The following is a 72,089-nucleotide window of genomic DNA, read 5'->3' on the forward strand; positions in this document are numbered from 1 at the left end:
GTAGGAAAAAAAAGTTTCCACTGATAATTCATTTATACTGCAGACTTATTTCTTCTGAGTTTTGATACCAGAAACATTTGTTTCTACCAGCAATTCATTGAAGAAACAAATGCAAAATCACTATGGAAAGACTGGCATTCATCCTATTCTGCAGGAGATTTCCATAGATTCAACCCTAAGGACAATGAGCTCACAATGTAAAATTTCAAAACACATTAAGAAACAAACAAACATGAGAGAATCAGCAGACACAGGATTAGGCAGCACTCCAGTGTAAGAACCTTAGGTAGAGAATTACGGACTTGGGGCTGGCCCCGTGGCTTAGTGATTAGGTTCACACACTCCACTTCAGTGGCCCAGGGTTTGCAGACTCAGATCCTGGGTGCAGACCTACACACTGCTCATCACGTCATGCTGTGGTGGCATCCCACATGGAGGAACTAGAAGGACTTTGCAACAAGAATGTGCAACTATGTACTGGGACTTTGGCAAAAAAAACAAAGAGGAAGACTGGCAACAGATTTTAGTTGAGGGCCAATATTCATCACCAAAAAAAAAAAAAAAGAAAAAATCCTTGAACTGTACCGTTATGAATTGTGTACTTGAAAAAGAAAAAAAAGAATTACTGACTAGAGATTACAAAACCATTGAGTTTAAATAATTAAAAATATAAAAAGGAAAGTAAGGGGCAAGCCTGCTGGCGCAGCAATTAAGTTCCCACGTTCCCCTTCAGCAGCCTGGGGTTCACCCATTCAGATCCCGGGTGTGGACATGGCACTACTTGGAAACCCATGCTGTGGTAGGTGTCCCACATATAAAGTAGAGGAAGATGGGCACAGATGTTAGCTCAGGGCCAGTCTTCCTCATCAAAAAGAGGAAGATTGGCAGCCGATGTTAGCTGAGGGCTAATCTTCCTCAAAAAAAAATAAAAATAAAAAGGAAAATAAAAATTGAAACTCTCAAAGACAATCAGGCAGATCTGGAAACTGAGTCAAATGAGATTTCTAGAACTAAAAAAATATTGTTGATATAAATATTCAATTAATGGTGTGACAGAGACACATAACTTCACTTCCCCCTTCCATTCTCTTCTTCCTAATAGAATCCCACGGAATGGGCCTGCCTGTAAGAAATAAACAGAAACATTCCCAGCCTCCCTAAATAAGTATTGACTATTAAAAATATTAAAAAATATCAGTGCCTAATTGTGGGGTTTAAAAAACTCAAGGTGTCACTAATTGGCTAAAAAAACACACAAGACAAGAGAGGCTGATCAGAGTGAGATCAGCCTGAACTCCTCGAATTTCTATAGAGGGAGGGGAACCTGCTGATTAATGTTAGATTTTGCTAAGTAAAATTTAAGGGAAGCTCTGAACTGTGAGAAATAAAAGGGTCAATATGTGGTTAATATTTGGGTACATTTAAATAAACATCAACTTTTAAAACAATAATTTGTATGACCTGTGTGATTTACAATATATACAGAATTAAAATATATGACAAAATTAGTATAAAAGACTGGGAGTAGGAAGAAGTTGGTAAGTTGATTAAAAATGTTTTCAGGCTTTTCATTTGTCTGGAAGTTGGTGAAAGTACAATTTGAGGTAGAGCGCAATAAGAATACTTTTACCTGGGGCCTGCTCAGTGGTGTTGTGGTTAAGTTAACGCACTCCGCTTTCGCAGCCCAGGGTTCATTGGTTTGGATCCCAGGTGCAGACCTACACACTGCTCATCAAGCCATGCTGTGGCAGCATCCCACATACAAAATAGAGGAAGATTGGCATAGATGTTAGCTCAGTAACAATCTTCCTCAAGCAAAAAGAGGAAGACTGGCAATGGATGTTAGCTCAGGGCCAATCTTCCTCACCAAAAAAAAAGAATACTTGTACCACTTCTAACTTAACACTAAAAGAATAATAAGTAGATAAATAACTAATCACCCAATGGAAGGGAAATAGTTAATTTAAAAATTCCATCTTAGTGAAATTATAGAACACTTAAACCAAAACAAAAGGCAGATTGCCTCCAAGGGAAGAAAAGTCAACTGAGTGTAGACTTCTCAATAAAAATGCAAGCAAAAAGATGAATACTTCAAGTTCTCTTTTGGAAAGTCAAGTAAAAGTTCAAAAAGGAACAGAGAACAAATGAGACAAACATAAACCAAATAAGATCATGGTCATTTTAAAACCAAATATGTCAGCAATTACATTACATAAAAATGTAGTAAATGTATCTTTTCTAAAACAAAGGCAAGAAAACTGATTTTTTTTCAAAGTTCAATCCTGCTTACAAGAGACACACCTTAAACATAGGAACCCAGGGGGGCCGGCCCTGTGGTGCAGTGGTTGAGTGCATACATTCCTCTTCGGCAGCCCAGGATTCGCCGGTTGGGATCTTGGGTGTGGACATGGCACCGCTTGGAAAGCCATGCTGTGGTAGGTGTCCCACATATAAAGTAGATGAAGATGAGCACGGATGTTAGCTCAGGGCCAGTTTTCCTCAGAAAAAAGAGGAGGATTGGCAGCAGTTAGCTCAGGGCTAAACTTCCTCAAAAAAAAAAAAAAAAATATATATATATATGTAGGAACCCAGAAACAGTGAAAATAAAAGGATAAAAATATATCATGCAAAAAGTAATCAAAATAAAATCAGACTAGCTACACAATATCAACAAAGTAGACTTTATGACAAGAATTCATATTGAAGATAAAGAGAGATATTTCATAATGATAAAGAGGCCACTTAAACAGGAAGATATTATAATTCCAGTTTTTTGTGTGTGTGAGGAAGATGGGCCCTGGGCTAACATCTCTTGCCGTCTTCCTCTTTCTGCTTGAGGAGGCGTGTTGCTGAGCTAACATCTATGCCAATCTTCCTCTATTTTGTATGTGGGTCACTGCCACAGCATGGCTTGATGAGAGGAGTGGAGGTCTACCTCTGGGATCCAAACCCACAAACCCCAGGTTGACAAGCATTGCACACGAACTTAACCACTACACCACTGGGCTGGCCCCTACAATTCCAAATTTTTATGCACCTAATGATATAGCCTCCAAACATATAAAAGACTGATAGAACTGAAGGGGGAATTAGACAGTACACAATCATGGTTGGCAATTTTAACACCTTATTTAACTAACAGAAAAAGACAACAATAAAGATTTAGAAGGTCTGAATGTCAAGATTTAAAAATCTGAGCAACTGGCATGTTACAGAGTGATCGCGGAGATGACATCTCATCACCTTTGCCACATAATGGAACCTAATCATGGAGTGACACCCCATCACCGTTGACTTAGTCTCTTGGTGCAAGTTACAAGTTCACCTGTACCCAGGGGAGAGGATTAGCCAAGGTCATGACTCATTGGGGGTCACCTTAGCTGTCTCCCACAGCTGCGCATGCATTTATTTGATACATGTTTATAGATTGGCTATTGTATATCAGATGTCACGCTAGAGTGAGGACTACTGAGAGAAATAAGCCAGGGCTGTCTGCTCTCAAGGAGCTCCTAGTCTAATGGGAGACCAAGACTCATGGAGATTTAATAAACAATGTGGATGTATAACGACAAGTAGACATAGGAAGGAGAGGACCCGTCCCCATCCCAGTGATGGGGTGAGGGAGGTCAGGAAGACCGCATGGATGAGGGCAAGGCTGAGCTGACTCCAGAAGGATAATTTCTAATTATGCAGGTGGAGGGAGTGGGAAGGACCTCCCAGGAATGGGCACATTTGAGCAAACCCTTCGCGTGCATGTGCAGAGTTGCTGAAGGGCAAGCTTAAAGTGCTTTGAAAATCAGAGATGTCAGAAGAAGGGAGGGGCCTTATACATCTCTTTCAAAGGGTCCATGCCCTTGCATTGTCAGTCACTATCGTTTTCTGACTTTTTTGTCTTTCCAACTAGACTGTGAGCTCCCTGAGAATAGAGATCTTGGCCTATGCATTTTATAACCCCTTTTCCCACCCTTTGCAGCACCGACCCATCTAGTACCCAGTCCTGTGCCGGGCAAATGGGTGCGGATAGAAAAAATGAGCCACAAAGAGCACTGTTTCCTGGGAGTGACTGTTTGTGGTCTGGGACCCCTGGCTTCTTTCCAACCCGGGGACCCACCTGCCACCCCACCCGGACCCTGAGTGTGCTGCTGTGTGGCCTCTCACAGCTGCTGCTCCCGCCCCACCTCAGCTGTGGCTGCGTCACCGGGAGGATGAAGGGATCCCCGTGTACCGTGCACACATGGCGTTGTTTGTGATTAGCGGTCCCGAGGGAAAACTGTCTGCCCAGCCAGAGCTGCTCTTCGTGTTTCATGTTGTTGTGTTTTGTAGGAGGGCGGGGTATGTAGCGAAGGGTTCGGGTGGGGGAGTCGGGTTTGCAGAGGGGGATGACTCCCCTGTAGGCTGCTGTGCTCCCCAAGCAGCAAGGGAGGGACCCTGGCTGTTCCTTTCACTGTTGCCAGGTCTCTGAGCAATTGGGGGAACACCCCCTCCCTTTGCCAAGTGAGCAGTGTTTAGGCTGGGCCTGGCTGGGGAAGCCTGCTGAGTCACTTGGGACTGAAGTAGACCCTGCTGCCGGGCTGGGGGAGGGAGGATAGGCGGGGCGCAAAACCCGAAGCCCCAAAGAACACAAACGAATCCTCTAGCTGCAAACCTTGAACCACAAAACTGCCCTTACGAGCATCAGTGTGTCCTCACACTCGGAGTCAGCTTCTGCCAGTGGCAGGTGGCAGTGCCCATGCCACCCGGAGGTCCAGGTCAGGAGGGCAGGCAGACTCAGGGCGGGTCAGGAGAATATCTGACAAAAAAAGAGGTCAGCTGTAGGGTTCCCCAGGTTTTCTCAGCTCGATGCACTCTTGCACATTTTGGACTCTACTTCAGTCCTCTGCTTTCCCCACACCCCACACTTCCCCTCTCCTCCAAAAAAAAAAAAAAAAAAAAAAAAATGAAAGAAAGAAAGAAAGAAAAAGAAACGTTAGATCTCAGTCCAGGATGTGTGTTATTTTGAAAATTAATTGTATTTAATTGTGTTATTAAAAGGAAAACCAGAGCAGATAGATCAAAGCTAAAAGTAAAACAAGGCTTTCTCGGCTAGTCAGAAGGATATAGATGGAGCAATAAGTTACCTGGGACTTAACCTCAGGGTGGGAAAAAATATACAGAAGGAATGTAGCAGTGGGAATCAGGAGCTGGCAGCACCTGTCTGCCCTCTCGCCACCTCCCAGTGTTCTCGTCTGGAGATGGCAGGGCTTGGGCCACGGGATTTCGAAGTTTCTTAATTAACCAGTGTAAGGTCTACGCTCAAAGATAACCCCTGAAAGGATTTGCGGTGCTGTGTCTTTAAAAGCCTCTTGGATTTCTGAGCCTGCTGAGTCAGTGGAGTCTGATCCCAAAAGGGATACCTCCAAATTAAAGGATGGGAGCACGGGAAAGGAGAAGAGACACAAGGGGGAGGTGTCTGAGGGCTGGGAAGGGGCGGTGAACTGTGAGAAACAGGCTCAGAAATCTGGGGTCTATTTCATGGTTTGTCTCATTAACTCTGGGCATCCGCTCATCCAGGAATTTGCTTTAACGATGTTGTGAGAGGATCAGTTAACACTGAAGGCCCACGTTTCAGACGACTATGCTGAGGCCAGGCGCTGATGGTGATGCTATTTTTCGCCTAGCCCTGCGTGCGGCTTCCAAGGACGAATGGGCATGCGCACTGTTACAGCGTCCGAGGTAGGGGTGGGCGTGAGGGGGTAAGGGCGTAGAGAAGTGTAAGCAGCGCTGGGAGAACTGGCTACTCGGCTGCTCATAGGCCATCTCCCTGGGGACTGGTAGGATGGGATTTGCTGTCCTGCCCTTAACACCTTCTCAGCAAACAATCCAGCAACAGGTGGATCCACACTTGCTTTGGGGAGCAAAGTTATATGATGGGATTCTGAGGCTCACTGGACATGCTTTTGGACCGCCAGACGTTCTAAATCGCTTTCAAGATATAACCTTCTGCGCACAGAAATCCACCACATCAAAAGGCATGGTTGCTTGTTGACAAGATCGCAAACTGCAAATCACAGACTGAAGTTCCAGCTCTGAGACCTCTTACCTCTGTGGGCCTGCAGAGCTGCAGAGTATGGTTGTGCAGGGTGTTCACTGCCCAAGCACATCAGGCCCCGAAGTGAGTGGGATCTGAAATCCAGCCCCTACTCTGCTGTTTTAAGCCTCGTGCCCTGGCACAAGAGCTGCTTCCACTTGGAAGAAGAGGTTTATTTTTCTTAATAGAGCAGAGACATATGCTAAACCATATGCCCTTGGGATGCAACCCCCTGGAGGGAACTTTTTCTTATTTGCATAAAGGCATCCTATGAGCTAGTGTATGCGGTCAGGGGTGGCTCTGTGACCTTTTATGATCCTCCGTTTCCTCATCTGGGAAGTGAAGCGAGTAAAACACACTTCATGAGATTGTGCAGTGATAAGTATGAACAAGGAGTCGGTAAAGTGCTCACTGGATAATAAATGCTCAGTAAATAGCACCTTCAGTATCATTCTCAGAATATCTACCTCAAGGTTTGTTCTGAGGATGAGTTTTGTAAAAATCATGGAACTACTGGCCTGTGCTCAATTAACATTAGCAGTTTGGCTTTTTTTTGTCCTTTTTTCCCCCTAGTGTTCAATAACGTCATGATAAATAGCAGAAACCATGGATGCGATGGGAATCGAGGAGAGGGAAGACCTTAAAATCAGGGATGGGAAAACCCGTCACAGTAGAGGTAGAATACAAATTGCGCATTCTATGCAAAGATACTTGGAAGAGAGGCTGCACGAACTGAAGCAATGGGGATGAAACTGAAATTTTTGTCTCGATTCTTGCTATGTCTTAACCCATTAATTAAACATCTGGAAAAGTCTCGAAGGGAGAAAAAATAACATTGGGCAATTAGGGAGCTTCTTTTGAAATGGCAGTGGTTGGACATTCTTCAGCACAGGAGCCTTATCTGGGGAGCCGTGGTGGATTACTGGAGGCCTGATAACTGCTCCCTAAGGAACGTGTCTGAGATCCAGGAGGGCTGGCTGTGGAGCCACAGCTGCACTGCGTAGAGAATATCTCTTTTACGATTATGCTGGTGACATTTCAGCTAGTGGGGAGGGCCGATGGCGGCAGTGAATGGATTTGTCACTATCAATTGATACCCCATCAAATCCGTTCTGTCAACAGGCCTGGCTGCTGATGATTCTCTAGAAGAGTGACACGGATGTTCTTGTTTCTAGCCCACATTCAAAGGCCCACTTACGTCTAAGATGATAGAGAACAAAAGGATGCAATTTTCCTTCCGCAATTTTAAGGGTAGTGTAAGTCTTGTAGCTTTTCAGATCATCAAATGCAAACATGAAAATTCTTATTTCTCTTTTCCATTTTCCTGCTTCGAGGGTCGGATCTGGAATCTGGTTCTGGCTCTGCCTCTAACTGCCTCTGCTACCTTGGGCCAGTCACTTAACCTCCTGAACTGCTTTTTCTTCATTGTTAAATGGTAGAACTTCCCTTACTGTCCTTTCTAAGGGAGATCTTTGCCCCCTGTTATTCTTTATAGCACCATCAATTTTATTTCCTTTCTAGGACTTTTCAAAAGCTGTAAATACTTCATGTATTTATTATTATTTTACTGTTGAACACCCTGCCTCACTGTCTAGCAAAAGCTGTATCTATCCTGTACACTGTTGCATCCTCAGTCCTAAAGATGGGCCCTTAGCACATAGGAGGTAATGAGAATATTTGTTTAACAAACGAATCGATTACATTAATTAAGTATATGGAAGGGATTTTTTTGAAAAGAGTTTATGCATAAATTTAAGTCATTATTATAATCTTTGTTTGCCTTTTAGTATTTATTTTCACTGTCATTTTTCCTGCTAATTCACTCTGGGGTAAAAGGTAAATTGGATGAGTGCCCTCAATCACTTGTGTCACAACCACCTAGACTGTAAAAATCTATGAGCATTTTCTACCCAAGGTTATTTCGTGTGCTTTACGGGGTGTGACTTCTGCCCTTAGGTCTTTTTTTTTGCTGTCAGCCACAGAGCCCTAATTCTACCCTAAGACATTAACTTATCTGTTTAAGATCTTATATCTCAAGTGCAAATAACAAAGGATGGAGTGAACTCATTCATACATTACCAGTCACTGACAATGTTCATTAAGCTAAGGAGCACTGTCATTCAGTAAAACCACGTGCAAGGATCTAATGTAAAGAAATCACACAGACACATATACACATGCACAGTGCCTTATGAACAAGCAATCCATGCAGGCATAGGGCTATGTGATTCCATTTATAGAAAATAATTACGTCTTTTAAGGAAACAGAATCTGCAGAGATACAGTTCAACTATCACCAAACCTGTTTCATTGTTCACTAGTCAATTTGAAACTAAGGAATATATCTCCTTCAGGGGAGATTTCTAGAAGAGGTTGCTTTTCTTTGCTTAATTTTACAGATACGTAACTAAAAGGGTCTTTTAAGCTTTGATTCCTGCCCCTAACTGGAGAAATAGTCTGCTCCCAAATTCAACCTTCTGCTTCTTGAAAAGCAGATAACTATTTGCTACTTTAAATTCATAGTATTTCCATTTTCAAGATTAACAACCACCACAAAAATAAAAATCTAGAAGTCCCATCTCAGACACATCTCGTGTCACGCAAATCAAGTATGTTCACAGCCTAAGAAGGTTTGTAAATAAAGATAAGCAGAAACTGCAAATAACGGTTTCAGTTTACACATCCATATAGTTCAGACATTATGGTAGGTGTTTGCAGGCGTACGTATTTTTAGTCCTTTTTTATAAGGTTATTCTTGAAGATTGAATCAGACAATACCCTGTAAATGCTGTTATCTAAACAGTTAGCCCTTTACCAAAATCCACTCTCTCCTTTACTCCAGCGACAGAGATGCAGCTGTGTTCCTCTTCACTTGCTTAAAAAAAACTTTCTGATTCTGTACTTACTCTTTTTCTCTGCTTCCTGATGAAGGAAAGGATGCTGCTCCAGCAGACATGGAAGCCTTGTCCTAAAGATGGTATCTCAGCTGTCATCCGTGATCTCTAAATGACCACAAGGAGGAGATCCTTGGACTCTTATGTGAGTGAGAAAGAAAGTTCTATCTTGTTTGAACCACTGAATTTTAGGGGCTCCTGTTTTAATAGCAGTTATCGTTACCCTAACAAATATGAACACTGAGGAAAGTTCCAGAAACATAGAAACAGCTGAATAATTGCTAGCTCTCATTATTTTTATCACTGGTAGTAATTATCCTCACACTAATCCTGTTTTTAGATGAGAATTATGGTAGACAGTACAATGAATACTGGAAAACTATGTATGACGTGAGTCAGTAATTAATTTCTAGTGAATGAAACAAGAAGGCTCAGTGGAGGAGATGAGCTTCTCCTAGTTGTTATTTTAATTACTGAGTTGAAATCTGTCCTATTTTTAATAATTACATTTTTTCCCTGTTCTGCAAGCCTTTCTGATAATGGGAAGCTGAAAATAGTGAATGTCTTTAAAAGTAGAGAGATTGAGAATAAAACATATATGAGAAGGGAAGCTGGTCCGACAGATGAAGGGTCCCGTAAATCTTAAATCGAAGGAAAGAAAACATTAGCTTGTGCTTCTTCTAAGTCTTTGTGGTGAGTCCTGGCCCTTTGCAAAGCCTCCCAGGGGTCCAACTCAGAAAAAGAGGTGAGCAGCTCTGATTGCTGTGGGTATGAGTGGGGCCAGGATATGGAAGAAGGATCCTGTATTCCATTTTTAAAATACAGGTTGCTTTGTCTGAGGTTCAATGAGACATTTTCTCAGATCTTATCAGCTTTTCTCCTTATTCCACCCCCTGAATAGCCTAGGCTCTAACTGCTTAGACTCAGAAAGGGGGGGAAATAATCAATTGGAAACCTTCCAAAAGGAAGAAGTGGGTCACGGCCTTTGAGAGGAGGGCTCCCTTTGTCTTCTCTTTTCCCCATAATGGCACCTCCTCGTATGGTTCCAACAAGCCCTATAAGAACAGGAAAATCTGCATCTCGTTTCTGCTGAAATATGTTTTCAATTTAGGATTTGAATTTCCAGATTGACTTGTGAACATCTAAAGGACTCAATGTCACCGTGACATAATGTTCCCCAAAGGCCAGTTGGCCGTCAGCAGAGAAATGGGCAGTGATTAGCTGGCTGTCAGTGGTCAAAGGTGCTGAAGGGACCGCGGAAACCAACGTGGGAAAACAGAAGGAAAGAGGGAAAGGCTGCGGGTGATGTCGGGGAGGGGAAACGGTACAAGGGGAGCTTTATAAGCTAAAGGGAGTGTTAGAAGATGACATATGAAGAGGGACTAGCTGGAAAAAGATGGAAATTTTACAGATAATTTGGATTGTGTTTAAGGGACCACTTTAAATAGAAAAAGATCTTAAGAAATACATTTTCAAACCAAGGGCGAGAAACCAAAACAAAAGGAAAAAGTAATCCATACTCGACGAAATGAGGTTCACAAAAGGTCCAGGGGCTGATCATGATGGAATAGTTTGAAAAATCATGGCAAGAATAATTTTTAAAAAGTAGTGATTCCAATGACGACTACTGCCTTCCGTGAAGATCTGTTTACATGCCAGTCATTTTGCCAGCATTTCATGTAATCTTTTAATTAATTTCCCTGCTTCACAGGAGAAAACACAAAAATCAACAGGTTTAAAAGTTATAACTTTCCTCTTCTTCCTCTCTGCTCTCTCCTCCCTAGGGCAATGTTTTGATCAAGATGTATTTAACTGCATTTGTTTCAAAGGTGAAAAGGAATCACAAAAATATATCCCAGGGCACACAGAGAAGGGAGGAGGGAATGATTTCGTTATATTTATTTTGTTAATGATGAAGATAGTGTTAATGGGATTTGTTGAATTTGTCAATTTATATATGAATCCCCCATCCCCCTCCCATAGCAGCCCTGGGAGCCACTTCATTTGTCCTCGTTGGCCCCTCTCTGACCCCTGATCTAGCTGCCCATAGAGCAGTCATTCCCCTTACCTCCAAGGAGATGCTCTGATTCTGCTGGATCCATTGTATTTGAGGACCACTGCATCCAAAATTCCATCCCTTACGTAACCGAGAATCATGAAAGGAGTTCAGTTTTGTGCTATTTATGGGAAAGTGGTCTGGAGAGAAGACAGCCCCTTTCCAATATTGGCTTGAGAGCTTTCTGTGAGAAAAGGAGGAATCATTTGCTCAGCAAACCTTTTTGTTCACTATGATGAGTATTCTGCCATTAAAAACGCCCTCAGTGGAGCCCTCTGAAAAATTAGAAAGTTACAAACTTTGTGTGGGTGACCTAACAATCCCCTTTTAAGTCTCTTTTTCTCCTTTCTCTCTAACTCCCTGCTCTGTTCCATTTCATCCTGATTTAAGTTTATTTATGAGTGGGTTTGTGTTTAAATAAGAATGAAATCAAGTGGGCAGAAAATTTGAACCCAAGGACAAGTGGTTCTGGAATTATACCAAATACTGCTTCTTAGTAGTTGTATGACTTTAGTTTTAACTTCTCTCTCTGAGTTTTAATTTTCTTTTTTTTTTCTTTTGTGAGGAAGGTTGGCCCTGAGCTAACATATATTGCCAATCTTTCACTTTTTTGCTTGAGGAAGGTTGTCGCTGAGCCAACACCTGTGCTCATCTCCCTCTATTTTATGTGGGACGCCTCCACGGCATGGCTTGATGAGTGGTGCTAGGTCCGCACCAGGGATCTGAACCTGCAAACCTGGGGCCAATGAAACAGAGTGTGCAAACTTAATCACTTTTTTTGTGTGTGTGTGAGAAAGATTCACCCTGACTGAACATCCATTGCCAATACTCCTCTTTTTTTTTTTCAGTTGAGGAAGATTAGTCCTGTGCTAACACCTGTACCAACCCTCCTCTATTTTTTGCATGTGGGACACGTCCACAGCATGGCCGATGAGTGGAGTAGGTCCACACCTGGGATCCAAACCCACGAACCCCAGGCCGCTAAAGCAAAGCACAATGGAACTTTAACCACTTGGCCACAGGGCTAGCCCCTACTTTACATTTTTTAAGTCTAAAAAGTCTTCAAAAGTCAAAGAAAGAAATCTATAATGATGTGCTAATAATCTGTGGGGAGTGTATCTGTGGAATTTGAAGTCTCAGTCAGAACTAACTCTTGCTTTCCTTCTGCCCCATAATACTTTCTTCAAGTCAGTAACATAGTACTCACCACACCAGATTAACTAGCTGTTAACATGTATGGCTCACTACTAGATTACGAAGTTCTTGAAGGTTGGGATTATGTGCTTTTTTTAATTCATTTAGGTCCTATAGGATGAACGTATGTTATTGGATGCTTAATTCTTGGAGGCTTTGTGTGAATTTGTTTAGTGCTTCATACTCTTCTCAGACATCATAAAAGCCAAAATCTTTTGCCCTGGTCCACAGCTAACTTCGCTTTTTAAGACTTGAAATGAATGCATTCTTCTAGAATATTCTAAAGCCTTCCTCTTTATGGAGTATCTTTCTAATTAAAAATGACTAACACCTGTGTGAGGTGCAGCTGCCAGAACAGTGCTTCCATCAACCTATTGGCCACTTATTACATTTTGATATTAACAAAAATGATGTTTTTTCCCAGAGCAATTAATTCTAATAAGAGAAAGAGTGGCAGGAAAGCAAATACTTTTCTCACTATTGCTCAAAACTTTTAGTTCAGGTTTCAGGTTTTCCTTCATCCTTTGGCAGCTGAAGGGAAAGAAAATAACAAGCTTAACATCCAAATAAAATAAAATTGGTTGAGTCAGTTCTCAGCTTGTTCCAGTTGGGATAATTACTGTGGGGATAAATCCCACCCAATTTCATATTTTACTATCTGGGATTTTAGCTACAGTAATTCTATTTTCTGCATTTCAACTCTGCTTACCAAAGCTGACTTGAAAAAAAATTCTTCACAGTGCACCAGTGAGTTCATTTTATCCACCTTGCCTCCTTAGCTTTCTAAATTTTTGCATGTCTATATCTAAGTTTTGATTGCCAAGACTTTAAAAAGAAATCTTTAAATAGGATATTCTGATCAGAAAATGGAATAGGAAAGTCATCTTCTGTCTAAACAAATTTTCTAACTGCAAGGTTGTCCTCAATGTGTCTGGTATGGAGAAATCTGAATTTTTCCTAGTGTCTTTCTATCATCTGGAAACAGCTGAGTATTTAATGTTACAGATGATTTTTTGTGCTTAATCACATTATGCAAACTCTATATTACTAAGGTGCATTAGTATATACTTTAAAAAATTATCTATTTCAGGGGCCGGCCCTGTGGCCGAGTGGTTAAGTTCACACGCTCTGCTGTGGAGGCCCAGGGTTTCGCTGGTTTGTATCCTGGGCGCGGACATGGCTCCGCTCATCAGACCACATTGAGGTGGCGTCCCACATGCCACAACTAGAAGGACCTGCCACTAAGATACACAACTAGGTACCAGGGGGCATTTGGGGAGATAAAGCAGAAAAAAAAAAAGATTGGCAACAGTTGTTAGCTCAGGTGCCAATCTTTAAACAAAAAAAATTATCTATTTCAAAATATAACTCTAGTCCTCGCCTTTTAAGACCTTAAAGAAGACAAGTTGTGATGTTGGGTCTGGCTGAGCTGGGTGGTTGTGAGGCAGTGTTTAATCTACAATAGCATGGCTTTTGAAAGGCTCCTTCCATTTTTTTTCTCTCTTCTCCTGCTCCCTAAGCCCCATCAACCGTATTGAACTGAGAAAACCTTCTGCCTTTCCAAAGTTAGTAAACCCACTCCTATTCTTCTGGCTTCGGTGCCTCTCTGGATGACCACGTCTGATAATCGGCTCCTTTCTGAGGAAGTTCTTCAGAGGTCAAAGGCTAATGGTATCAAACCTTAGGCTGTCTGCTTTATCGTAAGAGTGTTTGGTTAAGATCAAGATCTCAGATAGGAGTGGAGTTGCTCTGGCTGGGAAAGGAAATGGTTTCCGATACAGCACAGCCATTCCTGGAGGGAAGTGGAGAGATGGAGATCCTCCGAATACGTGATAAGCTGTAGTTTGTTTTTCTCTGACAGCATTAGATAGTCAAAATGCCATCTTTTAATACAGGGAGAACCCAACCTTGAGTTATGGGTAAAAATAAGATGCCCCTTCAGATCTCCGCTGTTAAGATGAGCAGCAAATCAGGTGACTAGGAGGAACTGGGGAACAAAACAAAGGAGTTTCCAGTTCCCCGAGTTTAAACCCACACTCCCTGGAACGGGAGGTCAAAGCTCACCACTCACGGTGACACCTCATATTTTATTTAAGCACTTTTCTCCTGAGGAGTTGAAAGCACCTGGCAGACATTAACTCTTTTGTGCCGTGAGAGAAAACAGATATTACCGAGAGAAACGCCACATTCAAAGATCTGAGTCGCTTGGTCCATCCAGTTTGCTAACATTGATTTTATTTTCACATGACTTTGTGGCTTATGTACACTTCGAAGGCGATATGTCACTTTAGCCAGTCACCTGATTTGCAGGAAAATAGCTTTATCTACTTGGGATCTTTTTTTCACAAGGGACTTCAGAGTTTCCTCAGTGTCACCCCAAAGTCCCCAAGCATGAGATTGTGTGCTCTGTTAATACTTGTTCTCATTTTTTCCTAAATTTCACTTTCACTGGCCAAGGACTGTCTTAATGTCCAACTATCAACCGAGGAGAAAATGTTCAGAAGAACATAGAGAACAATTAAAATATGGCGGAGAGTGGCGGAGAGTGTTTATGTGGACACTGACGTTCAGCCTCTTCATTTTACTGATGAAGAAATTAAAACCCAGAGGATGCTGAGTCCTTTCTTCCTACAAGGAGAAAAAATAAGAAAGGTGCTTTCATGGTGAAACTGTCTTTTGAAATTCCAACCTTGGAGGAAGTCTGGGCAGGGCAGTCGCTAGCCTGGGCTTGGCGGCTGCTCTGGATCTGCCCGTTGTAGTCAGCATGGTGCTGAGTAACCGTGCCCTCCGGGCTTGAGTTATTCCTCAGAAGAGGGAGAAGAGTGCGTTCGACCATGGCCATGCTTTCTAGCTCTGAATGACTAGAGTCACCTGGTATTCCTCCCTTGGGTGCTTTGGTAATACTTTGTTCCGAATTAGTTGTGGCCTTCAGAGCCCATGGCTTACATGGAGTCGTTGATTCATGTCTGGCTTGTTTTTTCACACATCAGCTCAGCTGTTACGCTGGCTACATTTATAAGCTTCCGGGTGCTCTTCTGGCACACAGAGGAAGAAGGTCGGAAAGCATTTGTTACTCTGGATGGTCATCTGTCACCCATTCTACTGGTTTCTGGGATCCCAAGGGAAGAGCAATCGCAACAATTCTTCCATATCTAGCCAACCTTTCAGAAACATCATGAGTCCGTTTCTTCCATGAAGCCCTCCGTGACTTCCCTCAGCTTCTGACCAATCACAGCTCTGCCTGGATTGCTTATTTGCCACTGGCTCTTATATTGCTGATTTTTTATCTGTGTCTTTTGTACCTGTCTTACCTCCTGGTGACTCTGTGAAGCCTGTGAAGAAAGGAGCTATGTCTCTCGCATCACGTCAGGGTCTGCTGTGCTGCTGGACGTGAAAGTAGAAGCTTACAGAATACTTTACAATATTCTTGGCTTCAAAAGTTGTAGTTACAAGAAAAAAAACTTCTCCTTTGTTTTTATGTTATTTACCTCCTCCCCGCCAACTGTGACAATGGTTGCTTGAGTGTGACTACTATTAGAATACTTTATGGTCACTGGTTTATTCCTATACTTTGACTTTTCATTCTCATAATTACACTGTGAGATAAATGTTATTATCCCCAATTTTTAAATGAGAAATAACTTGCCTGGGGTGATATAGGCAAAAGTGGCAGAGTAGACAGCCAAGACAGGATGTAGGGCTCTACACTAAGGATGCTTCCCTAGCCCTTGATGTCTCCTTGTCTTCCCTAAGACACCATAACAGTATTGCATTATGCAAACTGTTCTGTACTTACATTAAAAATGCTGAGATAGGAGGCTGGTCTGGTGGCGTAGTGTTTAAGTTCCTGTGCTCCGCTTCAGAGGCCCAGGGTTCACAGATTTGGATCCCAGGCATGGACCTACACACCACTCATCAAACCATGCTGTGGGAGCCTCCCACACACAAAATAGAGGAAGATTAGCACAGATGTTAGCTCAGTGACAATCTTCCTCAAACAAAAATAGGAAGATTGGCAACAGATGTTCACTCGGGGCCAATCTTCCATACCAAAAAAAGAAAAAAAGGAAAAAGAAAGAAAAGCTGAGATAAAGCTCAAGGTAGACTGGACACAATTATAAAGTAGATGTTGTTTACCTTGGCTACTCTGGTTTTACTTTCAGGAATTTTCTTTCTAGTGATTTCTCTTCTCTGAAAACACTCAGGATTTCTCATTGTCCTCACTCTGTAACCTTCTCCTTTCCCTCCAGTCTCACTTACTCAGAGCCTTAAATTCATTGACATTGAAGGGTAAATGACTGCTAAATCTTACGGTTTCTTCTTCCATAGGCACTTGCAATTCTCAGGTGGAGAGAGTTAAACAAAAGAGATGACTCTTGACTGGTAGAAGTTCAGAAGGACACCAGAGAACATGGGCATGCCAGAAAGCACTCCCTGGCTGTTATTTTCCCTCACAAAGAGCCACAAGGTAAAAATAAATTTTAGGGAGGAGGACATTGTCTGTCCCCTCAGCAGATTTCCAAAATCACGTCCTGGTTTTCTAGGTCTCTGGATCATTCCACTGCAGCAGTAGTCTGTGTGAAATATGGTACAGTAATAAAACCTACAGGTTGAGAATAAACCAGGTTAGTGTCCTCAAGTGGGTATAATCCGAAGTCCAGATGCTCCCCTCAGAACAACTCTATAGTAACCGCGAAACAAACAGGTGCGGGGCAGGTGCACTGGGATGAAGATGACCTAAACTGGGGAGTTGTGTGTAGGTGTCAAAAAATACAAATAGAAATAACAACTCATGCCATGTCAGTCTTTTCTAATTTTCCCTATTAAACCATTTTACTTGGGACGAAAAGTAAAGTAAACCCATCAGCCTTTTCTAATTGAGAATTGTACCCAACTCCAGAAAATCCTTTCTTTCTGTTAATTTTTTACTCGGTTACTTAACTCAGGTTATTTTCCCTCATTTATCATTTTCCTCCAAATTCATCTGCTTTGTGTAATTTGATTGCTCCACAGCATCTACTCCACCCTTTGTACTCTCTGTTGGTGCCATGAGATCAGGTCGGGATCAATCCCCTCCTACTTTCAGGGGTGGGTCCTGGTTGACATGGCTGACCTTGATCATGTCCACTCCTCCTTACTACAATGATGGTCCATGTCCACTCCTCCCTAACACAAGCAACCCAGGCTTACTTCAGTTACTGTTTAGGTTAGCGTCCAAGTTGGTCCAATCAGAGTGAAACCCTTGACTTTTGTTCACTGGTCCATGGTAGAGAATCTGTGTCTTTTCCTGGACAATGTGTGGATGTAAGGCCTAAGATAGCTGTAGCCATTTTGCTATAATGAAAAGTGCCAATCTGCAAACAAAGTCTACTGCTATATAAGGATAACAAAGAAGAGGTAATTGCACAACAGTAGAGCTAAAGCCTTGATCCAACCATACCTGCAGCTACAACTAGTGTTTTCATTTAAAAAACAAGAAATCTTCTTTATTGTTTAAAACTACTTGTCAAGTTTTTCTATTTTTTGCTATAAAAATCATGCTAAGTGATAAGCTATATATCATAATATATTGATACTTCCATCTCAAAGGCACACATGTATTCTTTTCTTTTTAGTTTTTTTTTTTTTTGGTGAGGAAGATTGGCCTTGAGCTAACATACCTGTGCCAGTCTTCCTCTATTTTGTATGTGGGATGCCTCCACAGCATGGCTTGATGAGCAGTGTGTAGGTCGGTGCCCGGGATCCAAACATATGAACACCAGGCCGCTGAAGAAGAATGCATGAACCCAACCAGTACACCACTGGGCCAGCCCCCTTTGGTATTTTCAGTCTAAGATATAATTTGCATACAGCAAAACACATGATTTTTAAAAAATTATTTTAAACACACTAATTTTGTGTATGTGTTTGGACAATGTGTATACACCCATGTAAATAACATTTCAATCAAGATTGGAGTAGATTGAAAGAATGGTTGTGAATTCTTGGAATCCTGAGATGACCATGTGAATGAGTCTGAGCTAGGCTGCTGAAGGATGAGAGGACACTTGGAGGAGAACTGAGGTAACGCAGCTCAAAGCCTGCCACAACCAGACACGTGAGAGGGTCCTCCTAGATCATCCAGATCATACAAGAGTATGTGTGAAAGCTGTCTAAGGTCAGCTGGGCTTGTCCAGATGAGAAAAACTACCCAGACGACCAACAAAATCGTGAGCTAAGTAAAGTGAATGTTGCTTTAAGCTACTGGGCTTTGCAATGATTTGTTACATGGTGAAAACAAATTGATAGAAAAATACAGAACATTTCCTTCACCTCAGAAAGTTCCCTCATGCCCCTTTTCTGTCAGGTCTTACCCCACCCTCAGGCAGCTACTCCTCTGATTTCTATCACCATAGTTTACTTCTGCCTGTTCTTTTTTTTTTTTTCCTTTGTGAGGAAGACTGGCCCTGAACTAACATCTGTGCCAATCTTCCTCTATTTTATGTGGGATGCCACCACAGTGTGGCTTGATGAGTGGTGTGTAGGTCTGCACCTGGGATCCTAACCCGCGAACCCCAGGCCAAAGCTGATTATGTGAACTTCACTACACCACCAGGCCAGCCCCCATATTATACTTCTTTAGCTCTGACTTCTCTTACTCCACCTAATGTTTTTGAAATCCATGTTTTTGTGTGTATATTCCTTTCATTTCCAGTGGTACTTCATTGTGTGACTATGTGATGATTGGTTTTATCCATTCTCCTCGGGTTATTTCCAATTACTCCAGTTCTATCTGTCTCCTAATCAAGCAAAGGCTTTTTTTGCCTGCTTGGTTGAATGTAGCTACTAGAGTTAATCATTAGACCCTTTTTCTTGATTTGTTTTAGCAGCTTCCTGGCAACTGGTTTCTTTGTAGTGACGTTACCCTTTAAACCAGAACTGTAAATTGCACGAATAGTAAGTGGTTTTATTATCTAATTCTTAGTCAGACTTTCAGTTGGTTTCTCTTCTGACATCGTAATCTGAATAGTGTGAAGATAACCCTGATGACAGAGTAAGCTACAGACAGAAGGGGCACTGAGATTTTTGTAAGTGGTTTGATCTGTTAATGCTGAAAAATCTCTATTTTACTGGGTAATTCTTCTTGCTTCTTCTCTATGCCACTCTAAATTTACGTTCCCAGCGAGCTTTGTAATTCAAACCTTTCTGCTGGGCCAAACTAAAGAAATGCTTATTTTCTTTTTGTTGTGAGCATTTATTAGTTAATTTCCCAAATATTGCTCAGATTCTTTGCCTCACTACTTTAGAAATGCTTTATTTTGGAAAGAACACTATATATATAAAAAGCTTAGCCTGGCGCCTAGTACTGGGTTGCTACTTACTATATATTAATTTGCTTTCTTCTTCCTCCTGGGAAATGCAAAGGCATAGTTAAGGACCAGTGGACATGCTCAAAGACATGTATGTGGTGCAGATAAAGATATTTCTCATTATACTCGAGTTGAAGAAATAATGCCAGTTTTGCACACAACAGTAATTGACAAACAAGTTGGTCAATTCTGCAAAAGCTGGATGAATAGAGCTTATTCATACCAAAACAAAAGGCTTGGATCTACAACCCACAAGCAATTTTAGGGAGCTCTGACTTCTCATTCATTTTCTTGGTCTATGACTTGTAGCTCTAAGGAACACATGTGAATACCAATTTGATGAAAAGATTCTACGTGGATGGCAAGAAAACAAGCAGACACTGGCAATCAAGATTTCTTGGGGAACAATAACTGATAGATATATTGAATTTTAGGATTATTTCACTTTGTCATTTTTTGAGGGACTCAGACATTTCCTACCCTGTACCTCCACAAATTCTTCATGGCTAGAAAAGGGAATTCTATCTCAGTGACGGCCTTTTTCCTCAATCTAGAGAATGAGGGTTCTCTCTCCATTGCTGAAAATAATAGACATTTCAGGATTTATTGGAGTGGATTATAAATGTGTATAAATACAGAACAGATTTTGTGGTGGACCAGTGCCTGTGCCTGGTGGTACCCTGCCGTGTATTTCCCTGTTAGACCTACATGCAGAATCACCTTAAGACCTGGTTAACGGAAATCTGATAGCATCGGAACTGGGAAGACTCATTTAGCGCCATTCTCTCAGGCTTTTGAATCCTATGGAAAAAATCCTGGAGTACTTTTGTTTGGCCTTGGGCCACATCACAAATGGGGATTTGAAATGAAAAGTGGAGTGAGGTATAGAAACTAAACCATCTCTGCGATTGGCTCTGCTTTGCCACCGTTGGAACACAAATAAGGTGAATGCCCAAAGGTAAGATGAACTATAAAGTGTTTTGGGGATGGACCCGCATCTTGAACAGCTGCTTCTTTCATGTTCGCTGCTAAGGTGTAAGTGATTTTTTATTTGGCTAGGAATTTTCTTCTTTGTGTAAAATCAAATATGTTGAAGTGTATTTAGGTCATAGAAGAATGATCTAAGGAAATATGGTATCCTCTCTCAAATTAAAATAAGAGCTTGTAATACGCTTTAACAAAGAGGAGACATGCTCTTAATTAATCTCCCCTTAATAGATCTGCTAGATTAAATAATATCCATTCCCTCTATTAATCATACTGGCAGGAGCCCACCATATCCTGAAAGCTCGTGACTAGTAGGCTTTTCTCTAGATGTCCACACATATCTCTTCCCATCAGATGAGTTGAATGCTTACCAAGTGTCAAGCGTGGTGGTTCCCAAACAAGTTTATGCCAGTTACACCTTATAGGCATTGTGTAATTTACTTAAACATCAATCAAACCAATTAAATATGCACGGGAAAGAAGAAAGTTGTTTCTAAGAAAAGTAAGCTCTGTGCTTTGCAAAACATGCATTCTGCAGCATTAAAAAGTGCTCTATAGAAGATGGATGGATAAGACAGTTGTAAAGAAAGTAGAGGAAGAAATGTAGCATCCCATAATGGCCTTGAGCTTAGCTTGCTTTGCAAGAGTGTTTTCACAGATTCTGCTCCAATTCTAAGAAAGCAAATGTGGAAATCTCACAGATGCGTTGTGAGTGTGATTTTCTTCTGAGAGCTGATACAGATTTCAAATCAGTGAACTTGTGAGATGATGCAGATTTCAAATCAGTGAACTTGTACTCAGAGAAATATCTTGGTCTTATATCAAAAGTTTGGCCAATAAATGTACTTTTTAAAAGTTTTAAGTTAGATTAAATATTTATGTATCTTTCTTATTGTTCTTCTCTTTAAATGACTTTTTGATTACTTGACCTACTAGGGGTTTTAAGATAAAGAGTCTTCTACTGTATAGTATTTTTTTAAAATCCTAACGGTAATGCTGCGAGGAATGCAGGAAAAAATTATCATAATTTAGATATAAATAGAAATTCTCTTTGCTCAGAAAATTCCTTAAAATTGTCTTCAGCCCCACCTTCTGTAGTCTATAAAAACTCAAAGGAATCCATCTTGTTTCTTATGATTAATAGCTTTCCTTGGCAGCCTCTGGTTGGGTCTCTGAATCAGCAGGTAGTTCTTGTGTGATAACCACTTTTCATTCATTATCCTAGAGAAGTTGAGGATGGTAAATAAAATATAGATACGAAGACATTAGCACAATGCCTGGCACTCAAAGGCAGTAGTCCTTGCTATTAAGATTTTTATTATTTTTAATATTTGAAAATGACCATGCAAAGTGATATTGCTCCCATTTATCTGTTAAAAACTGAGACTCAGGAAAGTGGTTTTTATCCCCAGGTTGTACAAAAGTAAGTAGCAAGACCAAGATTTAACCTGGATCGTTTGCTTCTCCAAGCCTGAGGTTGCTGCAGTGTATATAATACATTGAAAGATGCCAAGACGTCCTTGAGCATGCACAGTAGGGCCACCAATCCAGGCTGCGGGGGACATGCTTCCAGTCTTGTTTGCCACACTAACCTAATAAGTGTTTTATGTTCTAGCCTCAATGGATTAGCTGTTATTTTCTACCACCTTGCCTCTGCTGATGTTTCTTGTTTCTTTTTTCTTTTGTTCAACACATCCCCCTCCTCGTAACAATGTATTTTTTATTGTGGAAATCCTATCCGCTGTTTGTGGACCCATGTCATTTATCCAAATCTTCTTGTTAAAAAATACAGATATTTTGTCATTATTGATACTAAGATTAGCCATAATAATACACAGAATTTATTCAACATTTGTACAGGCAATGTGCTAAGCGGTATATTTGATGTACAGAATTCTCCAAGAGGTCGACATACAGATGAGGATATTAAGGATTGGAAATGTTAAGTAAAATCCCAAGGTCACAGAACTATTATGTAACTGCTGTGGTCTGAATGTTTGTGTCCCCTCCCCAATTCCTGTGTTGAAATCCTAATGCCCAAGGTGATGGTCATAAGGGGCGGGGCCTTTGGGAAGTACTTAGGGACTGAGGGCATAGCCCTCATGAATGAGTGCCCTGATAAAAGAGACCCCAGGGAACTCTCCCTACCACGTGAGGACACCATGAGGAGTGGACAGTCACCCACAGGGAAGACGATAGCTTCCAGCAGAACCTGACCCTGCTGGCTCCCTGATCTTGGACTTCCAGCCTCCAGAACTGTGAGAAGTACATTTCTGTTGTTTATAAGCCACTCAATCTGGAATTTTGTTATAGCAGTCAGAACTAAGTCAGTGATGTGGTGGGATTTGAACCCATGAATCCTGACTCCAGAGTCTAGATTATTACCCACTGCATTCCATTTGCTGAGTGGATGTCTTCAATGTATTCAACATTTATTCATAAGAAGCCTGGGACAGTTTATCTTTCTCTAGGATTAGTATATCTATCAAGCCCAGAGTAAGGATTTTACCTGGATTTGAGACCTTCCCATGAAGCAGAAGAAATAATTTTTGAGGCACCAGACTAATAGAGGTTTGATTACGAAACTAAGATGTTTTCTGCATGAAAACAGAAACATAATAATGATGATGAAATTGTTATTCAACTTTGAAAGAAAATGCCCTTGGAGAGAACCTAGCCTAGACTTCAGGGACAGAAGAAAGTCAAAGGAAATTTAGAGCGAAATAAATTTCAATGGAATTTCCTTCACTTCCCCGCTCTTCCCCACCCCCACCCCCAATTTGCCATATACAGGTACACTTCATAAATACTGAACTCACAGAAAACTACTTTTGCCATTTCTGCCTTTATAATTTAGTATTTCCCCTTGTTCTATCTGATTTCTTATTTTAAAAATAATAGATTAAATCCATGTAAAAACATCTTCTATAAATCGGTTTCGGAAAAGTCCAAGAGAAAGGAAAATGTGTAAATTACTATACTAAATAGAGTTTGTTATTAAGCTGCATAAGGAGTGTTCTTCGGTTGTATAAAAGATGTCTGTGAAGTATTTCTGCTGTATTCATTTTCTCCATTGTATGAATAGACACTTGACTGTGAACATAAAAATTCAGAGAATTGTTTAATTGTGCCTAATAAAAATGCCTGCCAATCTCTGTTGAGTAACTGATGGATGGATATTTAACAACTTGAAGTGTTAACATGTTTTGGCATCCAATATTTTATCTGGTGCAAAAATGAATTCTTTGTTACTGCTTCTAGTTCTCTTCTTTTCCATTGAGCAGCCGTTAGAATATGATTATTGTTATTATTTTAATATTTAGGATTAGATATTTAATTAAAAATTCATAGAACCAATATAAATACTAGACTTTGAGTAAGAAATTCATGCCAGAGAAACTGAAGAATGGACTCTAAAACTAGATTGCTGGGGCCGGCCCGTGGCTGAGTGATTAAGTTCGTGCGCTCTGTTTCGGTGGCCCAGGGTTTCACTGGTTTGGATCCTGAGCATGGACATGGCACCACTCGTCAGGCCATGCTGAGGCGGTGTCCCACATGCCACCACTAGAAGGACCCACAACTAAAATATACAACTACGTACGGGGGGGATTTGGAGAGAAATAGCAGGAAAAAAAAAGGAGACTGGCAACAGTTGTTAGCTCAGGTGCCAAACTTTAAAAAAAAAACAAAAAAGACTAGATTGCAAACCCAATATCCTAAGTGTGTAGTATGATGCCTGGTACATAGTAGATGCTCAATAATATCAAAATCAAAAGAAGCTTAGCTGGACTTTTGTGTTCTTAAGTTTGCATTTTATAAATAGATTTTTCTGTCTTCATCTGCAGTTCCCACTTTTCTTTATTTCTCTCTCTCAGCATCAATCAGTCCCTTCTTCTTTTGTCACACCCTGAAGTTTTTAAAGAAACCAAACCCCCTGAAACCTCAGTATGTGTATTTCAGGTGTGGCTCCATCCCTCCTCAGCCCAAGCTTTTTTTCCCTCTGGCCACTGTGTTTGTTTCACATCTGTGCCCAGGGCCAACCAGAGTTAAAAACGATCATTGAGAACTATTTCGGGGGCGCTGAAAGGGGCAAAGTGTATACATTTTCTTTCTGCTTTTATTAAAATCGAAAAATTGTGATTCCAGAGGTCTTGGAGGTTACCACCTGGAAGCAGAAAATGACAGTGGAGAGAAACTGGGTCCTGGTCTCGTGTTTGAGCCCTTGGAGTCCCTATGACTGGACTTCACAGGTGGGTGACTCATAAACCACTGGGTCCTCTTTTCTTCAGTGAGTTTAACTTTTCCGTCACTTGCAACCCAAAGAAAGTAAAGTGATAATCTACCCATTGTTAAGTTACCAGTTCCTCTTTCCTATTTCACCAGCGTCTTTGCCTCTGGCTCACACTCCCCTAAACAGTCTGCTAATTTGCTGTTATTAATCAGCTCTGGGCTTAGAAATGAGATAACCACGTTTGTTAACGTTTCATCCTAACATGAATAAATATGCTCTGAGGAGGCTTGAGAGACTTTTGTGGGATGTGTATTTAACTTCTGAGGAACATTTTTTCTTTCAACGTTTTTCAGAATCTTGGCTATGCTTTGCACAGCTCCTGCTGCTCCGTAGTAACATATTGCCATGCGATGTCTTTACAGCCATCGAACCCAGCATCGAATCCCAGACTTATCACCTAGGAGTGCTATATATTTGAAAAAGGTACTGAATATTTCTCCATATCAGTTTCTTATTTTGCAGAGTGAGGATAATAACACCTCACTTGCTTGAAATGAGGAGTAAAAAGAAAACACTTAAAGCACGGCGTATGATGGCTGCTTGTTAAATATGCTGCACCCTTTGTAGTTAATTTCTAAGTTGATGGGATATTTTCAGCTAGTCAATGATAATTATTGACCTCTGTATTCTGTTTATAGATTTTTTTCTATCCCTAAATGTTTACTTGTATCCCTAAATGTTAGGATATTTCATCTTTTCCTTTTACCTTAAAGGAGAGAGGGTCAGAAAGAAAGGGGAAAAGAAATGTAAATAAATATTACTGTTTGTTGCCTAGTTTGGTACCAGACATGGCAAAAAAGGCTGTAGGCCTTCATTTCAATAACCCTTGAATTTGGATTTTTGGTAGCATATTTCTTTGTTCTTGTACCTCCTTTATGTTTAAAACTCTATTTCCCTGCTAATACTATTTTCTCAGAAGAACATTTTACTGGACATTTTAATTTTCTTGAATGATAGTGACTGAGGGAACTTCTGGTTTCACATCCATTTAGACGCACCTGTAATTTCAGAGGAGTTATTATGTGTTTCTGCAGCATTCTAATAGCTTAAATGTGCCTTAAACACACATGTTTTTATTGTCAATCTTCCTGTTTTACAGTTTCTGCAATTCAGCCCTGCCTTCCCCACATGGAAGACAGCTAAGAAACCTGCTCAGATTTCTTTTTCTCGACTTCCCTGCTGCCAGCTCTTCTGCTCCCCTCTATCCCATAGGAAGCCAAGAGGCTGCTCAAATTTCCTCTGTGGGGTATGTCTCCCACCTGGCTTCTTCCTCTTCTGTTCCACAACAGGTGGTTATTTTTGTACTGTCAACGCTCCCTACCCCCTGGCTGTCAGAATGTATTCCCAGTGGAAATGCAGACATTTGAGTTCCTTCCAGACTTCAATGGGTAAATTGCCAATTTCCATTTTCTGAAAATAATTTTCTTTTGATGGAATAATCTTGTTCCCAAACCATTCCGTTAAACCCAAAAACTGGATTTTAGTCACACTTAAAAGTTAAATCGGTGATTTACCTGTTTGTTGCCGCTTTTCTTATTTCTTTCAAAAGGTCTCCAAACGTGTATCATATCGAGGTAACCGATGAACAATGAAATCGGAATTCTGGCAACCTCATTTTTAAGCCATGTTGCCTCATAGACTTCAGTGAACTTCTCCCTACCATTATTTTTGAGTCGGTAAAAAGCTAATGAGTCAGAATATCTAAGGATAGGACACAGGACTATAAACTTAAAAAATCTTCACCCCAGATAATAGGGAATGTTAGTTTTGGTAGCCACTGGACAAAACAGTATCTTAACAATGGAAAATGAAAATGTTTAATATGTTTTTTTCCTTATAGGAAGAGACTGGGAAAGTAATGCCTTTTATTTTCAGAAGGGGAAAATGAAGGCCAAGGGACAATATGAGCAAAATGATAAATGGCCTTATCAATATATATCAGATATGAATTTTTCCCAGCAGTCTCGGGAATGTGAGAAATGACACATTATATTGTTTAAAGATTTATTGAACTTAATTTTACTCTGAGCTCTCATCTAGTTGATCTGCTCAAAAATTGAGTCTCTGTCATTATTGAAGATTATTCCATGTCTCTTCCTGAAGGGTTGTGCAAAGGCTCATATGATCTGATACAGAGCAGAATATTACAGAAGGCCCCTCCATTCTTGGTCCAGGTGGGTCATCATTAATGGCCTCTCCATTCTAGGCCTCATGGTAACATGGAGTCAGGAAGCACTCTGGCTCCGTCTGCACTTTTGGGCATTAAATTCTTGGCTTTGCCTGGAAGCCCAATGCCTAGGGTGCACCAAATCCCCCTCTGAGAATATGTCACCTTATCAAACTCTAAGTGTCAACAGGACACTGAGGCTTGGAGCGCTGCTGCTCACAGTTCCTGCTGATGTCTCTCCTTTCGCAGTCTTGGGTAATCTCCCTGTCCTTACTCGCTGATCATTTGTTCTCCTACCCATTGATTTGCAATCCTTTGCCACATGTTACCCTCAGGATGTGCTATGAATTCCATGTACAAACAAGATTAAAGCAGCTTTCATCAACTTTTTCGTTACTAAGGAAAAAGGAGCTTTTGGGAAACAAAGGGCAAGGTGTGCAATGGAAAGAACGTCAGCTTGAGAGCTCTGCGCAACTAGGCTTAAAATTGGGAGTGGCCACTTAAGGGCAGGAGTATGTCTGAGTCTAATTCTCTCATTCCTAAGGTGAGGACAGTAATACTCACCTGCTCTAGAGGTAATGTTGCTAAGGGGTAATGTGTGTAATACTCCTGGCCCAGATCAATTGTTTTCTCGTTATTACATTACTGATCATTGACATGAGGCTGGGTGGACCATAATGAACAAGGAATGAATTTATATGAGTATTTAGGTGATACTCTCAAGCAAAAGAGCTCTATGCTTTTGAGTATGTGAGTCCAATTCTCCCTCTTCGTAAGACATCTTTTTTCCTGTTCTTTCCTTCAACAAATGCTTATTACTAAAGATAGATCATATACTTTGCTATATTCTAAGATTTTAATAATATAAGCTAATACAGCCTGTCACAGAGTCTATATTGAGGGGGGGTCTGTGTGGGAGAGCAGCCAATTAAAATGAAGTGTGTTGAGTGCTTAGACAGATGTTGTAAAGGGAACCTTGTATGCACGGGGACATCAGGCCAAGCCTGAGTGATGAAGAGAAGTGATATCTAAGCAAAGAGATCATCATCTTTTATCTTATTAATTAATGGACTATCTGTTGCTTAGCTTTCTCTCAAGGGGCAAAATTTTCTGTAGTTCCTTGGCTCTGCTGTTCACACGTTAGAACACAGTAAGTACTTTTGCCAAAATTCTCTTCCCTTGATTGACTTATATCTAGTTGCATCAGGTAAAAAAAAAAAAAAGAAAAAGGAAAAAGGCTCTGAAGTCCACAGTGATGCGTCTCATGTTCTTTCTTCTCATAACTTGCCTGTTGAAAAGATTAAGGCAGTGATATTCCTTTTTCTCCTTAAACTGGGGATATTTTCTTCATAAAAAATTCTTATTGGGATATCAAATATTTAAAACAGAATAAAACCCAAGATGTGTTCCTTTTAATTAAGAGCTTCTCAAATTTTCTCCGCCCTCTCCCCATTGATCTTTCTTAACACTCCAGAAATCCCTCCACAGAGTAGTTTAGCTTGGATAAAGTAAGACAGGTCTAGGGACACACCAGGCTTTCTGGAAGGGAATTCTGACGAACTGATGCAGACTGCCATACCTGAAGTTCAGGAAGATGGTCAGGATGACATTTCAAATTACTTCCAATGGTAAGATTTTATACGTAAATGATGCTTTATTGAAATCTGAACACCTTTTATTCAGAACAGTTTTTCTTGTATTTTAACCACGTTTTCTAGGCCATAAGGATTTAAAAACTGCCAATGCCGCTGGAAAACAATATAAAATATTCTGTAATGGAATTTGAAGACAGGGCAAGATGACATAGTGTAGTCAGTCTTGTTCTTGTGGAAGAGCAGGTAAACTTTGTGTTTCTTCTTTTTTGAAGAAGAAGAAGATTAGCCCTGAGCTAACATCTGCTGCCAAGCCTCCTCTTTTTGCTGAGGAAGCCTGGCCCTGAGCTCACATCCGTGCCCATCTTCCTTTACTTTATAAGTGGGACGCCTGCCACAGCATGGCTTGCCAAGCAGTGCCGTGTCTGCACCCGGGATCTGAACTGACGAACCCCGGGACGCTGGAAGCGGTGAGCGCTTAACCGCTGCACCACTAGTCCGGCCCCTGTGTTTCTTCTTGCTGCTCTTGAAAGTCTCCCTCTTTTCATATACAGAGATTTGAAAAGTTTGGTATTCAGTAAGAGGGGAAAAATTTGGCCATATTTCATGGAACTGTTGGGAGAAAGAGAGAGAGAGAGGAAGAAAATAATTTCCAAGCGGCTGTATGGATGGGCTTTATTGCATGGTGTGCATGCTTACAGCTGGTAGTAATCACTTCTCCACATCATACAGTTATTTCCCAGCATCAAATGTGAACACATGGGAGCCTTTCGCTGCAAGGACACTTTTATTCATGTTCTTGAATATAGGTTATCGTTGTGATCCTAACACACTTTTTATTAGAGTCTGTTTTTAATCAAGTGAAAGATCTTTACTGGAGAATACTTCTTGTGGGTAAAAAAAAAAGAAGAACTCATTGAAAAATTCATAACAGAAATTTCTTTGATAGTTCATTTAGTTTTCCCTCTTCATTTTTGAAAAGATGATTTGGTAACGCGTATCTTTAGAGGCTGTATTTTATTCATATATATCCATGTACAGTAATGCAGAGTTAGCAGCTCAAGAGGAATTCTTTGGAGAAGATTATCCTTTATCTCACATTAAAATAGTCATAGTTAACTCCAACATAAAAGGTACTTTGACATCACTTCCATTTATATTCAGAAAATTTAAGAGCAACTTAAGATATACTTCAATATGATGTCAAAATGGTGCTCCAAAGACATGTTCACTTCCTAATCCCTGTGAATATTACCTTACACAGAAAAAGAGTAAATGTTCCCTTATGTAGCAAAAATGAGATTAAGGATCTTTTTTTTCTTTTTGAGGAAGATTGGCCCTGAGCTAACATCTGTAGCCAATCTTCCTCTTTTTTCTTGAGGAAGATTGTTGCTGAGCTAACATCTGTGCCAGTCTTCCTCTGTTTTGTATGTGGGACACCGCCACAGCATGGCTTGATGAGCAGTGCTAGGTCTGCGCCTGGGATCTGAACCTGCCAACTCCAGGCTGCCACTAAAGTGGAGCTCATAAACTTAACCACTACACCACCAGGCCAGCCCCAAGTTAAGGATCTTGAGAAGAAGTACTTAGCCTGGATTATCTGGGAAACCCTGAAGGCCATCACAAGCATCCTTATAAGAAAGAGGTAGAGGGATGTTAGACAAGAAGTGCACAGAGGAGAAGGTGATAGGAAGGTGGAACAGTGGGAGATGCAGCCACAAGCCAAGGAATGCTGAGACCCACCAGACACTGAAAGGGGCAAGGAATGAATTCTCTCCTGGAGCCTCTGGAGGGAGTGCAGCCTCGCCTAAACCCAGATTTTAGCCTTCTGGCCTCCAGAACTGTGAGAGAATAAATTTCACCTGTTTGAAAACACCAAGCATGTTATAACAGTTACAGGGAACAAACAAAGTTACGTTAAAAAAACAATAATAAATGAAGCTACCTAAGGGAAGTTTAAATTCTTATTTTCCGTGAAATGCAAAAGCACCAATTATGTTAACTGGTTTGTAGTTTTATGTCTTTCCATAGGTTAAATTCGTCTTTAATCCATTTTCTTCTCCAATCCGATGTTGCATTTTTGTTGAAACATTTCTTCTGTTTATGGCCATACGTGAGGTACAACTCTGACTTGCTTGGATAAATCTGAGCCTGTGGTTAAAATTCAGGGTCGCTCTTGTCATCTGAATTTCTGGATACTCTCTTTCTCCCTCTGTTTTCATTCAGTGTATGTATGTTTATGCCCCGGAAATAATAGTAAGCTTTGCAGAATTCATGATTAATTAATAAGTTAAGTATGTCCCTTGCCTTCACGGAGTTTACAGACCAGTGAAAGAGTAAAATAAATAAAAAAATTGCAAAACAGTGAGAAAATATTTATCCACCGTAAATAAATGCTTTGTTACTTTGATCGAGTTCTATAATATTCATTATTTCATGGAATTCTTTAAAATGGTTTAACACAAAGAAGGTATTGATTGGAATCCATACACACTGCATTTGTGCGTGTGTGTCTGTGTGCAGATGTATATACACAAACGTGTATCTTGGACTCAATATAATTTTTGTTGTTCTTTCACCAAAAAGAGAAAAAAGAAGCCTAATTACAGTAGGACAAATCCACAACAGTTTTAGTGCTCTGATGTTAAACGGACTAGCAATTGTGGAAGCAAAGGCAGGAATTGAACGTCTAGTCCTTCAGCCAAACCCGCCAAGTCTTCCTCTGCCCCCCAGAGCAACACACCAAGCTCTAAGGAAGACCCTAGAACGTGGAATTTACTTCTTGCTTTAAGTTTCAAGTCCTCGTATCCTTTCTTCGTAACACTGTTCCTGACGTCAAATATTCGGAAAGAACTTTAACTTGTTTCATTACCAGCTTGTCAACAAACGTGTGCTCTGCATTCGTTGTGTTGGAAAATAAAATAAAATCAAGTGCAAAGCCTGACAGAGGGAAGCTGATGAAGAAGATGGATGTTAAAGCAGACTCCTTTCTTTGTAGGGCATCTTAGGAAATCATACGAACCACGTGAAATTGCCAATATTTAATTGTTTTTGACCTACAAAAACCATGATTTCATATCGTTCAGCACAATCATTAGTGGAGAGTTGGCAGGTCATGGATGAATTTAATTTGACTTAGTGGAGCATGCCAGACCTGGTCAATTTACTCAGAGCAGTTTTCAGTTTGTTTCAATCATATCCACTAGAAATGAGTGGTTCTGTTTCTATTTTTTTCTATAGGTCCATATAGCCTAAACTGGATTTTTGCAAATGCCTCTAAGAAATATTCAACTTCTAATAGGCTGCAGTTTTAGGAAAAGAAGGTACTTTTCTCTCTCAATTCAGTTCCTTAATACTCTCGACCAGAGATTGACAAATCTATTTACTATTCATTAACTATTTACAGGTCATATGGTCTCTGTAGTAACTATACAATTCTGCCTTTGTAGCACAAAGGAGCCATAGGTAATATGTAAGTGAATAAGCGTGGCTGGATACCAATAAAACTTTATTTATTCACACAAATTTGAATTGAAATATTTTGACATTTGATATTTTTGATAACTTTTCTTTTGATGCTTTTTCAATAGTTAAAAAATATCAAATCCATTCTTAGTTAATGGGGCCATATAAAAGCATGCAGAAGGTCCTAATTAGCCCATCAACTATAGTTTTGTTCAGGCCCATTCCAGAAGCACCCTTGTCAAAATGTTTAGGAATCTCTTTGTGATATTATTTTGGATCCATGAAGCATTAGGCTCAATGGAAGAGCCAAGAGAATCCTTCAAGTTTAAACTTCCAAGCATCTTACAATTTTAAGTTTCCACTCAGGGAGAGGCTGCCACAAATGCAGTTATTCTAACACTCAGCAGGTTCTGTTCTTCGAAAGGAGATGCCCTTCATTCTCCAAAAGATACTCTCAATAGTACTGTACGCTAACTGGAAAAAAAGGCAGCTGAATCAGAGAGGAAACTAAACCGAGGGAAATTTCATTTCCTTTCTAGCAGAGAAACACCAAGCAGTGTCAGATTTTTTGCCTCCATTTCTCAACACCTGTTCCAGATGAAGGTGGTGCTTTGAGGGTCAATGAGAACAGAGCACTGGGCATCCCCATCGAGATCCAAGGACTTCCTCACGAGCCGGTTTCCTCATTTTAGAAGTCCTAAACGAGATTAACTTGCTTCTTTCTTTCCCTCTGTCGTTTTAACTATTAATATCTACTGAGCAATCTTTCATTTTGCCAGCTATAATCACAAACAGCCACAAGGTTGGACAGTTTATGCCCCTAAGTTACAAAGGTTTCATTCAGTGATTGATTTCATATTGGGAAAAAAAGAGCTTACCTCCAAGGTGTAAGTAACTGGGTGTGAGCAGCCCCTGTTTTTCTGGAAAACGAGCCCTTCACTCTGAGCTGGAGATTGGCCAAGGGAGCAGAGATTTGAGAACATTTATTCATCGTCTCCTTCCTCAGCTAACTGCTCTTTGCACACTTGATAACTGAAATTTTCACTTTTATCCCTGAAAATCAAGCCATTTGCAAACCTATGCCACTTTACAGAAGCCAGTTGGAGAGAGAAGGCAATAGTGTCATTTCATCCTACCTCAAACAGAATACGGTGATTTCAGTAGACAAAGAACTCTGTCACACCTGAACCTTTTCTCCTTAATATATAAAAAATCTGGGCATAAATTATTGGTTTGAGAATAGTTAAAAAGTGCAAAATCCTGGGGTCAGCCAGTTGGTCGGTATAGTGGTTAGGTTGGTGCCCTCTGCTTCTGCGGCCCAGGGTTCAGGGGTTCGGATCTGGGCATGGACCTACACACCACTTACCAAGCCACACTGTGATGGTGTCCCACATACAAAATAGAGGAAGGTTAGCACAGATGTTAGCTCAGGGACAATCTTCCTCACCAAAAAAAAAAAAAAGGTAAAATCCTTTCTTAGTTAGTGGACCATAAAAAGCATGCAGAGGGTCATAATTAGCCCACAGGCTGTGGTTTGCTGACTCCTGCTCTATTGCATTTGGAGTCATTTTCTTTCGGCCATAGTGGTCGGTTGTAGATTTTGGTATAACCTAGACTTTGGAGCTACAATGCCAGGTTTGATTCAAAACTTCATCACTTACTTTGAATGAGTTTCTTTACTTCTTTGTGCCTCAGTTTCCTCATCTGTAGAATGGGGTGATAATAGCAGGCTGTTCTGAGAGCAAATGAGTTGACTCATGGTTTTTGTATGGTTTGCCTCACTTAATTATTATTGTCTCAAATATCCGTATGTTTATTACCTGAATTCCACTCGCTGGATACATTCTGCTGGGAAGGTGGGAATGCATATTAGCCCTGGGAAAACCTAGCTTCTGTTTAACTCTTGTTGTCTTCTACTCAAATCTTATACTCTAGTCACAAAGATGACTTACTTTCACCGAAAAATCTATGTTCTCCCCACTTTTGTGCCTTTATACATATACTCTTCCATCAGGTTAGAAACATACTTCCCTTTCTTCAGATTGCCTTAACAATGAATTCCCAGAGACTTAAATAGCTTCTCCTTGAGAAAGTCACCCCCAGCGTTTACCCTTCATTCCCCATTCCACACCAGGTGTCTCTGTTCTCTATGCTGACTTCTATCTATTTATCTGCTCCCAAGATTTCTATCCTGTGACCTCTTCCCAGGAAAGAGCTGCTTTCTTTAGCTTTACTCCCTTAGCTTACCATTCAGCTGAAGTAAGAAGTGAGTCTTATTTCCAGGATTGACCAGTACAAAATGATTTAATATGATAGGTAAGATTAGAATCGTAGAACAAAGCTTGGAGAGGTTTTCTCTTTACGCTGTTAGTCTTTTACACTTGATGGAGGGCAAAAAAAAAAAAATGCTACAACCAGGAGTAGACAAGGAATACACCATGTCCTGGTTGCACAACCTGTCCAGGATTCCTGTGGTCTCTTAGATTCTAGCTTCATTGCATTGGTCTCCTTCTTTCTTCTATTATTGCATTCAATTATGTCACATGCCCACGTTTGTATCACAAGAAACTCAATAAGAGCTGAGGGAAATGTAGGTATAAGATAGCTTCTGGGGACAACGACTTCTTCTTGGAATGCCTCAATCATTTTGTCAGGAGACAGCCGAGAGGCAGCAAGAGTAACAAATTAGGTGGTAAGAATATAAAATTAAACCAGCTAACACATACTTGTACCTAAAACACAGACAAGTTGTATTACTTGCATCATAGCCGGAATATATATGTGTATAATGAAGGGTACCCCAGACTAAGAGTGAGAAAACTGGGTTCTCATCTTGATGTTGCCACTTCCCAGCTGTGTGAATTGTGCAACGTCATCCTTTTAGTCCCAATTTACTCATTTGTACGATAGAGTTGGTTATACTTAAGCCTTACCTGACTTACATTTTTCTGTCAAAATTAAATAGGTCCAACTAAATAGGTCTGGGTCAGCTCTTTGCTAAAAACCCTTCTTCCTACCCAGTGCTTTCCCAAGCTAAATCTGTTATTCCTACCCCACATCCATGGGGAGCTCATTCTGCTTGGGAAACTGTGGGGCAGCAAATCTGGGGGAAAGCACTTCAGTAAACAAGATTGCGTCTAGCTTTAAGGAGCTCACATGGAAGAGAAAGGAAGCCCTGAGAGTCGGACAGACATTCTCCAGGACACTCTGAATTTTTTATTTGAGTCCATTTCATTCCCTTAATCAAGCAACTACAGGATGGGATCTAAAGTAATCACTCCTCACAAGAAAGTCCCCTGGACCTTGTTTCTGGCTCTGTTAGAAATACTAGTCCATTGCAGACTATCCCACTGTGCTTCTGCAGCTGAAAGAGGGCTACACAGCAGTCATCTAAATCCTGGACAATCTACACGAGCACAGGCTGCTGATGGGATTCAGATTGAGAAAACGGTCTCAAATGAGTATGACAAAGAAGTTTCCCGTCTTCTGACAGATATACCCTTGTTCTTGCTGAACCCGGTGTTCATTGCTCCCCACCCCTTAATCTTGGTCCCCAGAAGCCTAGGCGTGGTGGAAAAAACGTTCATAAATTAAAAGAGATGACATTTGTGTGTCTATTCGATTGAATGTACATCTTAGAACCAGCCTTATTCTTTCTGCTAATTAGGGTGTTCTGCCCCTTCCTTTTCTCCGCATTCACACTTCCTATCTCCTTCCAGAGTCCACTGCACTTGTATGTCTATCTCTCTCATAAGCGACCATTACAGCTCCCTCATGCCCCGAAACACCCGTTAAGTCCTGAGTTCTGAACTTTACCCTGTCTCTGCTCTGCTATGTGAATAATCCAACAATCTAGTTGAAGTTAAATTGCCAATGGTAGATAAGAGTGTAAGGCATCACATTTCCTAGGTATCAATATTGTTTTAATGAGAATAAATCACGGCTATAATCTGTGGGGTAATATTTGCTAATATCAGACAATCAAGTTGGCAGGTCTACATTCTGCTTTCAATAAACTTGGCCCTGCCCCTGTGTTTTGCTCTAATGACCTGAGGACTTTGTTATTTCAGAGCTCTTTTGGGCTATGAACTATCATTGCAGACATTTACTTCCATGCCAGGGAAGGAATATTTTCAGAAAAATAATGTATCATAGAAAATCACTCATACTGACAATAAATTAGCCAAAGACAAGATCTTGAATCTTTCTTCCATCTCATCCTTGCTTTCCTCTCTGTCCTCACCCCCCCATTTCTGCAATTTCTTGGCGCTGTGTTTTAGGAAAACATTCCTCGTGCTAGATGTGTTGAGAGAAGGATGAAGATTCATTCTAATCTGGCTCCCAATATTGTGAAAAAGAATATTGTCCCTAAGCACCCTTCCTTCTCTGCTCCGTTGGTGATTGTCAAAACTATTGACAAACATCAGCTGAGAGCGTCCTCATTCCATTGGATAGAATCTGAGAGGTACGGTAAAGAAAAATAAAACTTATTGCATTTGGAGGACTCCAACCTATTTTGAAACTTTCAAAATGAATTAATTTGTATAGTGTTTTTCTTTTAAAAATACTTAAGATGCTCTGCTCACTCCATACAGTATCACACTTCTTATCACTCCTTTGGGGCAAAAGACATCAAAGGTTGAGTTTGTTTATTCATAAGAGATTCACATCACCAGACAGATAGTAAAGGAGCTGAGTCAAATACATTTGGCAGAAAGAAAAGCCTTTGTAACCCACCTCCCCCATGTGCTGGCGGTTGCGAAACCACCTAACTCGAATGAATGGGAGGACTCCCTCTCCCTGGGTGAGATACCATCATGGTGACGTCTGGACTGAACTAACTATTCCAAATGAATGTTCACTCCCTGACTGAAGCAGCAGCATGGTCAGACTATAAGCACTTAGCACAGAAGAAAAGTCCAGAGACCCTTAGAGTATCTAGTCACCCTTTGAGAATTCACTGTCAGGCCGCAGCAGGGTTGACAGGCAAAAAGCGGAGGTATATGTAAGTTTCCTCATTATTAGTCTAGAGTGGTGTCCTCTCCCCCTTGCTGGCTGACTCTTGTAGAAAGAGAAAAAAAAATGTGCAACAGCAAAGGGACCACACCCTGACGTCTTACTTCACCAGAATTTCATAGCCAACTTGAGACTGGTGAAAAATAAAATTTCAAGCCATCATGTTCTGAGACGTTTTGTGACAGTTCGTCTTTATGTGGCAAATAAATAAGAAGGATGTGAGAAGCAACATGTCTCCTGTTTTTGATTTTTAAGATGACACATAAAAATAAACCGACATTTTGGTCAGCATGAACTTTGTCAGGGTCGATGGCTCTTGTTTCCCAGGGGATGCTTAAATCACATATTCACAGCTGGACCTTTGGCCTTTGCTACAGATTGTCAGGATTTCCTCAGGCTTTGAGAAATATATGTGTTTCTCTATCAATCTACCTTATTTTCCTTAACATATTGATGAGACTAGGTAATTTCTGTGTAGGCCCCAGGCTTAGCACGTTACGATATGTTTAATTAGGACATATATAGTTAAATTCTTCACTGTACCTAATAATCTAAAAGATAGCTCCCATTTATCCTCCCTTCTTGTTCTGAACGAAAATTATAACTAAATTAATATTTATTAGAAGTTTTATTTAAAGTTTTGGATTCTCCATAAAAATAAATTAGTATTTGCTTATTAGAAATTTTATCTAAAGTCTTGGACTCAATTAAAAAGTTAAGATTTGAGAAACTATGTCCAGATATCATAGTGCCTGTTTTCTAATATCCAAGATTCATAGAATCAGGTTGCTTGTAATCCAGGTAACAAGAATATCATTTTTTCAACTTCTGAAGAGGGTAAAAATTAAAGAAAAGGAAAAAAATCCATTCCCAGATAATCAATCATGACCTTTAAAATGACACATAATTAAGGAAATAATTATTAGATTATAAACAATAAATCAACTTCAACAAATTGAAATAAACAAGAAGTATTTGAAATACTGAGAAGTAATATCAATGTCAACATTGTCATCATTGTCATCAGCACCATGAAATACTAGACATATGTTGTCTGGATACAATTCACAGCTAGGTATGAGGAATGTAATGAGAAGTTTTGGTCTTTATCCTGTAAAAACATTTAGTTAAGAAGATGAAACATACTTATAGATAGATTGGCATCATATGAGTTCTCAGTGAATGACTGAGTCAAAAAGTACTGTGGGAATTCAGAAAGGGGAAAAATATTGTGGTGTGATAACCAAAATAAGGAGATATGGGTTGAGTTGGGATTGAGTATTTGGACTTTGAAGAAGGAAAAGAAGAGGAGAGACCATTCCAGGCAGGTGGACCCAGAGAGCAGTGCTTTGGAGACCAATAATGAGCATAATGTATCAGGGAGACAATAAACAACTCCCTTTGACTTGTGAGAGAGGTCAGTGGGGACTATAGGAACCACATCTGGGAAGGCATTTGTGGAGACCTTCAGTCCTGGGCTAAAGAATTTGACTGGATTAGCAGGAAATGGAGAAGCATACTCAGCAGTACAGGGATTATCTATACCAGAGCTGGAAGAATACGGATGCAGGAGGAACGGATCAGAATCTCAGGAGAAAAATCTCAGAAGTGATATCGCTGGGCAGATCTTGGCTGATTTTAGAACCTAATATCCTTTAGTTCATCTTTCTGTCCTCAGTTTCACCTGGGCTGACCCTTTCATGGTACTTAATCAGCAGCTTGCAGTAGCATTTTGTCTTCTAGACTGAAAGCTCTTTGTGAATAAGAATCACGTCTTTTGTTTTTCTGTATCTCTAGTTTACCGCACATCAATTGACGCATACTACACACTCCATAACCATTTGTTGAAGAGACTCTCCTTTCTCCATTGTATATTCTTGGCTCCCTTGTCAAAGATAGCTGTCCATGGCTGTGTGGTTTTATTTCTGGGCTCTTGATTCTGTTCCATTGATCTATGTGTCTGTTTATGTGATAGTACCATGCTGTTTTGGTTACTATGGCTTTGCAGTATATTTTGTGTTTTTTTGAGGAAGATTAGCCCTGAGCTAACTACTGCCAATCCTCCTCTTTTTGCTGAGGAAGACTGGCCCTGAGCTAACATCCATGCTCATTTTCCTCTGCTTTATATGTGGGACGCCTACCACAGCATGGCTTTTGCCAAGCGGTGCCATGTCCGCACCCAGGATCCAAACCAGCGAACCTTGGGCCGCGGAGAAGCGGAACGTGCGAACTTAACTGCTGCGCCACCAGGCTGGCCCCTGCAGTATATTTTGAAATCAGGGAGTGTGGTACGTCCAGCTTTGTTCTTTTTTCTAAGGATTCTTTTGGCTGTTTGGAGTCTTTTGTTGTTCCATATAAATTTTAGAATTCCTTGTTTTATTTCTGAGAAAAATGCCATTGGGACTTTGATAGGGATTACATTGAATCTGTAGATTGCTTTAGAATGTATGGACATTTTAACTCTGTTAATTCTTCCCATCCAAGAGCATGGAATCTCTTTCCATTTCTTTGTGTCTTCAATTTCTTTCAACAATGTTTTATAGTTTTCAATGTACAGGACTTTCACCTCTCTGGTTAAATTTATCCCTAGATGTTTTATTCTTTTTGTGGCAATTTTAAATGGATTGTATTCTTAATTTATCTTCCTGCTACTTCATTGTTAGTGTATAGAAATGCAACTGATTTTTGTTCATTGATTTTTGTATCCTGTAACTTTATCGTATTCATTTATTATTTCTAATAGTTTTTTGGTAGATTCTTTAGGGTTTTCTATAAATAAATCATGTCACCTGCAAATAGTGACAGTTTTACTTCTTCCTTTTCAGTTTGAATCCTCTTCTTTCTTTTCCTTGCCTGAATCCCCTGGCTAGGACTTCCAATATTATGTTAAATAAGAGTGGTGAAAGTGGGCATCTTTGTCTAGTTCCTGTTCTTAAAGGGATAGCTTTCAGTTTTTCTCCATCGAGTATGAGCTTAGCTATGGGTTTGTCATATATGACTTTATTATGTTGAGGTATTTTCCTTCTACACCCATTTTATTCAGAGTTTTTATCATAGATAGATGCTGTATCTTGTCAAATGCTTTCTCTGCATCTATTAAGATGATCATGTGATTTTTATTCTTCATTTTGTTAATGTGGTCTATCACGTTGATTGATTTGCGCATGTTGAACCATCCCTGCATCCCTGGAATAAATCCCACTTGATCATGATATATGATCTTTTTAATGTATTGTTGTATTTGATTTCCTAGAATTTTGTTGAGGATTTTTACATCGATGTTCATCAGTGATATTGGCCTATAATTTTCTTTTTTTGTGTTGTCCTTGTCTGGTTTTGGTATCAGGGTAATGCTGGCCTCATAGGATGAGTTAGGAAACTTGCCCTCCTCTTCAATTTTTTGGAATAGTTTGAGAAGGAAAGGTATTAAGTCTTCTTTGAATGTTTGGTAGAATTCACTAGGGAAGCCGTCTGGTCCTGGACTTTTATTTTTGGGGAGGTCTTTGATTATTGTTTTGATCTCCTTACTAGTGATTGGTCTATTAGAACTCTCTATTTCTTCTTGATTCAGTTTTGGAAGGTTGTATAAGTCTAAGAATTTATCCATTTCTTCTAGATTATCCAATTTGTTGGCATATAGCTTTTCATGGTATTCTCTTATAATCTTTTGTATTTCTGAGGTGTTCATTGCAATTTTTCCTCTTTCATTTCTAATTTTATTCATTTGAGACTTCTCTCTTTCTTTCTTGGTGAGTTGAATTAAACATTTGTCAATTTTCTCTTTTTAAAGAATCAGCTCTTAGTTTCATTGATTTTTTTCTATTGTTTTTTTAGTCTCTTTCATTTATTTCTGCTCTGATTTTTGTTATTTCCTTCCTTCTACTGATTTTGGACTTTCTTATTCTTCTTTCTACTTCCTTTAGGTGCACTTTTAGATTGTTTGTTTGAGATTTTTCTTGTTTGTTAAGGTATGCCTATATTGCTATAAAGTTTCCTCTTAGCACTTCTTTTGCCGTTTCCCATAAATTTGGCATATCTTATTTTCGTTTTCATTTGTCTCTTTGTATTCTTTTATTTCTCCTTTGATTTCTTCCTTGACCCAATGGTTGTTCAGTAGCACTTTGTTTATCTCCACATATTGGCGGATTTTCCAGTTTTCTTCTTGTAGTTGATTCTAGTTTCATACCTTTATGATCAGAAAAGATGCTTGGTATACGGTGTGGGGAAAACTGGACAGTCACATTCAAAAGAATGAAAGTAGACCATTTTCTTACACCGTACACAAAATTTAATTCAAAATGGATCAAAAACTTGAATGTAAGGCCTGAAACCATATGACTTCTAGAAGAAAACATATTCTTTGACATCAGTCTTAGCAGCGTATTTTCAAATATCATGTCTGACCAGGCAAGGGAAACAGTACAAAAAATAAACAAATGGGAATACATCAAACTAAAAAGCTTCTTCACAGCAAAGGAAACCATCAACAAAATGAAAAGACAACTTAACAATTGGGAGAAGATATTTGCAAACCATATATCTGATAAAGTGTTAATATCTAGAATATATAAAGAACTCATACATCTCAACAACAAAGAAACAAACAGCCCAATTAAGAAATAGGCAAAAGGTCTGAACAGATATTTTTCCAAAGAATTTATACAGATGGGCGACAGGCACATGAAACAATGTTCAACATCACTAATTTTTAGGGAAATGCAAATCAAGACTACAATGAGATATCACCTCATGTATGTCAGAATGGGTATAATTAACAAAACAAGAAATAAAAAGTGTTGGAGAAGATGGGGAGAAAACGGAACTCTCATACACTGTTGGTGGGAATGCAAACTGGTGCAGCCACTATGGAAAACAGTATGGAGATTTCTTTAAAAATTTAGAATAGAGGGGCTGGCCCCATGGCCGAGTGGTTAAGTTCGCGCGCTCCGCTGCAGGCGGCCCAGTGTTTCGTTGGTTCGAATCCTGGGCGCGGACATGGCACTGCTCATCAGACCACGCTGAGGCAGCGTCCCACATGCCACAACTAGAAGGACCCACAACGAAGAATATACAACTATGTACCGGGAGGCTTTGGGGAGAAAAAGGAAAAAATAAAAAATCTTTAAAAAAAAAAAATTTAGAATAGAAATACCATATGATCCAGTATTTGGATAAATACTACTGGGTATTAATCCAAAGAACATGAAAACATGAATGCATAAAGATATTTGCACCCCTCTGTTCATTGTAGCTTTATTCACAATAGCCAAGACTTGGAAACAGCCTAAGTGCCCATCAAGGGATGAATGGGTCAAAAAAGATATGGTATATATACACAATGGAATACTACTCAGCTAAAAAAAGATGAAATCTTGCCATGTGGCAATATGCATAGACTTTGAGGGTATTATGCTAAGTGAAATAAGTCAGATGGAGAAAGTCAAATAGTGTATGATCTCACTCATAAGTAGAAGAAAAAAAACAGCAAAAACAATAACAACAAACAAACACATTGATACAGAGGATAGACTGGTGGTTACCAGAGTGGGAGGAGGAAGGGAGGAGTTCGAAAGAGGTGACAGGGCGTGTGTGTACAGTGATGGAGGGTAATTAGTCTTTGGGTGCTAAACATGATGTAGTCTACACAGAAATTAAAATATAATGATGTACGCCTTAAATTTATATAATGTTATAAACCAATGTTACTTCAATTAAAAATAAATTAAAAAATTAAAACTTACTAATTACGAAAAAAGAAAATAACCTTTTGTTAAATAAAAGATGGATTGAGTGAATGAAGAACTGAATAGGACAATTCTAGCAATTAAATATCTCAGTTAATGGAACTAGAATCCCAATATTCACGTGGACATAAAATGGCAATATCTTTCGTTCCTCCCTTTGTCACATTTCCCACGTCTAATCAGTCACCAAATCCTATAATTACAATCCACCTCTGTTACATTTATCCCTCCTTGTCATTCTAATTGTTGATCTACTTCAAGACTCATTTTTTACCTCCCGGACTGTGCTTGTTACAATTACTACATTAAATACTACCCCCAAACTTAGTGGTGTAAAACAACAGACATTCTATTCTACTCATAATTTTGTGGATCAAATATTTGGGAAAGGCTCAGCTAGGCATTTCTTGCCTGCAGTGTCTCATTCATCTGCAATGAGACATCAGTTGGAGCAATATTATCTGAAGTTACAACTGGGTTGGGCATTCAAAATGGCAGACTCTTATGACCGACTGTCCCCTGAAAGCTCAGTTGGTGCGGACAACTGGATCTACATTGCCTCTCCAGCATGATCTCTAGCTAGCCAGATTTCATACATGGCTGCTGGCTTTCCCCAGAGCAAGCATCTCCAGAGAACCAGGCTGAAGCTGCATGGCCTTTTGTGAAGGAAGTCTTGGAAGTCTCAGAGTATCTTCTGCCATATTCTATTCGTTGAAGTCATCACTGGTTAAAGGGGAGGAGACAGAGACCCATCCCCAGATGGGAGGAGTATCTAAGAATATTAGAGCCATATTTGAGAATGGCCACATTGTCTATTGTGACATTATCCTTTGCTAACTTCTTTTGCAGCCTATTATATTCTTGTTTATCTGTATGGTGCCACTGCCATTACATTCACCTTCTTAAATCACTTTTCACAGTGCTATTTCCCTCCTCAAAAGCCTTCAACAGATCCACATTTCCTTTCAAGTAAAGTACAAACTCTTAATTTCAATCCACCTTTGCAGTACTTTCTTCCACTACTCAATGCATTTAAGCTATGCCAGACCCAAACTTCCTGTTTCCTATAACTATATTAGCTTTCCTGCTGTTATTGTTTCTTGCTAATGTTCTTCCTTCTACTTCAAATGCAATTTATGTATACCTTCAATTACTAAAATTTCGTCTATTCTTCAAGACCTCATTTAAAAAACCACCGCTTCAGGGAAAACCTCTTCAAGGTACTTCCAATTTGAAAAAAAGAATTCTCTCATCTACTATGACATTATTGTTTATCTCCCCTAGAGCAATTTTTACCTCTGCTAGCATTTTAGTTCTCTTTGTACATGACTTTATCCCCCTTCTGAGAGTAAGGACAGAGATCTTATTCAATTTTATTTTTAACTGTGGCTGAACAGAATGTTTTGCTTAAAATGGATGCTCCTTAATGGTGTATTCAAATAATAACTGGAGGCTATTATTGTGGATAAGATGGAAACAGATGCAATAGATGATAGAACAATAAAGTGGGTCCATACTTTACAAGTATTAATTATACATCAGTGCTGGAACTGTTGATAATTTTTGAAGATATTTCATCGATACCTAGGGTTTCAGTAGATATTCTTTCTTATCTATATTTTAAAAATTTCCATAATGTAAAGGGTAAGGGAAATAAATCATGTGGATATGTTAATTCCTTTAACACTTGTTAATTCAGTTCCTGATCTGTGCTAAGAGTATTTTAGAGGCTAGGGCTATAGTGGTGAAGTTTAAATTCTAGTATGAAACAGTAGACTATAAAACAAACAAACTAAACAAATAAGAAAAAATAAATACTATGCAGAAGCTTCAAATAGGGTGATGTGAGAAAGAGTGAATGAACCGATAGCCAGTTTATATTGGGTAGGAAAGGAAGACCTCTCTGTGATCTGAGTAACAAGAATTAGAGTCATGCGAAGAACACTCTTGCCAGAGGACACAGCTACGACAAATGACTTACATAGAAATGGGCTTGACATATTGAAATAACTGAAAGAAGACCACTGATCTGAAATGTACCGGGAGAAGGGGAGGGGCTGTGAGATGAAATCAGAAAGACAGCGGCCAGATCATTTAGACCCTTGTGAGAAGAAGGATAAGGAGTTTGGATTCATCCAAAGTGTGACTGAAAAGCCATTGGAGGGTTTTCAATTTATAAATAAAGATTCAGTGTTCTCTGTAAGACATGACTCTGAAGTGTATCCTCCCATCTACGTAAAAGGAAACTGATTAAGTATGTAAGTAGGATTCATGATCTTCAATTAAAAACATTAAACTGGAAGATAAAAGTTTATTTTTATGCTTATACATAAGTCTAAGTATTGGATGGAAGGAAAAGAATTGGGAAAAACTAATGCATGTGAAATGAAGCACATAAATGGTTACTTTTCTTGGATCCATAGTCATGCGGTTTAATTGAAAGTAATGACCCCAAAGAACACTGATCAATCATATTAAGACGTGGTTATCTTTGGGAAAGGAATTTCCCGGAAATGACAAAATTAGTGGTTATCTGGAAATTTCTGTGTTCATTGTGATATTGGGCCAAATAAATTGGTCACTATGGATGAATGACCTCTACAGAGCAAGCCAAACAAATGTCCACAAGTTCAAGGACAAATAGTTGGATGGAGAAAGAAAGCTTCAGCTCAGTGTCCAGATGTTTCATCAGTGTAACACCAATCAAGCAGATATTGCGAAAGAAGCTGCATACACTCCATAGCTTTCATGGAGTTGTGGACACTGGATTTCCAGGAAAGGCAAATTTTAAATTAATAGGCTTATGTAAAGAGTGGGGTAGGCTGTGGGAACTTCAGATATAGAGTGATGTCCTTTGTGATTCTTCTTAAGTAACTTCAGATTTTAAAAATTTAAGTGTTTTTCTGTTTAGTAATTCTTTGACCTATTTTTACATTGCCACTGTCATCCATTTCATTATGAACTAGTAGAAATCTGTGAAAGTATATGGTAAATGACATATACTCAGTAAATGTTAGTTTCCCGTTTTTCTTGTTTAATCATATGGTTTGGTTAATTTGGAAAGCCATTGAGTATAATGTAGGCAGATAGTCCTGAACAACTATTTTAGTGCTTGCTGTCAACAGGAAGTCCTATGGGTAACCTGGCACTATCTGATAGCTGTACCTGCTCACAACCTACCCATCATCCACAGGCTAAATTTTTCTATCTGAAATTTGCTCCTTCTTTTTTGTTTTAAACTGAGTAGTCAATCCCAGTCATTTAATTACCATTGGTTTATTTGTTAGCAAAACTTGAATGTATTCGTTTACGAGTTCTTTTCTAATTTCTTGGAACAATTATTTTCAGACAAATATAACTAAGTAGAATACTGAAAACAACATTACCAGACTTTATTATAGTAAAAAATGAATGATTGCTTTCTACTAATTTCTGTGTAGAAAATGGATGTTTTAGCTTAGTTGATTTCCATCTATTATTTGTTTGTCATTCAATCTAAAAAATACATAAAAATTCTGTCTTCTTTTACCCAAAAATGTTGGTCTAAATTATAAAGAAATTTCTTTAGTTCTCAACTTTACTTTTCTAGTTTGGATATATGTAATATATGAAAAAACATATTAAAAAATAATTTGCTCTCTAGTGTAGTGTTTCTTAACTACAGGGCCATGACTTCTGCAAAAGTATACTGCCTAATCTTTATCGCTTGATGTATTTATTTTTTGCTGTAAATATGAATATATCCCATTAGGGTAATATTTGTTGGTTTTAATGTAGAACTGAATGGGGAATAGATCACAGTTTTATTAGAATATGTAATAATTTTTTTCCTGAGTATATAAAAGAGTACCATTTGCCAAAGAAACACAAATTTCTACTCCAATTGTGATGTGTGTTGAACAGTGACCAGGTGAATAAGTGAATACTTTTATAGATATTGGTTCTTATTGATTTTCAACTTAAATCTCTTTGTGTATGCTACTTAAATCCCAATATTTGAATATATTCCAGGAACACACAAAAAGTGTGATCCTTTGTTCTATACCTTCAGTGACCTACCAAAACTTTGATCCTTAACCAAGAAGAACATGTAGCCGTACACCCTTTCTTTGAAGGTAGGTAGTTATTTTATCGATTTAATGCATAATCTTATTATTAAAATCCTAATAAAGCAAGGATACATTGTTATAGTTAAGTGCAGACCTTTTGCATGCATTAAGAACTTACAGTCATTTTCTTGATGTGTTTCTAAGGACACAATCACATAACCCAGGCGTGGTGATTTCTATGCTTTCTTCTGTGTATATAGATGGTACCAAAAGTTACAGCCCAAAGTGGTCTTTTATTTCCCATATTCTTCCTTTTTCCTGGATACTTCTCCTTTATAAACTTTATGCCTAGTTCATTTGAAAAAAAATACATTTTAAGGTTGGCCCTGTGACCCAGTGGTTAAGTTTTGCACATTCTGCTTTGGCAGCCTGGATTTGTGGGTTCGGATCCAGGACACAAACCTACACCTCTTGTCAGCTGTGCTGTGGCAGAGACCCACATATAAAATAGAGGAAGACTGGTACAGATGTTAGCTCAGGGCTAATCTTCCTCAAGCAAAAAAGGCATGGGAAAGATTGGCACAGATGTTTGCTCAGGGCTAATATTCCTCAGCAAAAGAAAGAAAGAAAGAAAAAAAGAAAAAATACACAGTCTACTTATTCTATTGTATCATTTGTTTCTCTTAGAATATTTATGATCCCACCAGGACAATCAAAAATTTCCTTTTATTATTTTTATCTGCTGAGAGAATGGATTTCTTAAATTTAAATTTCAGATAATGATTAGCTTCTTCAGTAACAAAACCACTGACCGAAATTGCCACTATTTATTGGGCACCTATGTACAGGACTATGTGCTGGTCCTCTTACATCTTCACAAATCTTAAAATATAGATTTTTCCCTCTATTTTACATAGGAGAGATCTTTGCTTCAAGAGAGGAAGTGGCCTTGCCTGAGGTCAGAAAGTTGGTAAATAGAATTGGAATCAGGGTTAGTCTTGCTTCATAGCTAAACTCTTGACAGTATGACATACTGTTTACCTGTAACCTAATATGAATAGATAATAAGTAATTATCTATTTTGTGTGTATCCTTCATTGGATTACAGGATTATATTTGATTCTGTTGAGTAGACTCAAAGTATACATTTCAGGAAAGACATTCGACTCTGCAAAAAGTCTCTCTTAGTCATAAGTTTTGTGATAACATAAACCATAAAGAATTTAGCAACATGTAATCCTATGCTGAAAGTTATTATTGTTTTGCCCAAATATATCACCTAAGTATCTCTATCTTAATTTTTTTACTCATCATCTGTCACATATTCATATATGTGACCAACAGAATTTTAAAAGAAGAATTTAAAATATAACCACGACAAAGATGGCTATTCCCATTGAATGTTACTTATACTGAGTAGATAGGTTGCAGGGGAACATTTCGAGGCCAAGATCTAAAACAGAGCCAAGAGATTTGTGAAATACTTGATTTTCTTAAATTTCAAGCATTTTACCTATTGTGAAATAGTCTTAACCATTCTACACTTTTTATCTAAAGTCAAAATGCAAAATCCTCTCTTACACTTAATTAATTAGGTTTCAAATCATTTCATACACAATTCTATATATTTCTATTTTTTACTTTTTTTAGTCATTTTTTCCTTCTTCTTCTTCTTCCCAAAGCCCCCTAGTACATAGTTGTATGTTCTAGTTGTGAGTGCCTCTGGTTGTGGCATGTGGGACACCGCCTCAGCACGGCCTGAGGAGCTGTGCCATGTCCGGGCCCAGGACCTGAGCCCGTGAAACCGCAGGCCGCTGAAGCAGAACATTCAAACTTAACCACTAGGCCACAGGGCTGGCCCCGTATTTCTAAAATCAAATGAAAACGCTTAAGGTTAAATAATTTCTCTTTACTGTACATGTGAAATAAAAATTTACAACATACAATTACTAATAAAAGTTAAAACAATCAAACATATATATAATTAAACTTAAAAAACAAAAAGTATTTTATACAATCACTCTAGTAAAAAAAACCAAAATATATAGTCACTCTAGTAAAAGTTTAAAAAATTAAATTTGAAGTTTCAGTCTAGTACTGTTCTCATGGGTGATTCTTTTTACCAACTACTACTAAATTTTTTCCTTTATCTATATTGAAGTTTAAGTCAAACACATTTTTTTTGTTTTTTATTCTTCTCCCCAAAGCCCCCCAGTACATAGTTGTAGATTCCAGTTGTGAGTGCCTCTGGTTGTGCTATGTGGGACGCCACCTCATCGTGGCCTGATGAGCAGTGCCATGTCTGCACCCAGGATTCGAACCGGCGACACCCTGGGCCGCCGAAGCGGAGCACGCGAACTTAACCACTGGGCCACAGGGCCGGCCCCATAAGTCAAACACATTTTAAAATATTTTTCTAACTAAAATATTTCTTATTTTTCTAATTTTGAAGGTTTCTAGTACAAACATGTCACCCTTGGGTTCTCTCTGTGGCTGGATGGCAGCTTCTTACAAACAAGTCTTGCATGACCTGGTCTTCTGCCTTTAGTCTGAGCAATATTTGGAGAAGGGTCCTTCTGCTCATCTTCCGGTAAGAGACCTAGTCAAACCATTTTGCGTTATGGTGGTTTTGGGTCTGTAGCAAACAGAGCTGCAAGTGGCTATATACTCCAGCCTTTCTCTTTTTTGTGTGTGAGAAAGATTGGCCCTGAGCTAACATCTGTTACCAATCTTCCTCTTTTTGCTTGAGGAAGATTGTCACTGAGCTAACATCTGTGCCAATCTTCTTCTATTGTTTTGTATGTGGGACACCACCATAGCATAGCTTGATGAGTGGTGTGTAAGTCGGCGCCCAGCATCGGAATCTGTGAACCCTGGGCTGCCAAAGGGGAGCACGTGAACTTAACCACTACGCCACTGGGCTGGCCCTAGTCTCTCTTTTTAAAGGAATTAGAGTTAAATGTTTTAAATAAATTCCATTCTAGGTAAATAGAATAATTTTTAGGTGATATAGATAGGTATAACCTTTGAATAATTATGAAAACAACTAAAAACACAAAAAATGTATTTAGGTGATTAATCCTACCACTTGTATAAATGGTGAGATTTATAAATGGATTTATGAATGATAAAAAGTTTTTGTTTTAATAAGTGGTGAATAGCAAAATCTCACCATTCTTAGCCAAGCAAAGAATGTATTTATGTAATAAATAAGACAGCTTAAGAATTGCTGTGAATTCCTTTTCTAGGCATTGTCTCATGTTGTGGCCTTTTCCTCTGCAGAGCTCTCTGTGTTTCATTTTCTGGTGTAAAGCCTCTCTAAAAACAGAATTAAAACTATTCCAACTCTCTGTCTATTTCTCTCCAGACTTCTACCTAGAGTGGATGTAATAAAAAATAAAGTTATTGAACACATGGTTTTAATACTGAAAAACTTGAAAGACATCATACAATAGCAAGAACATATATAAATGTCTCAGTTTGCTAATTAACTAGATTTCAGAAAGATTCACTATTAGGTCTTTTAAACGTAGATTTAGGCCACTGCATTGACATGAAAACAAAGTAACAAGATCAGAGTTGTTTAAAGTAATCTTAAAACTTTACAGAAGAAACTTTAGGGAGAAAATAAAAAGAAAACAATCATAGATTGATTAAGTAAATTGTAGAGTAAATATGCAATAGACTACTAGGAAACTGTTAAAAATCCAGTAATTTTGTACATCTTGACATGGAATGATGTTCATAATATATTGTGAATTAAAAAAATTGTTTTAGAAAAGTATGTTTAGTGTGAACACCACTCTTTCAATTTCCCAGACTAAAACCTTCAATTCCTTCATGACTCTTCTCTTTCTCTTAGACTCCACTTCCAATTCTTCAGGAAATCTTTTTGGTTCTTCTTTTAAAATATGACATCATCTCCTATGCAATAGGCTCGTATCTCGTTCTCCTTGCTCTTACCTTTGCCTCCCTTAAGTCTGTTCTCAACACAGCAGTCAGAGTGATTTCTTTACAACATAAGTCATATCATATTTATTGTTTGTTCTCACCCTCCAGTCGCTCCCACCTCATACAAAGTAAAAGCCAAACTCCTTACAACAGACTCTAACACTTCCATGATCTCATCTCCCGTTACCTCCCTGCCCTCATCTCCTACTCTCTTCTTACTCCACTCCCCTCCCACTCCATTAATTTCCTTACTGGTCCTAGAACATACTAGGCATTCCACCTTAAGCTGTTGCATATCCCTGGAAGGCTCTTCCTCCAGATATCCACATGGATGACTTGCTCACTTCCCTTAAGTACTTCCTCAAATGTTCATCTCAATTTTAAAATTGCAAACCACCTTCCAGCTTCATCCCTAGCATTCTCTGGGCCCCTTTCCTATTCTCTCTATTCTATTTATTTATATTTTTTTAATATAGCCTTTCGCATTTCCTAGTATACAATTCAATATCTACTCATTATAGCTGTTCTTTGTTGTCTGTTTCTCTCTAAAGAAAGTAAGGTCCATAACAGTATAGATCTTTGTTCCTTCTGTTTATTCCTATATTCCAAATATCCAGAACAGTGCCTGGCATATAGAATGTATTTAATAGATATTTCTGGAATAAAGTTTTTTTTTAATAATATGGAACCTAGTCTCAAGGAGCATAGGTCACCTGATAGTGAAGATTATGACTGGAAAATAGGGAGGGGTAGACAGAATTTTTATGCTTTACTTTTATATATCGGTACTGTGAAAATTTCTGAAATGGTATCACTTTTATAACAGTAATGCATATCTAGAAACAAAAAGAGACAACAAAGCCGTCCTTAATCCTATTACATTCAGTACTGACTCCTCCTATGCAATAAAATGGACTTGTATATGAACTTCCATTAAAATACTTTTGTGGCTACATCCTTTAGGCAACATGATTCTAATCTACTATTTTAAATTTCTTTTCATGATGAAGGAAAGATTCTTGATGCATGTTTCACTATGAGTTAAGGAGAGTAGTTAAAATGTAGACTGGAATTTGGAGTGCTATCCACCTTTGAGATCGAATTTACCCATAATTTTTGAAGAAACCACAGAAGAAGAAGGAAACCACACAAAACCATACGTTGACTTGATATGACTCAAAAGACCTGGAAGTCTATGTGGGCAAATGTACATGAGAGTTATGAGTGTATCTATATTTGTAAAGCTCATCAGGAGTAACATCCATGATTTTTTTTTTTTCCAAAAAACAGCCAGCCTTAAATATAGGAAAAAAATAGGTAATAGATTAAAGATTTTGTAAGAGTCGAATGTTGGCAAAATATATTTCTATTGGCTGATCATAGCATCCCAAATAAGCAGAAATAAGAAATTGTCTGCAAGACTACTGTTAAGATTTATGCATGTTTTCTGGGAGGATGAACACTGGAACTAGCAGAACTGCATTGCATTCTGATCAAATAATTAGCTATTTCCGTCTTGAAACGATGGATCAAAAAGAGGTAAATATTATGGGATAAGAAGATTTAGGAGGAAATTGTCAAGAGTGTGGAGCAGTGGCAGAGGGCAAGGCAGGTGGGAGGGGCTGTGAAAGAGGCAAGAGGCTGAGTCACTGGTCGCAGGAGTTCCTTAAGGGACTCCCAAATAAATCTTCGACTTTATTATTGCCCCTACTAATAGCAAACAGAATTGCATCTCTTTCATGCAATCATTCATTCACTCAGCAAAATTTCATTGAGCACATACTGTGTCACAGCCCTGAGGCAGGCAAAAGAGTAGTTTGTAGGAGATTAAGACACAGCATGTGCCTTTGCAAGGGACTGCATTGGAAATTGAATGAGGTCAAGTGTCTGTTGCTTCCTGCCCCAGAGCAGGCTTTGTCAAGCTCACTTGGAGCTTTCCTTTCATTTCCTGAAGGGACCCAGCCAGTCCCAAAGCTGCCAGGAGCATGCAGCAGTTTACACAATCCGACTCCAGGCTGCTGGAGCAGCTCACGTGCCCAGCTGCTTGGACGGTGACAGGGAAGGCAGCTGTGCGAGCCCACAGGCCTTGCTTGGCCACCCAGGAGCTGTCCCTGGAGGGGAGAGGCCGGGGCTACAGCCCACCTGGCTACTGCAGGACATTGAGAGGTCAAGGGGGAAGGGCCTGGAGTCTACAAACCATCACCTTCAACACTAAACAGTGTAGAACAGGGCTTTTGGGGGCCTCCTAGAGCCCAAGTAAACAGTGTTAGGAGCTAAGGCTGGCATTCAGCTTCTTGATTCTTGTTGCTTGGTGTGGAGAGGAGATTAAGAGATGGGCTCTGGACAAGCATAAAGCTTAGTTCAAGCAGAAGCTATACAACTGAACATCTGAGTGACTACAAGTGAGTTACTTAACATCTCTGGGGTTCAGTGGCCTCATCTGTAAACTAGAAGAAATGATAAAATCAACCTCATGGGGCTATCATGAGGATTAAGGGAGAAAATGTATGTCAAGTAATTATCATATTTCCTAGAATATAGTAAAGATCAATACACTTGGCCATATTGACCTTTATTTTATTTTCCTTTTTGTGTGTGTGTGTGAGGAAGATTGGCCCTGTTGCATCTGTTGCCAATCTTCCTCTTCTTTTTTCTTGAGGAAGATTGTCACTGAGCTAACATCTGTGCCAGTCTTCCTCTATTTTATGTGGGATGACTCCACAGCATGGCTTGATGAGTGGTGCTAGGTCTGCGCCCAGAATCCAAACCTGCAAACCCCAGGGCGCCAAAGCGGAGCATGCGAATTTAACCCCTATGCCACTAGGCCAGCCCCCATATTAACCTTTATTTTTATTTTCATTTTTTTCATTTACCAGTTTCTGGACCTGCTTCCTCATTTCTCTGATTTATCCTACTATTTATTAGGCACCTCCTTCTTGCCTGACATTTTACAGCATGCAAAGCTGGAGGGGATATTGCTCGTTTGCTCTAAGAGCTGTCAGACCATCAAGGGAAGAAGAGAGGCACCAAACATTTATCATGTACTTCCTATGTGTCAGGATCTGAAAGGGCATCCTATGCAGACCTAGCCAATGTTCGCAGCAACCTCATAAGTAGCCAAGTAATATCGCCAGTTTATAGATAAGGAACCCGAGCTTTGCCCTCAGCTAGTGTGCGATGAAGCAGTGTACAGTACAGATTTACAAGGCAGAATGTCCTGGAATAAAATCTACCTCTCCCCTCACTGCTAAGTATGCTACGTGGTGTGGCCTCATGAGCCGCTCTAAGCCTCTCATTATTTAATCGTAAGATGGGAATAATATGGGCCGGCCCCATGGCCAAGTGGTCAAGTTCGCGCACTCTGTTTCGGCGACCCAGGGTTTCAACGGTTTGGATCCTGGGCACGGACATGGCACCACGCATCAGGCCATGTTGAGGTGACGTCCCACATGCCACAACTAGAAGGACCCACAACTAAAATATACAACTATGTACTGGGGGGATTGCGGGAGAAAAAGCAGAAAGAAAGAAAAAAAAGAAGATTGGCAACAGTTGTTAACTCAGGTGCCAATCTTTAAGAAAAAAAAAAAAGATGGGAATAATAGCCAGTTCACTGGGTTTTCCAGAAGACTAATGGTATCAAATACCCATACTAAACTCAGGTTCCAGACACATAGATGGCATTAAGTAACATTATATTGTGAGAATTGACATTTGAGTGTAGGTCTGACTCCACTAAAACATACTCTTGTATTATAAGTTGTAAGGAAATGGGCTAATTGAACATTTACTTAGAAAGCATTAAAACTCAGTTTTAGATATGAGTCCTTTCTACAATATTTGTATGCTTTTGCTTTTTAAACTCATTTTTAATTTTTGACAAGTGGAAAAGATATGTCTGTATTAGTTAGAGTACAGGTTATACAGCTCTAACAAACAGGTCCAAAACACACGGTGGCTTAAATAAGATAGAAACTTGCTTCTTTCTCTCTCATGTAATAGTGTAGAAATGAGTGGCCCAGGTTGGCTGAACCACACTGCTCCACAGAACATTAAGGGAACCCAGGCCAAAGCTGGACCCTGCTCTAGGTTCTAGCCTGCGGGAAGACCAAGAAGAGGACAAGTGGAGGGCAAAGTACATCCTTTAAGCAAGTGACGTGGAAGTTGCAAACAACATCCCCCCCCCCCCATTCTATTGGCTCCATCAAGCTGCAAAGGATGCTGAGAAATGTAGTCTCTCGATGATCACTCACATGTCCAGAGAAAACTCTAACTATGCAAGACAATTGAGAAGAGAGAAAAAGTAATCATGTGTGGAGAAACGTAAAGCTGATTTTAATTAACAGTAAATATATCATGTCCCTCTAATAATTTGGTTGGTTTTCCTTTTATATGCTATTGAATGAGTTGGCCAGTAGGATTATGGGCTTGGCAATTTTTGAAAACTGTGGCAGGCACCACTTTCAGACACAGCCTGAAGAGAATCCCCTAGAGCATATCTTCTTCTACTATGGCAGGTGTAACTATTCTTTCTCTTCTCTATTTTTGTCAATCATTCATATTTTATTTCAACTGCCTATTTATGTGCACATCTTCTTTTCTAGAAGCTCTTCTTCACATAGGTAAGGATCCTGTCTTATATACCTTGATATCTCAAGGGCCTAGCAGTGAGTTTGCATATATTAAAGATTAATATTGAATGAATAAGTGAATAAACTGAAATCTAATATGTGAATATAAATATATTCATATATACATTTATATTTATTATATACAAATATGTAATATAAGTAAATATATTTATGTATATTAAGTAATATAAATATATTTCTTAAATGTTGGTTGACATTTATTGAGTATGTTTTATGGGGTGTTGTCAGATGACAATGCATGATGAAAGAATAGATGTCCCCCAACCTCATTGTGTACTTTAAATATATTCAAATGTATTTATTACAAATGTATTTATTCCCATATTGGGTATATTCTTCATTCCCTGAGGTATATAAAAGCACTTAGTTACTTGCACAGCAAATAGTGAAGCTTGGGCAACTTCAAGGTTAAGATGTATATTTTTTTGTGATCTGAAGGGTTTTAAAGAAAGATACTTTTCTTGCTCTTGGGGATCTGCTACGTTTGTCCTCATTCCCAGCTGAGTCTTTGAAAGGTTTGTGATCCAAGTAAAGTTTACAGGAAGCTTCTTACCTTCCCGAAGCAGTTTATAAGAACCTAAGACAGGTTTCTCTCCACTCCCAACAAAATAAGCTTGTCTGTTGATTTATTGCACTTTCCCCTCTTTTCCTGAAATCTCAATCTCTATTTAAAAAAAGAACAAGAAACTTTGCCTGTTTTTAATTTTCATTTCCCCGGCAAGCTGTCTCACTTTCTCTTTCCTTTCATTTTTCATAAATGATGTCTTTCCCTCATTGCCCCCTCCCCCTCCCCAGTGGCCACTGGTTTGAGCTTCTTTGTCCAAAATTTTTGCCTTTGTTTTCTCAGCTACAATGCAATGAAGTGTCTTCTTCAAAATGTTTTGACCTCAGACAAAATGGGTTTCAGGAGAAGCTCTCCTGTTCCTCACCCTGTTATGTATTATCGTATTATAGATCCAGGGAAATTGATATATTGCAATTTGTTTTTAATAACCTGCGTATTTAACAAATATAGACAAGAGGACTGAAAATGCCTTTAACCGTTTCAAAGGAGACAGAGAACCCATAAAATCTGTTGGTTGGTTGTAAATCTGGTTAAAATTATTGAATTTGATGAATACTACTTATATCTATCTTAAAACAAACTTGGCTATATTTGTTCTTAACTAAACTATTTTCCAATCAAATATATGCCATTCAGCAAGTAGCCTTTCCAAAAAAATACTGCTACTTTTTTAAAGTTTGATAAAATGTTCTAGCGTCTCTATATTGCATATAAATTTTGCTATGTGTGTGTATGTATATTTAGATATTATATGTGTCTGAATTTTGAGTTGTTTGCTGTCTGTTAGTCACTTCTTTATCTGTCGCTAGAACCTAAAAATTCTCTACACAACATATACACTCAATAACTGTTTGCTGAGTAAAAAAACATTCCCTTACTCACTAATTTGAGCATCCGGTCTGTGCCCAGCATTATACCAAGCACTGGTAAACACAAGTGAATAAAACAGAATGTTTGCTCTAAAGAGTTCAGAGTCTAAATGGGGAGAGTGAGACAATTGTAATCATTGTGATAAATTGCCTGATAAATGTGTTAACATGAACAGGTCCTAGACTAGTTGGTCTGGGGACACATCTAGATCTGGATGGTAAATGTTTTAAAAGACAAATAGTTTCCCCAGGCAAAGAAAAATAGGATAGAGTTGGGGGTAGAATATATATCTAGGAGTCTAAATACTAGAAAAATGTGAACAATATGTTTTTCTATTCACTAAAAATGATGGTAAATACTGAATAATCAATCATACCATTGAGAAAATTGAAGTTTGAAGTTTGCTTTACTGAATTACACATTGAAAGCATATAAATGCCGAGAGTTGACATCATAGCTTTTGCTGCAGAAATAAAGTCTGATACCTTAGCTATCCCTCAGAATTTGTGCCCTTCCTTGACATGCTATGTGAATGCAGAGAATTCACATGGCTCAGTACTAGGGAATTGAAGATGCTCATAAAAACTTCTGCCTACTTATCTCCCTTTAAGCAAAGGAAATGGACACTGAAGTCAGGCAATCCTCAGCAAAGATAGTGGGCGTTTATCAGGGGAGTAATCTTAGGTAAGTGACCTCAAAGTCACGGAGATCCAGGGTCCTCAAAGTTGAGAGAAGGCCAAGAATAGCTAGTTCAGAGTGAAGATTAAGTGAGATAAACTATCTCCGTTAGTCAGAGTTCTCCCAGAGAAACAGAGCCAATAGAATGTGTATATATACATATATATGAAGAGATTTACTATAAAGAATTGGCTTACAAGACTATGGACGCTAATAAGTCTCAAGATGTGCAGAGTGAGCCAGCACGCTGGGGACCCAGGAAAGCCAATGATGTATCAGAAGGCCTGAGAGCAAAGAGAATCAACGCTGTGGTTCCAGTTGAAAGGCTGGCAGGCTTGAGACCAAGGAAAAGCCAATGTTTCAGTTCGAATCTGAAGGCAGGAAAAAACTAATGTTTCAGTTTGCAGGCAGTCAGGCAGGAGGAATTCTCCCTTATGGGGGGAGGGTCAGCTATTTGTTCTATTCAGGCCTTCAACTCACGGTATGGTACCCAACCACATTGAGGGGACAATCTATTTTACTCAGTCTACGGATTTAATGTTAATCTCATCCAAGAATACACTCACTCAAACACCCAGAATGATGCTTGACCAAATACCTGGGCACCCCACAACCCAATAAAGTTGACACATAAAATTAACCATCACAGTATCTAAAGTTCCATGCACAACGACTGAAACAGGGCTTCAGAAAAGTTTTAAATAAATGAAAGAATAAATAAAACCATGACAAAAACAAAGACAAATGGTTTGCTTAATCATTGTTTAATAGGGAACAGAAAAAACTTGGCATCACATAAATAATTACCCCTGGAAAAACTAAAGATCACTTTGGGAGAGTGAGATAGAAGAGTGAGAGGGAGGAACGGATCTCAGGAATTTACTATAAAATGTAGGGTATTGACATAGTTTTCCCCGGAGCAAACGTGGCATACAATCAACCACAGCAAACCACAGAATGAGAAAATCAGCTTGTGGCCAACCCAAAGGACAACTTTCGAACCACAAGCTGGGATGCCTGATGGGCCATAATTCTAGTGGAAATTCAACATGGAAATGAAGGGAAAAATCCTTAGATTTGATGCTGTGTCTGTCCCTGGACTCTATATTCAACAACTCCTGCAAGACAACAGATAAGGGCATTGCAACCAAGGAGGATAGTTAAGACTTAATTTTCCCCAGAGAAATAAAGGGAACTCCTGATAGAAAAGAAGCTATAGACGTTAATGTAGCATGGGGTATGTTTTTAAACAGATTGCATCATTTTGACTTGAATGCATCTGAATATTTTACACTAATTCAGCGCCTGCTGATTCATTATGCTGATTACTACCACTTCTGTTGCATTCATACAAAAACATTGTAAGGTAAATGCAAGTATCTATCTTACAAATGCAGATACTGGACCTTAGAGAAGTAAAGGTTAACGTCACATATCCAGAGAACACTGGATACAGGAGTTAGACCCAAGTCCTCCTACTCCAAACTCAGGACGTTTAATAGCCTTGAGTATTCTTCACAGTTGATCCTTGACTGTTGCATGAAGCATGATAAATTGAGATGCATATTTTTGAAGCTCTTTGAAGACTCCACAAGCTACAAGAAGTCCGGCCTCCTACACGCTTAGGTAAAATAAAGTTTGTGTCCATATTTTATCATCTGAATGTACAGCAAAATGGGAAAATCTTACCTAGAGAAAGTAACACTATGCCCAGTTGCACCATTCATCATAGTGAAAAGGGAAATTTAGTATTTGTTTAGTCATAGTAGGAAGAGATGGAGAAGAGCTTCCTCCTTACAATATTTTTAATTCACCTTCATCATTAAATTCATGCTACAGGTGCTTGACAGTACTCTTCAGTGGCTAAGAACATGTGCTGTAGGTATTATTCTAGAACAAAGGAGAACAAAGAGACATGAAAACTAAACCTTTAGATCCTGACTTGAGGAAGCATATCTACAAAGGCTATTACTGGATCAATTGTTTTCAATAAAAATAAAAAGTGCAGTACATTTTTAACATGATGAATCTAGTTAAAGGAAATATTGGTGTCCCTTGTACCATTCTTACAACTTTTCCATAAGTTTGAATTTTATCAAAATTAAAATTTTGGAGATAAAAAGCAAAAACAAAGTAGCGTAAAATACCTCATCTCAAAAAAAGAATATTGTCTTTGTAGCTGGATAGGCTTGATTTGAACATGAGTTGTGCCATTCCTTAGGTATGGGACTTTTAGAGAGTTATTTAATCTTTCCAAGTTTCAATATTCTCATCAATAAAATGAAATAAAAGAAACTAATTATGAAAATTTGTTGTGAAAATTAAATAAAATATTTTATTTAATATACTTAGCAGAATTCAGCATATCATACCAAAAATAAATGTCTCATGATAATTATAATAATTAGTATTTGTTTGATGAGTTTAATTTGCCTATATTATCAGGACAATTGTTTTACTCTTTTTCCTCAGGAAGATCTGTCTCAGAATTAGTGTGAAAAGATTTTGCCACATCTGGGCCCCTTAAGACATCAACATCGATCTCAGAGACTGTCAAGGTATATTATTCGCTACGCTTTGGATAATCACATATCTCGTTGGGAAAAGCCACTGGGTTATTTTTATAAGGCTAATAATAAAAACTTCTAGAAAGAGTGAAGAGCTCTGTTTTATAGATTCCTGTCTTGTCCCTAGCAGTGTTTGTCAAAACAAGGCCTTTTCCCACAGGAAAATCTGTCAGAAAACCCAACCTCTCCAGTTACTGTTTAATACCAACTCCCTTTTAACGGGCCCACCAAATAAACCAGAAAACCTACTGCTTACAGAAAATTATGATGGTCTAAAAAAATATGGTTGGTATAAAAAATAACTTACAATTGTCAGTAAAATTACCATAGATAATAATAAGAATAATAATACCAGCTGACACTACTTTATACTTTTAGGCAATTTGAAGTTCCCGTATGATTCCACTTAGATAACATTCTTTAGTTGACAAAATTACAGAGATAGAGAATGGATCAGTGGTTGCCAGAGGTTAGTGTGGGATGGGGGTGAGGGTGAGAGAAGGATGTGTATATAGTTATTGAAAATCAACATGAGGGATCCTGGTGGCCATGGTAATGGCGTTGTTCTGTATTTTGATTGTGATGGCGGATACAAGAAACTACACCTATGATAAAATTGCATAGAACTAAATGCACACACACACATATGTGAGTGTGGGTAAAACTGATACAATCTAAATAAAATTGGTGAATTTTATCAATGTCAATTTTCTGGTTGTAATATTGTGCTACCGTTTTGCAAGATGTTACCATTAGAGGAAACTAGATAAAGAGTACTTGTGATCTGTCTGTATCATTTCTTTCAACTGCATGTGATTTTACAATTTTCTCAAAATAACAAAGTTTAATTGGGAAAAAAATTACCTAATGTCTTTTCTTTTTTTTTATTGAGGTATAATTGACATGCAGCATTCTATGTTTCAGAGGTACAACATAATGTATATATTGTGAAATGACCACCACAATAAGCCTAGTTAACATTCCTCACCATACATAGTTACAGAATATTTTTTCCTCTGATGAGAGCTTTTAAGATTTATTCTCTTAGCAACTTTCAAATATGTGACACAGTATTATTAACTATAGTCGCCATGCTGTACATTGCATCCCCAGGACTTATTTATTTTATAACTAGAGGTTTGTACCTTTTGACCACCTTCATCCACTTTGCCCACCTCCCACCCCCTACCTCTGGCAACCACAGTCACTTAATCTCTTTTATCTACCTTCATGCCAATAGTAATCTTTTGAGGTGGAGGAGAGAGATTTTTCTCTAGGCCATTTATATACATTTTAATAACGCTTTGATCTCTGTCCAACTTCCATATAGAACCTTCTGCCTTTTAAAAGACCAGTAACTAATACAGAACTTCTGAGTCCACCATCCCGAGAGAAACAAATTAGGCAAATGCGGATATATGAGATTTGTCATTTGATGAATAAACAAGAACTTCTCCAGGGAGAAGAGGAGCAGCTTGAGTGAGCACGGTTTCTTGAGTATGTGGAGGGGGAGAATGAAGTTATTGTTATCTGCTGTGACACCTAGAGCAGCCTGCCCACCACCAACGACGACTGTCCGTGGCAAGAGTCTGGGATCAATTAAGGAAAAGTGAACTTCTAACCTATGTGAACTGTCACGGTGGAGTCCTGGCCTGGCTGATCTTCGAGTTTCCAGAGGTTAATGACAGCACTCCACAGCTGACAAGAACCTCCCCTCTTTTCTACCTCCACTGACTAAACTCTGCCCTCTGAAGCCCCAGAGGGAGAAAGTTCGCTCTCCCCTTATTTCTAGAGTAGAAAAAAAAGAAAAGATAAATACAGTCTTGTTCGAGAAGGAACCTCCCTTATCTAGAGCAGTGGCTGATACGTAATGGGTGCTCAATATATTTTTATCAACTATTAATATAAAATAAACCCTAAGAGGAGTTCGGCTCACGTTCCTGATCGATACACCAGTAATAATAATGATGATAATAATAATAATAATAATATCAATCATCTATCTGTTAAATGCTTCCTATGTATCAGACATTGTCTTTATATATGTAGGCACCAATCATTCAAGTATTCTGTACAATAGATGCTATTTTTAATGGCCATTTAATAAAGGCAGATTGAACAACTTCCCAGGTCACACAGCTATTCAGTGGCAGAGCTGGCTGTAAATATAGCCAAAGCAATCCCAGCACTTGTGGTTAAACCACCAGCTTGTCTTGCCTCCAATAATTTACCGGGAGCATCCATTCATTAGGCAGAAGTATGTATTCAAAAGTGAAGGCATCCACTTTGGTTTTGAGCTTAACCAAAATTCTCATATAAAATTTCAAAAAGCATTCTAACAGCCCTTTTAATGTTTATAACAATCCTATGAAGTGGAAGTTATCAGCCCTAGTTTATTAATGAGAAAATGGTGTCAACATGGTTCAGTGGTTTAAAATGATAACCCATTTAATAAGTGTTGAACTCTGTCTCCTGAGTTTAATCTTCTAAACTAGGCACTTGAGTTTACCATATACTGTTGAATGTTGCATTTCAGGGTTAATTTTGCATCAGCAAGAATTTTAATTGAGTTTTAACGTCTGACTCTGACTAACTAGGTTAATTGAGTTCATTGAGGTACAATTTGCTCATCTCATAATATGAAGCTAATGATACAACCTATGCTTTCTGTCTCAGTGGGTTTTCATGAAGAAAAGATGAGATGTGAAAAGTCTTTGCCAGCTGTAAACTTGCAGGCACATTTAAATTGCCACTGTTATTATTTTTCAGAATCATTTTTATTTCCAGGAAACAATGCCAAAATGGGAAGCTCACTGGATTATAATTTGGGGGCATTATACATTCAAATCAGAATTCATTTATTTATTTATTCATTTATTTGTTCAACAAGTGGGTTTTGAGTATCTATTGTATGAGACGAACACTATACGAGACCCTGTAGAATATACAAAGGAATTGCTCTTTGAGTAAATATTACCTGTCAAATTGTAGCTGTACAGAATACATGGCTTTTCACCATTAGTCCATCCGCCATCCACAACTATATTCTGAGCATGACTCAGTCATTAATAAATACTTCATGCAAATTATTAGAAAATTACTATGTTACTCACGCTTAGCACCATCTGTGTTATCCATGTTTTCTGCCCCAAACACACACACACACACACACACATATCCTGACTAGGCAGTGTCCTAGGCTGTGGGTATTCAGAGTCTCATAATCTACGTGTGAAGTCAGGCAATTAAATCAATTACTGTAATTATAAGAACTACAAGGGGTTATGCAGAGAAGTCTGTGACTTCACAGTCTACTGCTAACGCAAGACCTTGAAAAATCACTTAGCCTTTGTGTCAACCACATTAGACTAAAAGAAAAAATGGGTCTGAAAACTAGAAAATTCGATGTGGTGATGTTTTAAAACAACTCACAACAAGGGGATATTTGCAAACAAACCTAAATGTTTTCTATTCAATCCAACAGGTGTTCTTTGACACCCTGTGTATGGTGGATACTGAATTTTTTGGCATTTTTGAAAACAACCACCTATTCTCTGTAGGCAGAAATGTATTCTCTAGAGCTGTTTTTCCAATAACATTTATTTTAACAATAATATGCTTAGTCTGCTGTGAAAATACAACTTCACTGATTAGGCAGCCAGCCCAGTCAAACATTGTTTGGGGTTATAATTATAGCTATTTAATTGTTGAACAATCTCATAATAGCTGCAAAAGAATCTCCGTTTGTTTATATGCAGCAATTTAAAACTTGTTTTCTTCTCTTTATTCTTTTTCCTCTTTAAAGGAGAACTCAGGATAAGTCTCGCCTGGAGCCCCAGAGTACAATTAAGCCCTCTACAAAACACATTGGGACTAGGAGGCTCTCTTTTGGTTAAAGCAAGGAGCTTTTGCCATGATTTGTTTTAATTTGATAAACAGAGAGAGCTGTTCTGTTCTGAGGCCTCTTTCCCCCCACTCAGAAAGAGGGTGTTTATGTACAGCTGCGGGGAATTACTCACAAGAGGTTTAAACAGTGGAAAAAGAAAACATCCTCTTTTCTTTTTGGACCCACCCAGCCCACCAAGGTTTACAGACTTAGCCAATGGAAAGATAGATTACGGTTCACTGAAAACTCCCCTTGGAAAATGGAGACCCAGACTCCATCAGGACAGCTACAAGATGTGAAGGGCTGACAAAGTGGCGTTAGCAGCTGCAGGGGCATGGCAAGGAGAAATCCTCTGAAGAGGCTTTGCTTGAGAGACAGCTTGTAGACTAGATCCCGACATAGAGCCATGGTGAGCAGGGTTGTATAAAGATGTGTGGTGGGAGTGAAATTATGAATGGCACTATGGTCCCTACAGGGTCGGTAAACTCCGTTTTAGCCAAAATGAACAAAATCTAGATTTTCCTGCTTTTATTTTGTACAATTTTTGGATAAAGAATAGAATGGTCTATTTCAAATTTTCCCTCAACTCAAGTAATCTTTTTCTAGGCATTTTATTTAACTACATTGATCTGTTCAAAATAGAAGTAGAAAATTTAGCTAAATGAGAAATTCGGTTAAAAGATCTCAGAGTAACTTAACAACACCTTGAAATGAGTGGTTAAAATTTTAATAAATCAATCAGTAGCTATGCTATTATTGTTTCAAATTAAACATCAAAAGTTTTGATTTGTGGGCTATTTTTAAATATACTAAGTATTGGCCCACTTGCAAGTCTCTACAAGGAAATACGTTTACTGTTGCAAGCAGGATGGATTTTGAGCTTTAAAAATATGCAGTAAATGTTTATTTCTATTACTTTTGAGTTTTCATGATTTTATGAGAAGTAAGTCATGGAGTAGAGTTTTCAGACTAATAAATAATAAATGAATTAAAGATTAATAAGTATATATATTATTTTGAAAGTATAGAATCAAATTGTAATGTTTTGTGGCATTATATTTTACCTACTACAGTTTCTAAAAAAGAAAGTAAAGAGAAAAATATAGAATATTTTATGTTTGTTTCTTGGAGTAGAAGTCACCAAATTAACTTTTATCAAAACATCCTTATATAGAGCTGTCATGGCTATACATTTCTGGAAAAAATATTTAAAGAAAACTTTCCTGTATGCATGGCTTAATTAAATAGAGCTTTGTTAAATTTTCCTTGAACATTTGTTGAATATAACAGTTGAGTAAATAATTTAACTTAGAATTCCTTAAAACATTAGTATGCCAGCTTTAAATATTTTCTTCAAATTGTCATGAAGATGTCAATCTAGGGACGAAATTCTTAATTTGTCTCGATGTCTCTGCTGTATTGGACTCTTGAAGTATTCTTAAAATCCACTCTCTCACTTGCATGTTTTTGTAGAGTGACATGAAGATAAGTTCAAATTCAATAATTCCAAATTAATTTTATTTACCATTTCTAAATTTACTTTGAATATTGCACCCAAATATGGTGACTCAGTGTATCTATGGTAAACTCAGGTGCTAGGCCATATATACATGCTTTGCAATTTTAAGCTCTCGAAGGATACAAAAAGCAGATTCTTAGATCAAACAGCTTTCTTGTTTGAAAAAAATCTCTCATGATTAACCTGCTTTTTCCCCTAAAGTATAACTTCGAAGAATATCATTATGCCTACTTCACATGAATGGGTTTTCTTTTTTTGAATGTATTTCATCACTAGGTAGAGATGGAACAAATTCAAACATAATCAGCAATGACCGTTGTAGAGATTTCATAAAGTATTCAGAATTTTCCATCATCCTCCATTTAAAGTGATAACAAACACTTGGTCTTTTAGCCATTTAATTCATATTTTTTACAAAAGAAAATATATCATTCATAGGAAGCACATATGACATAACTGGGGAAGCTCATTGTAATCATTGCCATAAGATTATTCTGGAGAAAATGTTTGGTTTATGCAAATTAGCCAGTAGTTGAAGTAGAGGGATGTTTATTCAGTTTTTTAAGGGAAATAAAATCAAAACTTTAAGTCTCAGTTTTTTGTAGTAAGAAATAAATGACTTCAAGAGATAATTCTCTTCCCTTTCTCTCTCTCCCTCCATTTCGACCTTCCTTTCATGATAAACTTGTTTTCATATTTTTAAATGTCATTGTTAAATTTATTTTTCTCTCCTAAAAAAAAAGTGTCTTATTTTTTGTTTATTTTAATGTTGTATTTCTACAATCTTGCAAAGTCTAACCTATCTGGCGCATAATAGCTGCTCAAAAATATTTGTTGAGTGAAAATGAGTAAATTAAGTCATGCATACTCATTGTAGAAAATGTGAAAAATATATGCTTCCCTCCAGAAGAAGGGCGTGGGGGAAGAAAAGTGTGCTGGACCTTCCAGTGGTTTATCAGTGTCTGTGCAAAGCCTGCCCTTGGGTTTGTGACTGCCCTTAAGCGGTTTCCCATCTAGTCGTGTCCCTCTTTCCCTCTTTGAAGTCCACTGAGGAGCTGAGCAGAGCTAGAAAGGATAACAGAAGGAAGCCAAATAAGAGGTAGCCTTTAAAACATAATTGCCCTGGACTCCATGGACTTAGAAAATGTCCATTCATGGCTAGAAGATGAACATTATTTATCCAAAAGGTTGCAGCTGTTACATTCTCTTGAGAAAACACAAAGTAGGACCTATCCACGCCAGGTTTTTCTGATTGCCTAACTTCAATGATTCAGAGATAAAATCCCAAAATAGGCATTTATAAAGGCAAGGATGAGAGGCAGAAAAGACTCAGAACTGAGGTTGGTACAACTGCTGGTTCTTAAACTCCAAACCCATAAGCTATTTTTCTCCCAATTTTGCCATTTTGCCTAGGTGATAGCCCCGGGCCAGTCAAAACGGTCACAGGCAATTCTGTTCTGTCTACGCTACTGGTTATTTCTGAAAAACAATAACGGAAGCACTGAATCAAATAAGGAAACCAGAAATCTTAAGCCCTCAGATAAATAAGAAAACAAAAAAGTGAGAGGCGAGACTTCATTTTCCCAGGAATGTCCACATCTCTATAGACTCAGTTTCAAAGTGGATTTGCTTTGAATAGGGTTTGGATTTGCCAACAGCCTATTAGTATATAATACACTACTCACAATGCTCCAAGAAAGGATCTGAAGTTTGTTGTAGTTTTCCCACTTTCCCAGAGATGGGGAGAGCCAAGAGTAAGGGGTGAAGGAAGTGGGCAAAAGATTGTAAGAGTAGGAGAAAACTTGTTGGATCCAATCCAGCCATCTTCAAAGGATAACCTCTTCCAAACAGAGCAAACCTTCAGGGGAAGATTATGCAAAGCCCCTGCCTTCCAGCACCCCTGAAAACCTGCCACCCCCGTCCATTCAGATTTGAGGATTAAGAAAACTCGGGGAATGAAAGCATCTATTTATCCCTGGTCCATGTCAAGAATTGTTCTCCTGGGCTGGATCCTATGGGTTTATTGGTGGTGTGATCATTGCTTTTACTTTTTTTTTTTTTTTCCGAGGGGGTGGGGAGGGCATCTGTATTATCTGATAGTTCTGTGTTTATATTTTCAGCAAGGATGCTTAATTGTGTAACTCCTGGCTAGGTTTCCCTTGCCAAATGATAGAAATCAAAGTTGGAAAAGACCTATTAGGTCATTTTATCCTAACTTCTGCCAGTGAGAATTTTGTCTCTAATATGCAAGATGAAGCGTCCACCCCTTCCCCCGGGAGATTAGCTTCTACAATCCAATTAGTCCGTGCTGCCAACACATTTTCCCTGACGTTCAATTTACAATTAATATCATTGTTTTTCTTAATTCCACTCTCACAAATTAAGTGTTTACTTTCTGTCATTGTTTTCAAATTTTAATCCACTGATAAGTCTATTTCCTTATTTTTCCCCAAATACACTCATTTATTTCATTTATTTTTTCCTAGAATCTTTTGTTTTATTTGCTCACAGTTGTTATTCTTTGCACAGCTCTGTATCTCTTTGATACAAAGATAATGGAGGCTTCTAATTTCCCAACTTGGCACATCTCATTAGGCATGTAAACCATGGGATTAAACAGAGAATTGAGAAACTTTAATGTTTTCAAAAAATTCAGTCTTCCTCAATATTTTGCTCCTATTTTGTGGAACTTTCTGGAAGAGCGGTTAGTGGCTTGAGATATGTTGGCAATTTCTGTGTCAGCTTTTCAGTTGTGTGTGTGTGTTTGCATGTGTCAGATTTTCTGCTGTGGAAACCCTAACTCAGATGATCAGACGAGGTAAGGCAGGCAGAGATACTAGGTAGGAAAAAAGGAAGAATGCTACTATAATGAATATAGGGACTGAAGAAGCAAAGCCACCCACCAGGAAACTTCACTCCCTGAAGAGAGGGACCCTTTTCAGGCTGAGGTGAACCACTGTGGGCCAAAGCTACCCAGTGCACGTGTGTGACAGACTCTCCTTACAGCAAGGCTTTGCCGTACTAGGATTTTATTTCTTCATTGCTTAAGGCTCTGGCTTTTTCCTGCCTTGCCTTGTCCCCTTCTTCTGATTCTCTGACCTTGTTTTGGCTGGCAGATTGCATTTGCCTATCCACTTCACCATGTAGATTCAATCTCCTCCTCATGACCTCCTCTCAGCCTGACTGTTGAAGGGAGGGGCCCCTGTTTCTTGGTCCCGCCCTCTGACTAAGCCCTCTCTTGCTGCTCCTCCCTTTCCTGATGATCCAGTACAGACACCTGCCCCAATTCCACTCTTTGCTCTACATCGCCAATTATTTGGGTGTCAAGACTGCCCGTCTGCTCAAATTTACAGTCAGCTCTGTCACAGGCCGCAGCCCTGACTCAAAGTAGCCTGCTTATGTGGTTCTTTAAGAGAGTTTTGTATATAATTGACTCTCACAAACATGAGAAAGTACCTTAATGTGGTCTGTAAGGCCCTACAAAACTCCTGCCTAGCACCGTAACCCAATTACATACCATTGAGCCCCTCTCACTATGCTCCAGCCATGTTGGCTCTTCCTCAGTTCTTTTACTGGGCTAGCACCCATTTCTCTTCCACTTTGGGCCTTTCATCCTATTGTTCCCCCTGCTTGCATAAGTGTTACTTACTCATCAACTCACAGCTTACATGGAAATTAGAAAGCCTCTAGATAACCTTCCCTGGGTAGTTGGATCCTATTGTTATACTTCATCATTCAGCCCTATATTTGCATTGATAGCACTTATCAAAAATCATGAATATATATTCATTTATTTGTTATTTGACTTTTGTAAAACTCTATGATATGTGAAGACAGGCCCATGTTTATTGTTCATTTCTGCTTGTGTCTAGTATATTACAGATACTCAATCAGGTGAGCATTTTAACTATGATAATACAAAAAGTAGAGAGCAGAATAGAAGTTGACAAAATCAGCCAGCCCATTATTGATAATCAATTACTTGTCTTAATCTACATAATTCTGTCATTTTTCTTAATACTTATAAACATCTAGCTTGGTTTATATATAAAAAAACACCTTGGCATTGTGCAAATCTATATCAAGTATTGTATCAGCAAAATTTTTTTGATTTCAGGCAAGAGAGAGCAACTGTACTATTTTTACTTGAAAAGAGACTTCGCTGGGAAAAATAGGGAGCTCATGGAACTAATGAGAAAATGGAGGACTATTCTTGGTGCATAGAGAGAAATTAAAAGAGCGTAGAATCTGGGTAGTAGGAGCAATGCTTTCCTGATGCTGCTCGTCACTGTACCAATGCTCCCAGACACTGCGGGAATCTCTAGGCAATCATTGGCTCCCACTGCAGGACCCCACAGCAGCTGTTGTGAATGAACTCCAACCATCTATTTGTTAGCAACTGACTTAAGCTTCAAAGTACTGGACCAGAGGGATGCTTGACTGAGGAGTGAATAGGTAATCTAGCCCTGGTCCCTGGTCAGAAGGAGAAAGAATTCCCCACCTTCTGCACAGGCGTTTTGAGGTAGGGAACCTCACCCCTAACTCTTCGCACACAGGTTATTCCTCCAAAATAAGGAGCAGAGATGAATGATGGACATCTCTCCACCAACCAGTCAATCAAACCAGCCAACCAATAAACCAACCAATAGCAACTGCTAAACCTTAGTTATCATGTTCAGGATATGCCATTCCCATTGCATGAGGCATTATCTTGCTTCTTGATCATCTCCTTCATTGCTTTCTCTATTACTAACTCTGTAGGTCTTCTTTTCTAAAAGAAAAAGTCTAAAAGGAAAAGTCCATAAGGAATAGAGTGAAGCAGGATAGAGAAAATGAAACTTCTGAGCAAGCAAGTATTCTTAGATAAAGTCTAGCCGTGGCCTGATCCATGGGGGAAGGTCTTTGAATCATTAACCACTTAGTTGTGTTGTCTTGCCTGAGGCAAGGGAGTGGCCCTTTATATACCACATGAGTCAGTCATTGGCTTTGAGTTGCCTCCAGGGCATGGGCATAACTCTCCAGGCGAAGCAGCCCACAGTTAGGGACACTCTAGAGAAGAGGGGAGCTATCTGTGAGTCATTAGCAGTTGACCCTCACAGAAGCTGGGTTTGGGGTGTACTAGCAGGTTAAAGGGGATCTGAGAGGGACATCACAGTATTTACTACGAACTCTGCTAGGTAACCTGTGTTGGGTTTATTAATTTATTGTTTGCATTTTCAAATAAATCAGCAAAAGAGCAACATTATAAAACGAATCCTGAAACAACTCCTCAGCTTTTCTTTTTGACTTTCCCAAGGTGTGAAAAATGTTGTGGCTACATTATGCCAAATTTCTGGACAGAACAGACATACAGTTGGCTCTCCGTGTCAGCAGGTTTCACATCTGCAGATTCAACCAAGAAGAGATCAAGAGTCCTACAATGGTTGCATCTGTACTGAACATGTACAGACTTTTTTCTTGTTATTACTCTCTAAAGAATACAGAATAATGGCTATTTACGTTGTATTTTCATTGTATTGGTCATTTTAAGTAATCTAGAGATGATTTAAAGTATACAGGAGGATGTGCGTAGGTTATATGCTAATACGAGGCCATTTTATATAAGGATCTTCAACATCCTCAGATTTTGGTATCCACTGGGGACCTGGAACCAATTCCTCAAGGACACTGAGGGATGTCTGTATTCAAACAGCTGAACATTGTGCTCAAGCAGCCTTAAACGCAAGGACACTTGAAAGAACACAGATCAGCAACTAGTTTATGATTTTATTTTTCCATCCAGATGTTGACTGTTATGCTAGGGCATGGATATGTCAAATAAAAAGCTGTGTGCTTTTCTGCAAAATCAATTAGTCCTTGCACATAGGCCCCTAAACACTGGAGTTGAGATCATTATTCGAGAGACATCTATAATGGTAATATAATAACCATTATATTATAATGGTATTATAATATAATATAATAACAAAAATATTAATAATCTCAAAGTTTAATTTTAAGTCCTCTACAGATTAACTAATTTAATTGCCCCAAAATACTCTATGAGAATTTAGGTATTTTTATGATCCCCATGTAACCCTTGAGGAAACTGAGGCACAGATAGATTCATAACTCAATCAAGGGCACACAGCTACTAAGTGATGAAGTAGGAATGATTCTTTTCATTATTGCTGGGTGTGTCAAAATGACCTCAGCATTTCCCAGTAGATTGCTATTCACTTTGTCTCTGAATTAGAAGGTCAATGGAGTCATTAGTATTCTTTGTCAATTTCTTATTTTCAAATACATGTAATTAAATCTCAAAAAGTAGTAAACCTCTGCCCTTTGGAGGTAAAGATGTCATAAATGACCCAAGATGGGCAGGACAAGCTCTAACCTAGTGGCAACAGATGCTGCACTGAACACATTTATCTCTCTTTTCTGGGGTCCCTCTCATGCTTGCCACCGTAAACATACGTGAGCAGCCCATAGATTAAACTAACAAATTGATTGATCCAGGAAGTGAAAATCAATCTCATTACTACTAACAT

At 38.9% G+C, this 72,089-nt stretch overlaps 1 long non-coding RNA gene across 1 annotated transcript; it reads left to right on the forward strand.

Moving 5' to 3' along the window:
- The first annotated feature begins 19,141 nt into the window (after positions 1 to 19,141).
- On the forward strand, positions 19,142 to 31,416 carry LOC123290312 (uncharacterized). Its single transcript, XR_006534725.2, has 4 exons — positions 19,142 to 19,278; positions 24,694 to 24,797; positions 25,132 to 25,261; positions 25,938 to 31,416. It is a non-coding gene; the product is annotated as an uncharacterized lncRNA (long non-coding RNA).
- Positions 31,417 to 72,089: the final 40,673 nt, after the last annotated feature.

This window comes from Equus asinus, chromosome 12 (genome assembly GCF_041296235.1).
Source record: "Equus asinus isolate D_3611 breed Donkey chromosome 12, EquAss-T2T_v2, whole genome shotgun sequence".
NCBI classification, from domain to species: Eukaryota; Metazoa; Chordata; class Mammalia; order Perissodactyla; family Equidae; genus Equus; species Equus asinus.